Raw genomic sequence first — 72,089 nt, forward strand, 5'->3', positions numbered from 1 at the left:
GGTGTGATACCGGCCCCCAGGTGTGTCAGGTGGGGGAGGAGGGGGCTGTAGCTTCAGGGGAGAGGCGTCAGCAGTAATTGCACGTAGTTCCCACATTGTAGCACTAGGTGGCGACATAAGAAGGACAATATGACAGAATGTGACTGATGACGCGTCGCCACCTAGTGCTGCAATGCAGGTACTGCACGTCACGCTTTACTCTTTATCCTATGAGCAGTCGCCCTCGACTTCGTTACAATAAAACCCCAAATCCTCTAAAAAAAAAAATACCACGAGACAGAAGTACGGAGGCCGCAGCATCCACCGGGGCAGGAAATTTACTGCATTTACAAAGTTATAGGATTTATCAAGAGTTAAAAACACAGCAAAGAAAAAAAACAAACAAAAAAACCCACAAACACCGCACACGCACAAGCCGCAGCAAAGAGCCGCATAGCGAGCATCGCACATGCACGTGACCTCGGAGCGCCCGGCCATCACACACGTGACCTCGGAGCGCCCGGCCATCACGCACGTGACCTCGGAGCGCCCGGCCATCACGCACGTGACCTTGGAGCGCCCGGCCATCACATACGCGGCCTCGGAGCGCCCAGCCATCACACACGCACATGACCTTGGAGCGCCCGGCCATCACGCACGTGACCTCGGAGCGCCCGGCCATCACGCACGTGACCTTGGAGCGCCCGGCCATCACATACGCGACCTCGGAGCGCCCAGCCATCACACACGCACATGACCTTGGAGCGCCCGGCCATCACGCACGTGACCTCGGAGCGCCCGGCCATCACACACGCACATGACCTTGGAGCGCCCGGCCATCACGCACGTGACCTCGGAGCGCCCAGCCATCACACACGCACATGACCTTGGAGCGCCCGGCCATCACGCACGTGACCTCGGAGCGCCCGGCCATCACGCACGTGACCTCGGAGCGCCCGGCCATCACGCACGTGACCTCGGAGCGCCCGGCTATCACACGCGCATGCGACCTCGGAGCGCCCGGCCATCACGCACGCACGCGACCTCGGAGCGCCCGGCCATCACGCACGCACGCGACCTCGGAGTGCCCGGCCATCACGCACGCACGCGACCTCAGAGCGCCCGGCCATCACGCACGCACGCGACCTCGGAGCGCACGGCTTTGCTGCAGCTTTTCATCCTCATCTCTGGAAAACTCCCAGAACAAAAAACAAAAAAAAGGACAGACCGGATCTGTAGACAGCAGACGAGAAGAGAAGGAGTAAGGTGCACTTTTTTTTGGGCGTGACCCCTGACAAACATAAAAAAGAGAAATAAATAAAAGTTGTCCTTTGGTCGGGGGCTCGGCCGTCAGCGCTCGTCCTGACAGTGTGAGCCCGGAGATGAGCGCAGAGTGATGAGCGGCGTCACGGTCCTCGCACATTATCCCTGAGAGTTCAGAGGAATCCGCATCCACCACGGAGCAAACATCCAGCGTCAGAGCGGACCCCCAGCCCCGGGCAGAGAGAGGGGGCCCGGAACTAGCAGAACCGGCAGATCCTTAGAATACAGTAATGGCTGCTGACAACCGACCGCAACGAGGATCTGACAACAGGTGGTAACGGGGGATGTGGGGCACGGCCCCGCCAAGCTGCGCGGGAGCCGCCCCGGCACTGGAGCCGCCCAGGCACTGGACCTGCAGCCGGTATCCGTCCTGGGGAGCGTTCGGGTCGGTACATTACTGAATCATCAGCGTCAGAAATGGAGGAGCCTCTGATCCAGCAAAACGCAAGTCACTGGAGGGGGGGATGTGGCTTGGAAAGATGGGGGATCCCAGCGCTCTCCTGGGGGACCGTGCAGCACCCGGCACAGCGACAGGACGGCCCCCCCGAACCTCCTGCTACCTGGAGTGCTTGGAGTGGCTGGGGTGCAGAGTCTCGTCTATGGGGGGCCAGGAGTGCAGCCCCCGCAGCTCACGCTCCAGTCTCTTGTAAACTTTCTTAGGCTCCTTCTTTTTGCGCAGTTTCCTGAAGCAGCTTAAATATCCGTGATCCAGAGAAGTCTGGAAGAAAGCGGAGCCGTCAGCACTGGAGACCCCCCAGTGTCCCCCCCCAATATCACTGGTGACCCCCCAACACCCACCAGTGTCCCCCCCCCCAATATCACTGGTGACCCCCCTCAACACCCACCCACCCCAGCCGGTGCCCCCCCCCAATATCACTGGTGACCCCCCCAACACCCACCAGTGTCCCCCCCCCCCCCCCCCCCAATATCACTGGTGACCCCCCTAACACCCACCCCGGCCGGTGTCCCCCCAATATCACTGGTGATCCCCCCCCATTTGGCCAGTGTCCCCCCCGCCCCTGATATCACTGGTGATCCCCCCCCCATTTGGCCAGTGACCCCCGCCCCTGATATCACTGGTGATCCCCCCCCATTTGGCCAGTGACCCCCGCCCCTGATATCACTGGTGATCCCCCCCATTTGGCCGGCGTCCGCCCCCCGCCCCCGATAATCACTCACCTCCACGATGAAAGCGGCGATGAAATTCACAGCAGCGATTCCGATTAACACAAACTTAAAGTTGAAGTCTCCGATCTCTTTGAGATCCAGGAGCGACCGCATGAACCTCAGAGGAAAGAGCGTGATCCACAGCATCATGGCGAGGAGCAGGAGGAGCGCGGAGAGGAAGAGGACTGCGGGGAGAGAGGACAGATCAGAGGAGCGCGGAGAGGAAGAGGACTGCGGGGAGAGAGGACGGGTCAGAGGAGCGCGGAGAGGAAGAGGACTGCGGGGAGAGAGGACGGGTCAGAGGAGCGCGGAGAAGAACAGGACTGCGGGGAGAGAGGACGGGTCAGAGGAGCGCGGAGAGGAAGAGGACTGCGGGGAGAGAGGACAGGTCAGAGGAGCGCGGAGAGGAAGAGGACTGCGGGGAGAGAGGACGGGTCAGAGGAGCGCAGAGAGGAAGAGGACTGCGGGGAGAGAGGACGGGTCAGAGGAGCGCGGAGAGGAAGAGGACTTCGGGGAGAGAGGACGGGTCAGAGGAGCGCGGAGAGGAAAAGGACTGCGGGGAGAGAGGACGGGTCAGAGGAGCGCAGAGAGGAACAGGACTGCGGGGAGAGAGGACGGGTCAGAGGAGCGCGGAGAGGAATAGGACTGCGGGGGAGAGAGGACGGGTCAGAGGAGCGCAGAGAGGAAGAGGACTGCGGGGAGAGAGGACGGGTCAGGAGGAGCGCAGAGAGGAAGAGGACTGCGGGGAGAGAGGACGGGTCAGAGGAGCAGGAGGAGAGCGGAGAAGATCAGGACTGCGGGGAGAGAGGATGGGTCAGAGGGGGGGGCACCCGCGCGGAGAGGAACAGGACTGGGGGAGAGAGGACGGGTCAGAGGAGCGTGGAGAGGAACAGTACTGCAGGGAAAAAGGACAGGTCAGGGGTGGCAGCCGCGCGGAGAGGAACAGGACTGCGGGGAAAGAGGACAGGTCAGAAGGGGTACCGCGCAGAGAGGAACAGGACTGCGGGGAAAGAGGATGGGTCAGAGGAGGCACCGCGCGGGCCCAGAGCATCATGGATTCCCCCTCCCCCACAGCACAGATACTCACGGTTGGTGTACAGCGGCTTCCGGAAGGGATATCCCTTAGAGAGGACGACGGCGACAATCAGGTACTGGAACCCGGAGACACAGAACACCGCCGTGTTCTCATAATTTGGCAGGTTGTGAGGATCAGCGCTCGTCATATTTATCGGAACAAACCTGCAGACGACAACGACCACAGACATGAGGGAAGGTGATCTGCATTCTGAGAAACCGCCACTAGATGGCATGCAGAGGAGCCGAATAGGGAAAATAGCAGCAGAAAATGGGGCTGAGCGGTATTACAGTATATATAGCAGGTTATGGCTGGAGGGTGTGGCGGTATTATATATAGGAGGTTATGGGGTGGAGGGTGTGGCGGCATTTATATATAGGAGGTGATGGGGTGGAGGGTGTGTGGCGGTATTATATATAGGAGGTTATGGGGTGGAGGGTGTGGCTGTATTTATATATAGGAGGTTATGGGGTGGAGGGTGTGGCGGTATTATATATATCAGGTTATGGGGTGGAGGGTGTGGGGATATTATATATAGCAAGTGATGGAGTGGAGGGTGTGGCGGTATTATATATAGGAGGTTATGGGGTGGAGGGTGTGGCGGTATTATATATAGGAGGTGATGGGGTGGAGGGGGTGGAGGTATTATATATATAGGAGGTGATGGGGTGGAGGGTGTGGCGGTATTATATATAGGAGGTGATGGGTGGAGGGTGTGGGGATATTATATATAGCAGGTGATGGGGTGGAGGGGTGTGGCGGTATTATATATAGCAGGTTATGGGTTGGAGGGTGTGACAATATTATATATATCAGGTTATGGGGTGGAGGGTGTAGCGGTATTATATATAGCAGGTGATGGAGTGGAGGGTGTGGCGGTATTATATATATCAGGTTATGGGGTGGAGGGTGTGGCGGTATTTATATATAGGAGGTGATGGGGTGGAGGGTGTGGCGGTATTATATATAGGAGGTTATGGGGTGGAGGGTGTGGCGGTATTTATATATAGGAGGTGATGGGGTGGAGGGTGCGGCGGTATTATATATAGGAGGTTATGGGGTGGAGGGTGTGGCGGTATTTATATATAGGAGGTTATGGGGTGGTAGGTGTGGCGGTATTATATATAGGAGGTGATGGGGTGGAAGGTGTGGCGGTATTATATATAGGAGGTGATGGGGTGGAAGGTGTGGCGGTATTATACATAGCAGGTTATGGGGTGGAGGGTGTGGCGGTATTATACATAGGAGGTTATGGGGTGGAGGGTGTGTGGCGGTATTATACATAGCAGGTGATGGGGTGGTGGAGGGTGTGGCGGTATTATATATGCAGGTTATGGGGTGGAGGGTGTGGCGGTATTATACATAGGAGGTTATGGGGTGGAGGGTGTGGCGGTATTATATATAGCAGGTTATGGGGTGGAGGGTGTGTGGCGGTATTATATATAGGAGGATATGGGGTGGAGGGTGTGGCGGGTATTATATATAGGTGGTGATGGGGTGGAGGGTGAGGCGCGTATTATATATAGGAGGATATGGGGTGGAGGGTGTGGCGGTATTATATATAGGAGGTGATGGGGTGGAGGGTGTGGCGGTATTATATATAGGAGGTTATGGCGGTATTTATATATAGGAGGTTATGGGGTGGAGGGTGTGGCGGGTATTATACATAGCAGGTGATGGGGTGGAGGGTGTGGCGGTATTATATATAGGAGGTTATGGGGTGGAGGGTGTGGCAGTATTATATATAGGAGGTGATGGGGTGGAGGGTGTGGCGGTATTATATATAGCAGGTTATGGGTGGAGGTTGTGGGCGGTATTATATATAGGAGGTTATGGAGGGTGTGGCGTATTATATATAGGAGGTGATGGGGGTGGAGGGTGTGGCAGTATTATATATAGGAGGTTATGGGGTGGAGGGTGTGGCGGTATTATATATAGGAGGTTATGGGGTGGAGGGATGTGGCGGTATTATATATAGCAGGTTATGGGGTGGAGGGTGTGGCAGGTATTATATATAGGAGATTATGGGGTGGAGGGTGTGGCGGTATTTATATATAGGAGGTGATGGGGTGGAGGGGTGGCTGTGGGTATTATATATAGGAGGTGATGGGGTGGAGGTGTTGTGGCGGTATTATATATAGGAGGTGATGGGGTGGAGGGTGTGGTGGTATTATATATAGGAGGTGATGGGGTGGAGGGTTTGTGGCGGTATTTATATATAGGAGGTGATGGGGTGGAGGGTGTGGCGGTATTATATATAGGAGGTGATGGGGTGGAGGGTGTGGCGGTATTATATATAGGAGGTGATGGGGTGGAGGGGTGTGGCGGGTATTATATATATAGGAGGTGATGGGGTGGAGGGTGTGGCGGTATATATATATAGGAGGTGATGGGGTGGAGGGTGCGGCGGTATTATATACAGGAGGTGATGGGGTGGAGGGTGTGGCGGTATTATATATAGGAGGTGATGGGGTGGAGGGTGTGGCGGTATTTATATATAGGAGGTTATGGGGTGGAGGGTTGTGGCAGTATTATATACAGGAGGTGATGGGGTGGAGGGTGTGGCAGTATTATATACAGGAGGTGATGGGGTGGAGGGTGTGGCAGTATTATATATAGGAGGTTATGGGGTGGAGGGGGAGGCGGTATTATATATAGGAGGTGATGGGGTGGAGGGGGAGGCGCGGTATTATATACAGGAGGTGATGGGGTGGAGGGTGTGGCGGTATTATATACAGGAGGTGATGGGGTGGAAAGTGTGGCGGTATTATATAAAGCCGCGGCGCTGCACTCACCACGTCTGGGCTCTGATCAGGTAGTTATGACAGCAGCTGGATGATGAGGATCATAGTGGTCTGCAGGATGAGGCTGCCCAGCACCGGGGGTACTGATCAGTGTGCCCAGAGGACGCCCGCGTCCACCAGCACCGCGGCCGGCCCCCGTCCTGCCCATCAACACCGCGATGGTCGTGGTGATCACCAGGTCAAACAGCAGGAACTGGAAGTCGCCCAGATTCGTGTCCACCTGCGAGAGCGACGGGGGGACCGTGAGGAGACGAGACATGCAGGAGCGCAGCGCCCGGACCCCCCGGAGCCCACCCGTCCTACCACCGCCATATCCCCGCACCCACAGTATACAGGACCTGCAGTGCCCGGACCCCCGGAGCCCACCCCGTCCTACCACCGCCATATCCCGCACCCACAGTATACAGGACCTCCCCCCGCTGTATCCCCGCACTCACCGTATACAGGACCTCCCCGCGCTGTATCCCCGCACTCACCGTATTACAGACCTCCCCCGCTGTATCCCCGCACCTCACCGTATACAGGACCTCCCCCCCCGCTGTATCCCAGCACTCACCGTATACAGGACCTCCTCCCGCCGTATCCCCGCACTCACCGTATACAGGACCTCCCCCCCCCGCTGTATCCCCGCACTCACCGTATACAGGACCTCCACCCGCCGTATCCCCGCACTCACCGTATACAGGACCTTCCCCCCGCTGTATCCCCGCACTCACCGTATACAGGACCTCCCCCCGCCGTATCCCCGCACTCACCGTATACAGGACTCCCCCGCCGTATCCCCGCACTCACCGTATACAGACCTCCCCCCAGCTGTATCCCCGCACTCACCGTATACAGGACCTCCCCCCGCGTATCCCCGCACTCACCGTATACAGGATCAGCCCCCGCTGTATCCCCGCACTCACCGTATACAGGATCAGCCCCCGCCGTATCCCCGCACTCACAGTATACAGGACCTCTCCCACTGTATCCCCGCACTCACCGTATACAGGATCAGCCCCCGCCGTATCCCCGCACTCACAGTATACAGGACCTCTCCCCACTGTATATCCCCGCACTCACCGTATACAGACCTCCCCCCGCCGTATCCCCGCACTCACCGTATACAGGACCTCCCCCCGCCGTATCCCCGCACTCACCGTATACAGGACCTCCCCCCGCCGTATCCCCGCACTCACCGTATACAGGATCAGCCCCCGCCGTATCCCCGCACTCACCGTATACAGGACCTCCCCCGCCGTATCCCCCGCACTCACCGTATACAGGACCTCCCCCCGCCGTATCCCGCACTCACCGTATACAGGACCTCCCCCCGCCCGTTATCCCGCACTCACCGTATACAGGATCAAGCCCCCGCCGTATCCCCGCACTCACCGTATACAGGATCAGCCCACGCCGTATCCCCGCACTCACCGTATACAGGATCAGCACACTGATGAACTGCGTCAGGCTGTACATGGCCATGTACTTGAACATCTCGAAGGAGTCTCCAGCGAGCAGCGCCCCTCCCTGCAAGACGAGCGAGGGTTAAAGGATGGAAAAACGGAGGCCGAGATCATTAGTGCTTTATAATCACGGCTCCTGTAACAGATCCGCAGCGCTGCAGTGTAAAGCATGGCGCAGGGGACCGAGCTGTCACCGGTAATGATCAGACGGGGCCAGAGGTGAGACCCTCCTGAATAGTGAGCGGCACCGCTGCGTCCGACCCCCACAATGGCCGCCCTGTGGCGGGGAGGACGGCGCACGCCCAGGAGGACTCGCACTCACCGGATGACGATGGGGACGCACTCGATGTTCCCGACTCTGGATGTAAACGGAGACGCCACTGAAGCCTCCGCGTCCGACAGCGAAATCCCCACATCCGCCGCCTTCAGCGCTCCACAGTCATTGGCGCCATCACCGCACATCCCCACACAGTAACTGCGAGGATACCGTCACAGGTCAGGAGAGACGGACCCCCCGCCGCCCTTCCCCCCCAATACAGAGAAACCCACCCCCGGCCCCCCTAATACCCAGAAATACACCCACCACCCTCCAATACCCAGAAACCCACCCCCATCCCCCCAATACCCAGAAACCCACCCACCAACCCCCCAATATCCAGAAACCCACCCACCAACCCCCCCAATATCCAGAAACCCACCCCCAGCCCCCCCAATACCCAGAAATACACCCCACCAACCCCCCCCAATACCCAGAAACCCCAACACCAACCCCCCACCTCCAATATCCAGAAACCCACCCACCAACCCCCACCCCCAATATCCAGAAACCCACCACCAACCCCCCACCTCCAATATCCAGAAACCCACCCACCAACCCCCCCAATACCAGAAACCCACACCACCAACCCCCCCCAATATCCAGAAACCCAACCACCAACCCCCCCAATATCCTAGAAACCCACCCACCAACCCCCAATATCCAGAAACCCAACCACCAACCCCACCTCCAATATCCAGAAACCCACCCACCAACCCCCCCAATATCCAGAAACCCACCCACCAACCCCCCCCCAATATCCAGAAACCCACCCACCAACGCCCCCCAATATCCAGAAACCCCACCCACCACCCCCCCCAATATCCAGAAACCCAACCACCAACCCCCACCTCCAATATCCAGAAACCCACCCACCAACCCCCCAATATCCAGAAACCCCACCCACCAACCCCCCCAATATCCAGAAACCCACCCACCAACGCCCCCCCAATATCCAGAAACCCACCCACCAACCCCCCCAATATCCAGAAACCCACCCACCAACCCCCCCAATATCCAGAAACCCACCCACCAACCCTCCCAATATCCAGAAACCCACCCACCAACCCCCCCAATACCCAGAAATACACCCACCAACTCCCCCAATACCCAGAAATACACCCACCAACCCCCAATACCCAGAAATACACCCACCACCCCCCAATACCCAGAAACCCACCCACCAACCCCCAATACCCAGAAAAATATAAAACCTATAACTGACCTATTATCCCACATTTTCATATATGTAGTTGTTTTTTTAAAAAAAATAATTATTCTAAGTAGAATTGCCTATCAATAATTTTTATTTAATCCAAAAAATACATGTCACACAGTGCACAAGGGTGAAAAAGTAGCTCTAAAAAAAATCTTAAAAACATTCAGAGGGTATTTAAATGAGAGGGTAGCATGATCCACATATCCCATTAACATCACTGGTTCATTTAATAGGTGACAAAATTTCCTTAAGACATAGGTACATAAAAAGTGCTTAGTACAATGCAATGTTCACATAATTCTCAACATATACTGGTCAAGATTGCATGTAAATATATATAAGTGCTTAGTGCGGAGCAGCATAAACTGTAAACATATACACAGAGTCCTGTGCTGCCGTAATCAGCTGCACAGGGCAAATATTATCAAGCTCACCACTGAACCCCATGACTTGGGGGTAAGACAATATGATGCCTTCGAGAAGGGTATAATTCCCAAATCTATTCTGGAGGGGCTCATATTAGAGTTTCCGAGGGTACCTACAAATATACTTTGTGCCCAAAATACATAAGGACCCATTACAACCACCAGGCAGGCCAATCGTATCCGGAAATGAAGGCCTCTGTGAACCAGTGTGCAAATTTTTGGATCACTATTTAAAATCTATAGTGACCACACTGCCATCATATATTCGTGATTCGACAGAATTTCTGAATGCAATCCAAGATATCACTTTAGAGACAAATATGATGATGGTAACAGCTGATGTGCAATCATTATACACCTCAATTGCACACAAAGATGGAATCACTGCGGTAGAATATTACTTGAAAATGTCCAATATGGATGATCAGCTGGTGAGTCTCCTAGTACAATTGTTAGAATTTATTCTAACACATAATTATTTTCTATTCAAGGACCGCTACTACCTCCAGGAGAGGGGGACCGCAATGGGGGCGTCTTGTGCGCCCTCTTTCGCGAACCTTTTTCTTGGATGGTGGGAGCGGTCCATACAATTTCCATCTGAATCATGTGGCGCAGTCCATTTATGGCTGCGCTACATAGATGATATTTTTTTGATTTGGGAAGGGGAGACTCACCGGCTGAATCAGTTCATGGATCAATTAAATAAGAATGATCATAATATCAAACTTTCTTATGCTTATAGCCAAGAAAATATTGATTTTTTGGATATCAAGATATTTAAGGAAAGAGATGGAAGTCTGAAGACGGACATATACCGAAAAAAGACAGCTGTTAACTCATTATTAAGTGCGAAATCTTCTCACCCAACACAGACAATCAGAGGGATCCCTACAGGTCAGTTCTTAAGGGCACGACGCATCTGTTCAAGTGACACCCTTTTTGAGGCACAAGCCCATGATCTAAAAAAACGGTTCCATTTTCGTCAATACAGGAATCAGGATATTGAAGAGGGATACAAGAGAGCGAAAAAGACATCACGTATGGACCTCTTAAAATCAACCAAGAAAGAGCAGGCAGATCAAAAGGTGAGATTTATAACTCCATACCATGCCCAATGGAGGGAGATGTGTGTTATATTAAACAAATATTGGCCCATATTACTTACGGATAATGACCTAGCCCCAATCTTAACATCAAAAGCAGCAGTTACATCTAAAAGAGCCAAAACGATTAAAGATATGGTGGTGAGGAGTCACTACATTCCCCCACAAAAAAATCTGTGGGGCCTTAATACTAAGCCTAGGTGGGGTACATACCCCTGTGGAGACTGTGGTGCGTGTACCCAAGTAGAGAGATCTCAGGTGTTCCATGACTCAACTCACTCAACCACATATACCATAGTGCACCATATCAACTGCCGTACGACTGGGGTGGTATATTGGGCGTATTGCCCATGTGACTTAATCTATGTGGGATTAACGTCCCGAGAATTCAGAGTTCGAGTCATGGAACACATTCGAGACATTAAAAATGCAGTTAAAGCCAAGAAACCAGAGGATATTGAAAAATTAAAAAATATCCCAAGACATTTCAGAGATAAGCATCAATACAATTGGAGACTGCTGAAATTTAGAGGCATAGATAGGGTACAACTTGGAGCCAGAGGGGGTGATGTAAAGAAAAATCTAGCCCAAAAGGAGGCACGTTGGATAACAGTGCTAAATACTATTAAACCAAATGGATTAAATGATGCCATTAGCTTTAAACCATTCTTATGACACTATAGCAGCATGGGGTGGTGATATGCAGTCTGTTTCTCGACTTTCCATTTTAATTGTTTTCTTAACTAGTGTTTGTTATGATTATGTATTACTAACAGGATTATGGTGGCAAGACATCCTCCTTCGCTATGAGAAACACCCCATCTAAAAAAGAACGAAAAAGAATACAGAATGGATTTATATGGAAGAACATAATGCTTAATATCCCAGGGAAAATATAATGCCTGGATGCACCCTGGGGGGGCGGAGATGGACTTCGACCACGTCAAAATGACTTATATAAAACAATAAAGAAAGAGGAGGACTATACCTCATATACACTTATCAACAAAATTTAAATACAGAGTATGAAGTGATTGATTTGAATCATTGTGGCCGGACTCTATCTCTGCCCTTCCGCTTGCCCTCATGCAAGATGGAGGAATGTAAAGCACTGTATGTGCGCGCGCGGATCATCTGACCTCCTCCTTCCGCGTCACGCCCGGCGTCCAATGAGATCGATTCACTGTGCGCATGCGCAGTGGCGGTTTCCGGACGCCGGGCGTGGCGGCGAATGGGGAGGCGGATGGGACGTGTGCGCCAATGATACAGGTGTGACATAGCGACAATAGCAAGGATGTATATAAGGACATGGATTGCGCCATACCTGCACCTCCAGGACGAAGCTCTATGCGAAACGCGTCGAGGTGCAGGGTGACGTGATCCACATACTTGTCATCCCCATATTGGTGGGTTTTCACTATGAATTAATTGTCTTACCCCCAAGTCATGGTTCAGTGGTGAGCTTGATAATATTTGCCCTGTGCAGCTGATTACGGCAGCACAGGACTCTGTGTATATGTTTACAGTTTATGCTGCTCCGCACTAAGCACTTTATATATATTTACATGCAATCTTGACCAGTATATGTTGAGAATTATGTGAACATTGCATTGTACTAAGCACTTTTTATGTACCTATGTCTTAAGGAAATTTTGTCACCTATTAAATGAACCAGTGATGTTAATGGGATATGTGGATCATGCTACCCTCTCATTTAAATACCCTCTGAATGTTTTTAAGATTTTTTTTAGCTACTTTTTCACCCCTTGTGCACTGTGTGACATGTATTTTTTGGATTAAATAAAAATTATTGATAGCAATTCTACTTAGAATAATTATTTTTTTTAAAAAAACAACTACATATATGAAAAATGTGGGATAATAGGTCAGTTATAGGTTTTATATGCTTATTCAAGGACCTAGTCTGAGGAAACATAGTTGAAATGGACCTAAGTGCTTTTTTGGTTAAAGCCCCAATACCCAGAAACCCACCCACCAACCCCCACCTCCAATACCCAGAAACCCACCCACCAACCCCCCCAATACCCAGAAACCCACCCACCAACCCCCCCCCCCCCAATATCCAGAAACCCAACCACCAACCCTCCCAATATCCAGAAACCCACCCACCAACCCCCCCCCCCAATATCCAGAAACCCAACCACCAACCCTCCCAATATCCAGAAACCCACCCACCAACCCCCCCAATATCCAGAAACCCACCCACCAACCTCCCCAATATCCAGAAACCCAACCACCAACCCCCCCCAATACCCAGAAACCCACCCACCAACCCCCACCCCCCAATACCCAGAAACCCACCCACCAACCCCCAATACTCAGACACCCAACCACCCCCCGCCCCCACAAAGCAGCGGGGGCAGGAGTCAGGCGGCAGAGGAGCGGAGCAGCGGGGGCAGGAGTCAGGCGGCACAGGAGCGGAGCAGCGGGGGCAGGAGTCAGGCGGCACAGGAGCGGAGCAGCGGGGGCAGGAGTCAGGCGGCACAGGAGCGGAGCAGCGGGGGCAGGAGTCAGGCGGCACAGGAGCGGAGCAGCGGGGGCAGGAGTGAGGCGGCAGAGGAGCGGAGCAGCGGGGGCAGGAGTCGGGCGGCAGAGGAGCAGAGCAGCGGGGGCAGCAGAGGAGCGGAGCAGCGGGGGCAGGAGTCAGGCGGCAGAGGAGCAGAGCAGCGGGGGCAGGAGTCAGGCGGCAGAGGAGCGGAGCAGCGGGGGCAGGAGTCAGGCGGCAGAGGAGCGGAGCAGCGGGGGCAGGAGTCGGGCGGCAGAGGAGCGGAGCAGCGGGGGCAGGAGTCGGGCGGCAGAGGAGCAGAGCAGCGGGGGCAGCAGAGGAGCGGAGCAGCGGGGGCAGGAGTCAGGCGGCAGAGGAGCGGAGCAGCGGGGGCAGGAGTAGGGCGGCAGAGGAGCGGAGCAGCGGGGGCAGCAGAGGAGCGGAGCAGCTGGGGCAGCAGAGGAGCGTAGCAGCGGGGGCAGGAGTCAGGCAGCAGAGGAGCGGAACAGCGGGGGCAGCAGAGGAGCGGAGCAGCGGGGGCAGCAGAGGAGCGGAGCAGCGGGGGCAGGAGTCAGGCAGCAGAGGAGCGGAGCAGCGGGGTCAGCAGAGGAGCGGAGCAGCGGGGGCAGGAGTCGGGCAGCAGAGGAGCGGAGCAGTGGGGGCAGCAGAGGAGCGGAGCAGCGGGGGCAGCAGAGGAGCGGAGCAGCGGGGGCAGGAGTCGGGCAGCAGAGGAGCGGAGCAGTGGGGGCAGCAGAGGAGCGGAGCAGCGGGGGCAGCAGAGGAGCGGAGCAGCGGGCAGGACAAGTCACTCACTTCAGATCCTGGAAATCTCGCACCAGCTGAGTCTTCTGCTCCGGTGACATCCGGGCGAACACCGCCGCGTGTATAAGAATCTGCAGAAGGAGACGACAAGAATGTAATGGAGACCGACGGGGACAGACGCACAATGTGGAGGCCTGCCTGTGTCTGCCTGTGCCTGCCTGTGTCTGCCTGTGCCTGCCTGCCTCTGTGTCTGCCTGTGCCTGCCTCCGTGTCTGCCTGTGCCTGCCTCCGTGTCTGCCTGTGCCTGCCCGTCTCTGCCTGTGCCTGCCTGTGCCTGCCCGTGCCTGCCTCAGTGTCTGCCTGTGCCTGCCCGTGCATGCCTGTGTCTGCCCGTGCCTGCCTGTGTCTGCCCGTGCCTGCCCGTGCCTGCCCCTGCCTGTGCCTGCCCTTGCCTGCCTGCCTGTGCCTGTCCGTGCCTGCCCCTGCCTGTGCCTGTCACACGGACACGTTCCATCTTACCTTGGGCTTCAGATCGGGGAAGAAGTCTGACAAGACTGCAAAGGATTTCCCATTCATTGCAAAACAGTATGGCTGCCTCTCCAGGAACAGCGCCCCCTGCTGGTACAGACCCTGCAGGAGAAGGAGAGGTGAGCTGCTGTAGCGGGGACTGCTCCCTCACACCGCACATTGTGGCTCCTGTGCACACCCGGTCACTGCTGCGGAGGTTAGATATTGCAGTGATACTTCGGCTGCGCTCACGTCCGCGATGGACACTGACTGCGGTGCCTGCACATAACTGCGGGGTGCAAACGGCGGTGTTTGTACATGACTGCTGGATGCGGTGACGGCGGGCAGATATCGCGCACAGCTATACGCACCGGCTATACGCAGCGGCCGCTCACCTCTCGGTACTCTTCTGCCGGCGCCGGCTCTGACGGGATGAATTTCAGGGCGGCGGCGCTGTTGTACGTCGGTGGAGACGCGTTCACAAAGAAAACCTTCTCCGCCGGCTCCACCAGGTGACAGCTCCGGGCGACATTCACCGCCGTCAGCATGTTATCCCCTGCAGCACAGGGAGGAGCATCAGTGACCGGCCCCGGGTACGGAGACCGCGAGCAGCGAGGCACTCACCGGTCACCATGACGGTGCGGATGTCGGCCCTCCGCAGGGAGTAGATGACCGCGGCCGTCTCCGGTTTCAGGACATTTTTCATTACCAGGAATCCAGTGAAAATGAGGTCCCGCTCCGCCAAATCCCTGCAACATACAAGACAGACGAAAGCGGTGACCACCGGCACCAAACGTGGAGGAGCGGGGGCAGCACTGCCCGGGAAGGGCCACAACCACCGCCGATACCACATGCACACTCACGGCACAACCACCGCCGATATCACATGCACACTCACGGCACAACCACCGCCGATATCACATGCACACTTGCGGCACAACCACCGGCGATGTCACATGCACACTTGCGGCACAACCACCGGCGATGTCACATGCACACTTGCGGCACAACCACCGCCGATGGTTCGGACTAATGTTCAGCAGATTTATCAGATCCCGCATTCGCCCGCTGCCCGCTGATCCCGCAGAGGGAACGGTACGGTTTTTGCATTTCTCGCTGCTGATCTCCGGACACAAACCTGGTGATGGACTGCGCCTCCTCGAACGTCCGCACTGAGGGCAGAGGCTTATGGGCGAATCCCAGCACCCGGTAGCCATCCTGGGTGTACTGGCGGAGCATGGCGGTGAAGTCCGGCGGCACTGTAGGGAAGAAAAGAGTACAGCATAACGGCACAGGAGCACCCCCTGCTCACGGACGTCACCGCTCACCGCCAGGAGCACCCCCCGCTCACAGACGTCACCGCTCACCTGAGTCCGGCCGGCACAGGCTGGCCACCATCTCCGGGGCCCCCTTCATGTACAGCTCAGGCTGAGAATCCCCCGGGATTTTGGCGATGACGCTCATCCTTTGCAAACCAGAAGAAAAGGGGAATCTCTGCAGGACTCCGACCGGCAACTGGTGTTTCTAGGGGGCAGAAATGGCGAGAGATAAAGTGCGGGGGGCGACACCGGCACAGAGGCAGACGCCATTACACCAGAACACACCGGCACAGAGGCAGACACCATCACACCAGAACACACCGGCACAGAGGCGGACACCATCACACCAGAACACACCGGCACAGAGGCGGACACCATCACACCAGAACACACCGGCACAGAGACAGACGCCATCACACCAGAACACACCGGCACAGAGGCAGACACCATCACACCAGAACACACCGGCACAGAGGCAGACACCATCACACCAGAACACACCGGCACAGAGGCGGACACCATCACACCAGAACACACCGGCACAGAGGCGGACACCATCACACCAGAACACACCGGCACAGAGGCAGACGCCATCACACCAGAACACACCGGCACAGAGGCAGACGCCATCACACCAGAACACACCGGCACAGAGGCAGACACCATTACACCAGAACACACCGGCACAGAGGCAGACACCATCACACCAGAACACACCGGCACAGAGGCAGACACCATCACACCAGAACACACCGGCACAGAGGCAGACACCATCACACCAGAACACACCGGCACAGAGGCGGACACCATCACACCAGAACACACCGGCACAGAGGCAGACACCATCACACCAGAACACACCGGCACAGAGGCAGACACCATCACACCAGAACACACCGGCACAGAGGCAGACGCCATCACACCAGAACACACCGGCACAGAGGCAGACGCCATCACACCAGAACACACCGGCACAGAGGCAGACACCATCACACCAGAACACACCGGCACAGAGGCAGACACCATCACACCAGAACACACCGGCACAGAGGCAGACACCATCACACCAGAACACACCGGCACAGAGGCAGACGCCATCACACCAGAACACACCGGCACAGAGGCAGACACCATCACACCAGAACACACCGGCACAGAGGCAGACACCATCACACCAGAACACACCGGCACAGAGGCAGACACCATCACACCAGAACACACCGGCACAGAGGCAGACGCCATCACACCAGAACACACCGGCACAGAGGCAGACGCCATCACACCAGAACACACCGGCACAGAGGCAGACACCATCACACCAGAACACACCGGCACAGAGGCAGACACCATCACACCAGAACACACCGGCACAGAGGCAGACGCCATCACACCAGAACACACCGGCACAGAGGCAGACGCCATCACACCAGAACACACCGGCACAGAGGCAGACACCATCACACCAGAACACACCGGCACAGAGGCAGACGCCATCACACCAGAACACACCGGCACAGAGGCAGACGCCATCACACCAGAACACACCGGCACAGAGGCAGACACCATCACACCAGAACACACCGGCACAGAGGCAGACACCATCACACCAGAACACACCGGCACAGAGGCAGACACCATCACACCAGAACACACCGGCACAGAGGAGGACACCATCACACCAGAACACACCGGCACAGAGGCAGACGCCATCACACCAGAACACACCGGCACAGAGGCAGACACCATCACACCAGAACACACCGGCACAGAGGCAGACACCATCACACCAGAACACACCGGCACAGAGGAGGACACCATCACACCAGAACACACCGGCACAGAGGCAGACGCCATCACACCAGAACACACCGGCACAGAGGCAGACGCCATCACACCAGAACACACCGGCACAGAGGCAGACGCCATCACACAACAACTTCAGCTCAGGATAACGTGTGCAGCGGATTTCTAGTACTGATCAGACAATGGCCGTCCTGTGCGGAGGCTCCAGATCACCAGCGATAACCAGGAGGGGACAAAGGCTTTACCGTCCCGAGGGGCTGCTCCTCCAGGCTCGGGGGCTTCATTGCTGATAGAACTTTAGTGCCAAAAATCTCTGTGGTTTGTGGATTTGCGTCTCCGTCCTCCAGGATCTGCAGGAGACAGAACCAAGAATCCATTTACAGGGCAGTATTTATCTTCTCCACATTATGGCAAAAGTGACCCGGGAATAAGGTTCCCCCGGTCAGTGCAAGTCCGCAGACACCAAACACGTCGAGGTTCAGCTGACCCCCCGCCATCATAACTGCCCACCGCAATCACGTCACGGGAGCGCCAATGGAAACGGTGACTGACGCGCCCCCTGCTGGTGAGTAATAAACCCTGCTGTCACTGATTGGCAGCGGTATTTAGCTGGTTATCAGTGGCGGGTGCAGCTCCTGACAACCCATGGCTATGAGAGGCAGATGACGCAGGATGAGATCAGCCGTCATGGGCAGGGAATGGAGCGGCTCGACATCTTCGCCAGCATCAAAAACAGAGACGCCGGCATCAAAGGCAGAGACGCCGGCATCAACGGCAGAGACGCCGGCGTCAAAGGCAGAGACGCCGGCGTCAAAGGCAGAGACGCCGGCGTCAAGGGCAGAGACGCCGGCATCAAAGGCAGAGACGCCGGCATCAAAGGCAGAGACGCCGGCATCAAAGGCAGAGACGCCACCATCAAAGGCAGACACACGACTTGGTGCCAGCATCGAAGGCAGACATGTGGCTTGGTGCCGGCATCAAAGTCAGAGACACGGTTTGTCGGCTGCATCAAAAGCGGAGCTACGGCTCAGCGTCTGCATCAAGGGCAGAGACATGGCTTGGCATCGAAGGAAGAGACACGGCTCGGCGCTGGCATGGAAGGTAGACACGCGGCTCGATGCTGGCATCAAAGTCAGAGACAAGTCATGTTGCCTGCATCAAAGGCGAGAAACATGGCTCGGCACCAACATCAGAGGCAGACACGCGGCTCGGCATCAGAGGCAGACACGCGGCTCGGCATCAGAGGCAGACACGCGGCTCGGCATCAGAGGCAGACACGCGGCTCGGCATCAGAGGCAGACACGCGGCCTCGGCATCAGAGGCAGACACGCGGCTCGGCATCAGAGGCAGACACGCGGCTCGGCATCAGAGGCAGACACGCGGCTCGGCATCAGAGGCAGACACGCGGCCTCGGCATCAGAGGCAGACACGCAGCTCGGCATCAGAGGCAGACACACGGCTCGGCATCAGAGGCAGACACACGGCTCGGCATCAGAGGCAGGAGTTACGGCTCAGCGCTGGCATCAAAAGGTAGACACGTGGCTCGTCACCGGCATCAAGGGCGGAGACGCGGCTCGTGCCGGCATCAAAGGCAGAGACCCGTTAAATATAAACCATCAGTCATGAAGGGTGAAAATAGCAGGAGTTTTGGGGCCGCAGAACAAAGCTGGGTACACGGAGCGCTGCCGGGGGGTCAGACGTGGGGGGACCCTGGATCCTCACCCAGCCCGTAGACTCCACCATCTTCAGGTCCATCAGGTCGCCGATCAGCTGCCCGCTCAGGAAGGTGACCGCGTGACAGGCGGCCAGAGAAAATAACAAGTGACGTCGGGGAGGGAACGTGCGTCGTGGACGATGGGCAGGAAGCCGCCGTCCTCCAGGGGGACCACTCCCCACACATCCAGGCCTTCTTCTGTCAGGGTCCCTGTCTGGGGGAAGTACAAGGGGGAGATGTTATACGGACACCCCCGACACCCCGCAGCGCAGAGATCCTGTCTGACAACCTCAGATCTGCACTGGAGACACAAGCCTTGCCCAGAGGAGGTCACCTTATCGAAGCACACCATCTTGATCTTGCCGCTGACGTTGATGCGCGGGGGGCTGATGCAGAAGATGCCCTTAGTCTTCAGCCGGCTCTGGGCGTAAATCGTTCCCACCGTCATGGCGGCCGGAAGAGCGGGAGGAACGATGATAAGTGATGACGTCCAGGGCCTTAATAATGATCTGCGAGACGCCATCCTGCAGAAGACAAGCGGGGAATCAGCGGCCGGAGAGGGGGGGCCCGGACACAGCCGGGGGGGCCCGGACAGAGCCAGAGGGGCCCGGACACAGCCAGAGGGGCCAGACACAGCCAGAGGGGCCCCGGACACAGCCAGAGGGGCCCGGACACAGCCAGAGGGGCCCAGACACAGCCAGAGGGGCCCAGACACAGCCAGAGGGGCCCAGACACAGCCAGAGGGGCCCAGACACAGCCAGAGGGGCCCAGACACAGCCAGAGGGGGCCCAGACACAGCAGGGGGGCCCAGACACAGCCGGGGGGGCCCAGACACAGGCCGGGGGGGGCCCAGACACAGCCGGGGGGCCCAGACACAGCCAGAGGGGCCCAGACACAGCCAGAGGGGCCCAGACACAGCCAGAGGGGCCCAACACAGCCAGAGGGGCCCCAGACACAGCCAGAGGGCCCAGACCACAGCCAGAGGGGCCCAGACACAGCCAGAGGGGCCCAATACACAGCCAGAGGGGCCCAGACACAGCCAGGGGCCGGAGAGCCGGGGGCCCAGACACAGCCAGAGGGGCCCAGACACAGCCAGAGGGGCCCAGACACAGCCAGAGGGGCCCAGACACAGCCAGAGGGGCCCAGACACAGCCAGAGGGGCCCAGACACAGCCAGAGGGGCCCAAACACAGCCAGAGGGGCCCAGACACAGCCAGAGGGGCCCAGACACAGCCAGGGGCCGGAGAGCCGGGGGCCCAGACACAGCCAGAGGGGCCAGACACAGCCAGAGGGGCCCAGACACAGCCAGAGGGGCCCAGACACAGCCAGAGGGGCCCAGACACAGCCAGCCAGAGGGGCCCAGACACAGCCAGAGGGGCCCAGACACAGCCAGAGGGGCCCAGACACAGCCAGAGGGGCCCAGACACAGCCAGAGGGGGCCCAGACACAGCCAGAGGGGCCCAGACACAGCCGGGGGGGCCCCAGACACAGCCGGGGGGCCCCCAGACACAGCCGGGGGGGCCCAGGACACAGCCGGGGGGGCCCAGACACAGCCGGGGGGGCCCAGACACAGCCGGGGGGGCCCAGACACAGCCGGGGGGCCCAGACACAGCGGGGGGCCCAGACACAGCCGGGGGGGGCCCAGACACAGCGGGGGGGCCCAGACACAGCCAGAGGGGCCCAGACACAGCCGGGGGGGCCCAGACACAGCCGGGGGGGCCCAGGACACATCAAAGGGGGGGCCCAGACACATCCGGGGGCCGGAGACCAAGGGTTCCAGACACAGCCGGGGGCCCAGACACAGCCAAGGGGGCCGAAGAAAACCTACCTTATAGAAGACATGGATGGCGATGCTGTAGATGGTGCCAATCAGGGCTGCAAAGAAAAACGGACAAAGTGGTCAGACACCAGACCCCCAAAATTGAGCGCAAGCCGTAGGCACAGGGCGGGGGGCGCGGGCGCAGGGCAGGGGGTGCGGGCGCAGGGCAGGGGGCGCGGGCGCAGGGCAGGGGGCGCCGCGGATCAAGGGTCTTGGACAAGTACAGGAGACCCGTGGACCATTATCGGCCGGACCCTCACCGAATACAGCCAGGACAAGGACAAACAGGAGGGAGTCCCGGTAGAACTTGAAGCGGATGGGTTTGGGGTGCAGGATGGAGCTGATCAGGCTGCCCTTCACACTGCAGAAGCCTGGAGAGAGGAAATGCCACAAAGGAACATGCAAACTCAATGGAAACAGTCAGCAAGGTGCAGAGAACTCATTACACCAGACAACTGCACAGAACAAGCAGCTGTTACCAGTGCAGAACAGCGAGTGCAGCTCTGGAGGATAATACAGAGTAATATTATGTATGTACACAGTGACTGCACCAGCAGAATAGTGAGTGCAGCTCTGGAGTATAATACAGGAGGTAGCTCAGGATCAGTAATGTAATGTAATGTATGTACACAGTGACTGGACCAGCAGAATAGTGAGTGCAGCTCTGGAGTATAATACAGGAGGTAACTCAGGATCAGTAATGTAATGTATGTACACAGTGACTGCACCAGCAGAATAGCGAGTGCAGCTCTGCAGTATAATACAGGAGGTAACTCAGGATCAGTAATGTAATGTATGTACACAGTGACTGCACCAGCAGAATAGAGAGTGCAGCTCTGGAGTATAATACAGGAGGTAACTCAGGATCAGTAATGTATGTACACAGTGACTGCACCAGCAGAATAGTGAGTGCAGCTCTGGAGTATAATGCAGGAGGTGACCATCTTCGGCTGTGTTCGGACCCTCATACTTCCTTGTCCCCCTAATACACAGTAGGTATTGGGCCGGCGTTTCTTGGCGTTACCTGTCTTGATGACGATGGCGGTCACCTCCTTGTCCAGGTAGCTCTTGGCCTGGATGATTTGGGTTCCACAGAATAGCGTATGGCGGCGGTGTGCGTCGGGGCAGTACGCTGTATCCGCTGTGGAGGGGCCGTCAGGGAGGGGGGTTTTCATTTCGGGAACACTTTCACCTTTATAGAACACAATATGATGAGGGCGGTGTACAGATTATAATGGGGTGGGGGTCTCCGGGGGTCACTCACCGGTCAGCATGCTCTCATTCACCATACACTCCCCGGAGAGCAGCGCGGCGTCACACGGCATCAGCATACCCTCCGGAGGAAGGAGGACGCAGTCCCCGGGAACCAGATCCAGGGAGTTCACCATCAGCTCCTCTGGGAAGGAGAACGGGAGGATGAGGAGGGTTCAGGTACAACGGTGGATGACGACTGTCTGCAGCCCCCACACCTGAGCCTGCAGCGACTCCACAGAATCCCATCACCTGTGCACCCCCCATCATCCAAACCTGACTCCAGTGCACCCCCCATCATCCAAACCTGACTCCAGTGCACCCCCCATCATCCAAACCTGACTCCAGTGCACCCTCCACCGTCCAAACCTGACTCCAGTGCACCCTCCACCATCCAAACCTGACACCAGTGCACCCTCCACCGTCCAAACCTGACACCAGTGCACCCTCCACCAACTAAACCTGACTCCAGTGCACCCTCCACCATCCAAACCTGACACCAGTGCACCCTCCACCATCCAAACCTTACTCCAGTGCACCCTCCACCATCCAAACCTGACACCAGTGCACCCTCCACCATCCAAACCTGACACCAGTGCACCCTCCACCATCCAAACCTTACTCCAGTGCACCCTCCACCATCCAAACCTGACACCAGTGCACCCTCCACCATCCAAACCTGACACCAGTGCACCCTCCACCATCCAAACCTGACACCAGTGCACCCCTCCACCAACCAAACCTGACACTAGTGCACCCTCCACCATCCAAACCTGACTCCAGTGCACCCTCCACCATCCAAACCTGACTCCAGTGCACCCTCCACCATCCAAACCTGACTCCAGTGCACCCTCCACCATCCAAACCTGACTCCAGTGCACCCTCCACCATCCAAACCTGACTCCAGTGCACCCTCCACCATCCAAACCTGACTCCAGTGCACCCTCCACCATCCAAACCTGACTCCAGTGCACCCTCCACCATCCAAACCTGACTCCAGTGCACCCTCCACCATCCAAACCTGACTCCAGTGCACCCTCCACCATCCAAACCTGACTCCAGTGCACCCTCCACCATCCAAACCTGACTCCAGTGCACCCTTCACCATCCAAACCTGACTCCAGTGCACCCTCCACCATCCAAACCTGACTCCAGTGCACCCTCCACCATCCAAACCTGACTCCAGTGCACCCTCCACCAACCAAACCTGACTCCAGTGCACCCTCCACCATCCAAACCTGACTCCAGTGCACCCTCCACCATCCAAACCTGACTCCAGTGCACCCTCCACCATCCAAACCTGACTCCAGTGCACCCTCCACCATCCAAACCTGACACCAGTGCGCCCTCTACCATCCAAACCTGACACCAGTGCACCCTCCACCATCCAAACCTGACTCCAGTGCACCCTCCACCATCCAAACCTGACACCAGTGCACCCTCCACCATCCAAACCTGACACCAGTGCACCCTCCACCATCCAAACCTGGTCCAGTGCACCCTCCACCATCCAAACCTGACACCAGTGCACCCTCCACCATCCAAACCTGACTCCAGTGCACCCTCCACCAACCAAACCTGACACCAGTGCACACTCCACCAACCAAACCTGACTCCAGTGCACCCTCCACCATCCAAACCTGACTCCAGTGCACCCTCCACCATCCAAACCTGACTCCAGTGCACCCTCCACCATCCAAACCTGACTCCAGTGCACCCTCCACCATCCAAACCTGACTCCAGTGCACCCTCCACCATCCAAACCTGACTCCAGTGCACCCTCCACCAACTAAACCTGACTCCAGTGCACCCTCCACCATCCAAACCTGACACCAATGCACCCTCCACCATCCAAACCTGACACCAGTGCACCCTCCACCATCCAAACCTGACACCAGTGCACCCTCCACCATCCAAACCTGACTCCAGTGCACCCTCCACCATCCAAACCTGACTCCAGTGCACCCTCCACCATCCAAACCTGACTCCAGTGCACCCTCCACCATCCAAACCTGACCCCAGTGCACCCTCCACCATCCAAACCTGACTCCAGTGCATCCTCCACCATCCAAACCTGACACCAGTGCACCCTCCACCATCCAAACCTGACACCAGTGCATCCTCCACCATCCAAACCTGACACCAGTGCACCCTCCACCATCCAAACCTGACTCCAGTGCATCCTCCACCATCCAAACCTGACTCCAGTGCACCCTCCACCAACCAAACCTGACACCAGTGCACCCTCCACCATCCAAACCTGACACCAGTGCACCCTCCACCATCCAAACCTGACACCAGTGCATCCTCCACCATCCAAACCTGACACCAGTGCACCCTCCACCATCCAAACCTGACACCAGTGCATCCTCCACCATCCAAACCTGACTCCAGTGCACCCTCCACCACCTCTGTGCCTGCACCTTCCATATCTGTGCACCTGATACCCGTCTGCAGCCTCCCGAATACTTTACCCTGTGGCTGCAGATAAACCTGGGACCCCCCTCTGAGCCCGGAGCCCCCGTATCTCTGTGTAACACTATGTAGGCTGGATGCTCACCTCCGGACGCCCGGCGTACTGTCACGCTCACCGCCAGCTTCACCATATTGTGCAGGGTAACACTTTGCTGCAGAGAGAGACAGAAGCAATGCATTGTGGGAGGTAAAGCTGCAGAGACCCCCCCCCAGTCCTGACACCGCCGAAAGTCCGGGGGACAGAATATAGCAACTGCCGCAGGGAAGAAGGCAGCGCCGGGGGCCGAGGGGCCGGAGACCTCACCTTCCGGGTTTCATACAGCGAGACGGTGATGGAGATGACGGAGATGACCACGATGCAGGCGGCGTAATAGTAATATCCCTCACACAACCACAGGACCACGCTGAAGACTTGGAAGATGTAGAAGGGGTTCAGCACCTGTCAGCAGAGACACAGTCACCGGCCCTGCCGGATGCGGGAGAGGAGCCGAGGAGGGGAGAAGAGGAGCCGAGGAGGGGAGAAGAGGAGCCAAGGAGGGGAGAAGAGGAGCCGAGGAGGAGAGCAGAGGAGCCGAGGAGGGGAGAAGAGGAGCCGAGGAGGGGAGAAGAGGAGCTGAGGAGGGGAGAAGAGGAGCCGAGGAGGGGAGAAGAGGAGCCGAGGAGGAGAGCAGAGGAGCCGAGGAGGGGAGAAGAGGAGCCGAGGAGGGGAGAAGAGGAGCCGAGGAGGGGAGAAGAGGAGCCGAGGAGGAGAGCTGAGGAGCCGAGGAGGGGAGAAGAGGAGCCAAGGAGGGGAGAAGAGGAGCCAAGGAGGGGAGAAGAGGAGCCAAGGAGGGGAGAAGAGGAGCCGAGGAGGGGAGAAGAGGAGCCGAGGAGGAGAGCAGAGGAGCCGAGGAGGGGAGAAGAGGAGCCGAGGAGGGGAGAAGAGGAGCCGAGGAGGAGAGCAGAGGAGCCGAGGAGGGGAGAAGAGGAGCCGAGGAGGGGAGAAGAGGAGCCGAGGAGGGGAGAAGAGGAGCCGAGGAGGAGAGCAGAGGAGCCGAGCAGAGGAGCCGAGGAGGAGAGCAGAGGAGCCGAGGAGGAGAGCAGAGGAGCCGAGGAGGAGAGCAGAGGAGCCGAGGAGGGGAGAAGAGGAGCCGAGGAGGGGAGAAGAGAAGCCGAGGAGGAGAGCAGAGGAGCCGAGGAAGGGAGGAGGGGAGAGGAGAAGCCGAGGAGGGGAGAGGAGAAGCCGAGGAGGGGAGAGGAGAAGCCGAGGAGGGGAGAGGAGAAGCCGAGGAGGAGAGCAGAGGAGCCGAGGAGGAGAGCAGAGGAGCCGAGGAGGAGAGCAGAGGAGCCGAGGAGGAGGAGAGCAGAGGAGGAGGAGCCGAGGAGTAGGAGCCGAGGAAGGGAAGAGCCCAGGAGGAAGGGAGGAGCCGAGGAGGGGAGAAGAGGAGCTGAGGAGGAGGAGAGCAGAGGAGCCGAGGAGGAGGAGAGCAGAGGAGCCGAGGAGGAGGAGAGCAGAGGAGCCGAGGAGGAGCCGAGGAAGGGAGAAGAGGAGCCGAGGAGGAGGAGAGCAGAGGAGCCGAGCAGAGGAGCAGCCGAGGAGGGGAGAAGAGGAGCCGAGGAGGAGAGCAGAGGAGCCGAGGAGGAGCCGAGGAGGAGCCAAGGAGGGGAGGAGGAGGAGCCGAGTAAAGGGAGGAGCCGAGGAGGAGCCGAGGAGGGTATGAGGAGCCGAGGAGGAGAGCAGAGGAGCCGAGGAGGAGAGCAGAGGAGCCGAGGAGGGGAGCAGAGGAGCCGAGGAGGGGAGCCGAGGAGGGGAGAAGAGGAGCCGAGGAGGGGAGAAGAGGAGCCGAGGAGGAGGAGCCGAGGAGGAGGAGAGCAGAGGAGCCGAGGAAGGGAGAAGAGGAGCCGAGGAGGGGAGAAGAGGAGCCGAGGAGGGGAGAAGAGGAGCCGAGGAGGGGAGAAGAGGAGCCGAGGAGGGGAGAAGAGGAGCCGAGGAGGAGAGCAGAGGAGCCGAGGAGGGGAGAAGAGGAGCCGAGGAGGGGAGAAGAGGAGCCGAGGAGGGGAGAAGAGGAGCCGAGGAGGAGAGCAGAGGAGCCGAGGAGGAGAGCAGAGGAGCCGAGGAGGAGAGCAGAGGAGCCGAGGAGGGGAGAAGAGGAGCCGAGGAGGAGAGCAGAGGAGCAGAGGAGGAGAGCAGAGGAGCCGAGGAGGAGAGCAGAGGAGCCGAGGAGGAGAGCAGAGGAGCCGAGGAGGAGAGCAGAGGAGGAGAGCAGAGGAGCCGAGGAGGAGGAGAGCAGAGGAGGAGGAGCCGAGGAGTAGGAGCCGAGGAAGGGAAGAGGAGAGCAGAGGAGCCGAGGAGGAAAAGAGCAGAGGAGCCGAGGAGGAGGAGAGCAGAGGAGCCGAGGAGGAGCCGAGCAGAGGAGCCGAGGAGGAGGAGAGCAGAGGAGCCGAGGAGGAGCCGAGGAAGGGAGAAGAGGAGCCGAGGAGGAGGAGAGCAGAGGAGCCGAGGAGGAGAGCAGAGGAGCAGCCGAGGAGGGGAGAAGAGGAGCCGAGGAGGAGAGCAGAGGAGCCGAGGAGGAGCCGAGGAGGAGCCAAGGAGGGGAGGAGGAGGAGCCGAGTAAAGGGAGGAGCCGAGGAGGAGCCGAGGAGGGTATGAGGAGCCGAGGAGGAGAGCAGAGGAGCCGAGGAGGAGAGCAGAGGAGCCGAGGAGGGGAGCAGAGGAGCCGAGGAGGGGAGCCGAGGAGGGGAGAAGAGGAGCCGAGGAGGGGAGAAGAGGAGCCGAGGAGGAGGAGCCGAGGAGGAGGAGAGCAGAGGAGCCGAGGAAGGGAGAAGAGGAGCCGAGGAGGGGAGAAGAGGAGCCGAGGAGGGGAGAAGAGGAGCCGAGGAGGGGAGAAGAGGAGCCGAGGAGGGGAGAAGAGGAGCCGAGGAGGAGAGCAGAGGAGCCGAGGAGGGGAGAAGAGGAGCCGAGGAGGGGAGAAGAGGAGCCGAGGAGGGGAGAAGAGGAGCCGAGGAGGGGAGAAGAGAAGCCGAGGAGGAGAGCAGAGGAGCCGAGGAAGGGAGGAGGGGAGAGGAGAAGCCGAGGAGGGGAGAGGAGAAGCTGAGGAGGGGAGAGGAGAAGCCGAGGAGGGGAGAGGAGAAGCCGAGGAGGGGAGAGGAGAAGCCGAGGAGGAGAGCAGAGGAGCAGAGGAGGAGAGCAGAGGAGCCGAGGAGGAGAGCAGAGGAGCCGAGGAGGAGAGCAGAGGAGCCGAGGAGGAGAGCAGAGGAGCCGAGGAGGAGAGCAGAGGAGCCGAGGAGAGCAGAGGAGCAGCCGAGGAGGGGAGAAGAGGAGCCGAGGAGGAGAGCAGAGGAGCCGAGGAGGAGCCGAGGAGGAGCCAAGGAGGGGAGGAGAGCCAAGGAGGGGAGGGGCCAGAGGATTATGGGAGGAAGGGAGGAGGCGGAGGAATGATGAAGACCGGAAGGAGATGAGAGGAGCAGTGGAGGATAGCGGAGCAGAGCCTCTGTAACTCACCTCATCAATAAGAAGCTGCCCGTAGGATTTAATGGGGACGTCAATCTCATTAGGTCCAAAAATCAACTTCCTGAGGGGAAAGAAAATGGAGTCAAGGGTTCAGAGGAGGTGAAAAGTCCTCCTCCCCGGGGCGGCCTCTCCCACTGTCCTCCTCGGGTGGGGGGGGCCTCTCCCACTGTCCTCCTCCTCGGGTGGGGGGGGCCTCTCCCACTGTCCTCCTCCCCGGGGGGGGCCTCTCCCACTGTCCTCCTCCCCGGGTGGGGGGGGCCTCTCCCACTGTCCTCCTCCCCGGGTGGGGGGGGGCCTCTCCCACTGTCCTCCTCCCCGGGTGGGGGGGGGCCTCTCCCACTGTCCTCCTCCCCGGGTGGGGGGGGCCTCTCCCACTGTCCTCCTCCCCGGGTGGGGGGGGCCTCTCCCACTGTCCTCCTCCCCGGGTGGGGGGGGCCTCTCCCACTGTCCTCCTCCCCGGGTGGGGGGGGCCTCTCCCACTGTCCTCCTCCCCGGGTGGGGGGGGGGGGCCTCTCCCACTGTCCTCCTCCCCGGGTGGGGGGGGGCCTCTCCCACTGTCCTCCTCCCCGGGTGGGGGGGGGCCTCTCCCACTGTCCTCCTCCCCGGGTGGGGGGGGGGCCTCTCCCACTGTCCTCCTCCCCGGGTGGGGGGGGGGGGCTCTCCCACTGTCCTCCTCCCCGGGTGGGGGGGGGGGCTCTCCCACTGTCCTCCTCCCCAGGTGGGGGGGGGGCCTCTCCCACTGTCCTCCTCCCCGGGTGGGGGGGGCCTCTCCCACTGTCCTCCTCCCCGGGTGGGGGGGGCCTCTCCCACTGTCCTCCTCCCCGGGTGGGGGGGGCCTCTCCCACTGTCCTCCTCCCCGGGTGGGGGGGGCCTCTCCCACTGTCCTCCTCCCCGGGTGGGGGGGGCCTCTCCCACTGTCCTCCTCCCCGGGTGGGGGGGGGCCTCTCCCACTGTCCTCCTCCCCGGGTGGGGGGGGGCCTCTCCCACTGTCCTCCTCCCCGGGTGGGGGGGGGCCTCTCCCACTGTCCTCCTCCCCGGGTGGGGGGGGCCTCTCCCACTGTCCTCCTCCCTGGGTGGGGGGGGCCTCTCCCACTGTCCTCCTCCCCGGGTGGGGGGGATCTCTCCCACAGTCCTCCCCGGGTGGGGGGGGGCCTCTCCCACAGTCCTCCTCCCTGGTGGACACAGCCCCCCCATCTCCCGGATATTCACATCACTATACGGCGCTGCCGTGGTCCGCCCGGCGGCGCTCACCTGTTCTCGTGATCTGATTGGCTGAGGCCGGTCTTGTAGCGGTGCACCTCTCCGCAGGTCAGCCCGTCATCCAGTGAACTGTGAGCGGAAACATGTGCAGTGATTTCCCCTGTGACCGGCAGAGCTGTCATAGTAGCATGAGTTCTGCACGACCTCCTTACCTGACCTTCACGAAACCCATGGCCGCCGGCCTCCAGATGTAGCGCATCCCCTCGAACACGAAGTATCGGAGGACGTTTGCCTGAAAATAGCAGACCCCATGTCACATAGCGGGGCGACCATCGGGGTCCTGCGCCCCCTCAGACCTGCATCGTCCTGACCAGCGGATTTATCAAGGACGTCACTTCTACGACTTTGAATCCGCGTATGTCTGACTGCCCCGTGTGGCTCCGCGAGGGGGACGCCGGCCCCCTGTGTGGCTTCGTGATGATGACGCCGCCCCCCGTGTGGCTTTCTGATGATGACGCCGGCCCCCCGTGTGGCGCTGTGATGAGGACACCGGCCCCCCGTGTGGCTTCGTGATGACGACGCCGGCCCCCCGTGTGGCTTTCTGATGATGACGCCGGCCCCCCGTGTGGCGCTGTGATGAGGACACCGGCCCCCTGTGTGGCTTTGTGATGACGACGCTGGCCCCCCGTGTGGCTTTGTGATGACGACGCCGGCCCCCCGTGTGGCTTCGTGATGAGGATGCCGGCCCCCCGTGTGGCTTCGTGATGATGACGCCGGCCCCCTGTGTGGCTTTGTGATGACGACGCTGGCCCCCCGTGTGGCTTTGTGATGACGACGCCGGCCCCCCGTGTGGCTTTGTGATGATGACGCCGCCCCCCGTGTGGCTTCGTGATGATGACGCCGCCCCCCGTGTGGCTTTTTGATGATGACGCCGGCCCCCTGTGTGGCTTCGTGATGAGGACGCCGGCCCCCGTGTGGCTTCGTGATGAGGACACCGGCCCCCCGTGTGGCGCTGTGATGAGGACACCGGCCCCCCGTGTGGCGCTGTGATGAGGACACCGGCCCCCCGTGTGGCTTTCTGATGATGCCGGCTCCCGTGTGGCTTCGTGATGAGGACGCCGCCCCCCGTGTGGCTTTCTGATGATGCCGGCTCCCGTGTGGCTTCGTGATGAGGACACCGGCCCCCCGTGTGGCGCTGTGATGAGGACACCGGCCCCCCGTGTGGCTTTGTGATGAGGACACCGGCCCCCCGTGTGGCGCTGTGATGAGGACACCGGCCCCCCGTGTGGCTTTGTGATGAGGACACCGGCCCCCCGTGTGGCGCTGTGATGAGGACACCGGCCCCCCGTGTGGCGCTGTGATGAGGACACCGGCCCCCCGTGTGGCGCTGTGATGAGGACACCGGCCCCCCGTGTGGCTTCGTGATGAGGACGCCGGCCCCCCGTGTGGCTTCGTGATGAGGACGCCGGCCCCCCGTGTGGCTTCGTGATGAGGACACCGGCCCCCCGTGTGGCGCTGTGATGAGGACACCGGCCCCCCGTGTGGCGCTGTGATGAGGACACCGGCCCCCCGTGTGGGGCTGTGATGAGGACACCGGCCCCCCGTGTGGCGCTGTGATGAGGACACCGGCCCCCCGTGTGGCGCTGTGATGAGGACGCCGGCCCCCCGTGTGGCGCTGTGATGAGGACACCGGCCCCCCGTGTGGCTTTGTGATGAGGATGCCGGCCCCCCGTGTGGCGCTGTGATGAGGATGCCGGCCCCCCGTGTGGCGCTGTGATGAGGATGCCGGCCCCCCGTGTGGCGCTGTGATGACCACGCTGGCCCCTCACCTCCTCCTTCTGGTGCAGCTGGATCGTGTCCTTGAACTCCTCCTCTTCTCCTACCGTGAGGGCGACGCTGCCCCCCGCTGCTGCCCCCGGCTGCCCGGCGCTGTGGACCTGCGGGCTGTGAGCAGCAGACGTGTTATATACCTCTGTGGCGCGGAGCAGCGCCATACTGCCGCCCTGGGGGCCGCGGCGGACGGACGCACCTGGGATCCACGCCGCGCTCCTGCTGCACCTCCACTATAAACATCTGACCGAAGGCGTCCTGAAAGCACAGAGGAGGGCGTTACCCCCGCCCGCGGGCACAGACACCGCCACAGTGCCACCGCCGCCGCCTTACCTTCACCATCAGCCGGTCGGCCTCCTCCGGGGAGCAGCGGCGGCAGGTTGCCAGGACGCGGAGGCGGGGCTTCCAGTGGAAGATGAGGAGCGGGAGCCCCAGGGTGAGGACGCACAGGAGGTAACACACGGCCACGCGCCATCGTACTCTGCAGTATCCACACAGCTCCTGGAACAGAAGAGGGGGTCAGTCCGGGCCGGGGGGGGGCTCACACCACACCGCCCCCCAGGGACGCTCACCATGCCGGCCGGCGGGGTCCACACCGGCACCGACCCGTAGTCCTTACTCTGACGGCCCCCCAGCAGCTTGCTGCTATCTGCAAAGACAAAGTAGCTTCAGGGTAAAAGCTGATAACAGAGAACAACAGCACACAGGTAAATACAGCTGAGACATCATCAATGCAGCAGGGGCAGGGGACACTAGCTGAGGAGCGTCTGATAACAGAGAGCAATAGTCTACACAGACGTGACTGCTATGATGACAGTAAAGTGACGGATTTCCTCCTGGCGGCCGCGGCCCGGGGTAAAGTCCAGCGCAAAACAAACAGCGGGTGACGAGACAAAGGACGCGCCCTGCGAGAGCCAACATATCATGCCAGGGAATGCTGAGGGTTGTAGTCCAACAGCGTCAACATCCTGCCAACAAGTAATGTTCTATGGTCAGAAGGGCTGATAACAGAGAGCAATGGCTTCACCGTGACATAGAAGTCTGGCCTCCCTGTAATAGCTCAGCTTTATGATCCGGCTGTGATCCCAACACATCTGACAGCAATTGCATCCGGAGAGAACTACAAGTCCCAGCATCCCGCACTGTGTCCCAGGATCCCCCCACCGCGAGAGCAGAATAGTGAGTGCAGCTCTGAGGTAGAATACTGGAGGTAACTCAGGATCAGTAATGTAATGTATGTACACAGTGACTGCACCAGCAGAATAGTGAATGCAGCTCTGGAGTATAATACAGGAGGTAACTCAGGATCAGTAATGTATGTACACAGTGACTGCACCAGCAGAATACTGAGTGCAGCTCTGGAGTATAATACAGGAGGTAACTCAGGATCAGTAATGTAATGTATGTGCACAGTGACTGCACCAGCAGAATAGTGAGTGCAGCTCTGGAGTATAATACAGGAGGTAACTCAGGATCAGTGATGTATGTACACAGTGACTGCACCAGCAGAATAGTGAGTGCAGCTCTGGAGTATAATACAGGAGGTAACTCAGGATCAGTAATGTAATGTATGTACACAGTGACTGCAGCAGCAGAATAGTGAGTGCAGCTCTGGAGTATAATACAGGAGGTAACTCCGGATCAGTAATGTAATGTATGTACACAGTGACTGCACCAGCAGAATAGTGAGTGCAGCTCTGGAGTATAATACAGGAGGTAACTCAGGATCAGTAATGTAATGTATGTACACAGTGACTGCACCAGCAGAATAGTGAGTGCAGCTCTGGAGTATAATACAGGAGGTAACTCAGGATCAGTAATGTATGTGTGTACACAGTGACTGCACCAGCAGAATAGTGAGTGCAGCTCTGGAGTATAATACAGGAGGTAACTCAGGATCAGTAATGTAATGTATGTACACAGTGACTGCACCAGCAGAATAGTGAGTGCAGCTCTGGAGTATAATACAGGAGGTAACTCAGGATCAGTAATGTAATGTATGTACACAGTGACTGCACCACCAGAATAGTGAGTGCAGCTCTGGAGTATAATACAGGAGGTAACTCAGGATCAGTAATGTATGTACACAGTGACTGCACCAGCAGAATAGTGAGTGCAGCTCTGGAGTATAATACAGGAGGTAACTCAGGATCAGTAATGTATGTACACAGTGACTGCTCCAGCAGAATAGTGAGTGCAGCTCTGGAGTACATTATACGGAGGTTGCACTGTGTAGTGTAATCAGCGGTGGTTTTGGGAACAGGCTGTCTTTACCCTGGAGAGGAATCCTGTGACATCAGATGGAGACAGAACAGGTGATTCCTGTCCGGCCGCATTCACCGCAGTGCGAGGAGCTGGCGCACATGGAGTATGACAGAGCGGCGGCCCGGGGGGACAGGCCGGCGCGGTGACACTGCTCTGTGCACACAGTCATGAACACAAGTGTTGGTGCCTTGAGATCGTTCCAGAGAGTGAAGTGTTCCTCCAGGAGGATGATTAGTGACACCTCTGCTGTTATTCACGTTTACTTTCCCGGAAGGATTTTGGTTATTTACATACATTTAGGCTTTTTTTCCTGTCTCGGTGTCAGCAGTGGAGTTCCTCCAGGGTCTCCTCCACAGCGGTTTTCTGTCTCGGTGTCAGTAGTGGGGTCCTCTGGGGTCTCCATCGTAGCGTTTTCCTGTCCATGTCAGTTGTGGGGTCCTCCTGTGTCTCCCCTGTAGCGTTTTATGTCTCAGCAGTGTGGTTTTCTCCAAAACGTTTTTTTTGTCTCACCACTGGGGGTCCTCGGGGGTCTCCTCTGTATCGTTTTTCTGTCTCGGTGTCAGCAGTGGGGTCCTTCGAGCTCTCCTCTGTAACGTTTTTATGTCTTAGTAGTTGGGTCCTCCGGGCATCACCTTCTTAGCGCTTTTCTGCGTCAGCAGTGGGGTCCTCCGGGCTCTCCACCGTAATCCCCCCCAAAGTCTCCTCTGTAGCATTTTTAGGTCTCAGCAGCAGGGTTTTTTGGGGTCTCCTCTGTAGTGTTTTTATGTCTCTGCAGTGAGGTCCTCCGGGGTCTCCTCAATAGCGTTTTTATGTCTTAACAGTGGGGTCATCCGGGCTCTCCTCCGTAGCGTTTTTATGTCTCAGCAGCAGGGTCCTCCAGGGTCTCTTCAGTAGCGGTTTTATGTCTCGGTGTCAGCAGTGGGGTCTTCCAGGGTCTCCTCCATAGCATTACACGTCATTCAGATGTGGATGGATAGTTCACGCTGACACGGATGCCCGGAACATCAGATTGAATTTCTATGGACCTTGATTGGGGCTTATCCTCCATTCGGACCATCCTGCGTTACAACCTTTCATCAGCTTTTCTCTGCCGTCCACATCCATAGAGATTAAGTTCAGCGCCAAGGGCTGTAAACCTCTTTATTATGTTGTGCAGTGATGACAAAGGAACATCAAGATCTCTGGAGATGGCTGCACAACCTGGAGATGGTTGGTATTTGCTGGCAGTGCGGCTCCTCCAGCCCTCAGACTGTTCTCCCTCTGTCCTCCAGGCTTAGTGCGGCACAGACACAATGCAGAGAGTCAGGGAACTTCTTCCCTGTTCTCTGGTTTCTGGTGTGATTTCCATATTGCCCATTACAGACTGTATACCGAGGTCACCGGCAGCGCATACAGGCAGGACCCCCGGGGAACATCGTAAGGACCCCAAAAATATGAGCCTCAGGAGCCTGAATTCTGCGACCATGGAGCCGAGGATGTGACCGTCTTCACACAGGACACGACTCTTACATCCACCCCAATATCGGACCAGCCTCCACCATAGTCCACTCCGGACTCCTCACCTGTGTCACCCGATCATACAGCTCATACCCAACGGCCGGGGGGGCGACAACCCCGCTCCACCTGCGCCACCGCAGCTCCGGGAAACAGGTGTCAGACGGCAGCGACAGCCTGAAATGTGACTGATCACACCCACTGCTCACAAACCGCCACATGGCAGCACGGAAAGCTGCAATACAACCCCCAGAACTGGTTTTTCCATCTGACCTGAGATTATAAAGCTGCAAACACCGGGAGGGAGGAACGCCGAAGAGGAGAAGTGGCAGCGACACAAGGTCTGCCAACAAGCAGCTACCACCGGAGGAGAATTACCATATTCAGCGAGCGACACACACATAGCATGAAGGGAACAAACACAACTACTATAATACTGCCCCTATACAGGAGTATAACTACTATAATACTGCCCCTATACAAGAATATAACTACTATAATACTGCCCCTATATACAAGAATATAACTACTATAATACTGCCCCTATGTACAGGAATATAACTACTATAATACTGCCCCTATGTACAAGAATATAACTACTATAATACTGCCCCTATATACAAGAATATAACTACTATAATACTGCCCCTATGTACAAGAATATAACTGCTATAATACTGCTCCTATATACAAGAATATAACTACTATAATACTGCCCCCTATGTACAAGAATATAACTACTATAATACTGCTCCCTATGTACAAGAATATAACTACTATAATACTGCCCATATATACAAGAATATAGCTACTATAATACTGCCCCTATGTACAAGAATATAACTGCTATAATACTGCTCCTATATACAAGAATATAACTACTATAATACTGCCCCTATATACAAGAATATAACTACTATAATACTGCCCCCTATGTACAAGAATATAACTACTATAATACTGCTCCCTATGTACAAGAATATAACTACTATAATACTGCCCATATATACAAGAATATAACTACTATAATACTGCCCCTATGTACAAGAATATAACTACTATAATACTGCCCTCTATATACAAGAATATAACTACTATAATACTGCCCCTATATACAAGAATATAGCTACTATAATACTGCCCCTATGTACAAGAATATAACTGCTATAATACTGCTCCTATATACAAGAATATAACTACTATAATACTGCCCCTATATACAAGAATATAACTACTATAATACTGCCCCTATGTACAGGAATATAACTACTATAATACTGCTCCTATGTACAAGAATATAACTACTATAATACTGCCCCTATATACAAGAATATAACTACTATAATACTGCCCCCTATGTACAAGAATATAACTGCTATAATACTGCCCCCTATATACAAGAATATAACTACTATAATACTGCCCCCTATATACAAGAATATAACTACAATAATACTGCTCCATATGTACAAGAATATAACTACTATAATACTGCCCCTATATACAAGGATATAACTACTATAATACTGCCCCCTATATACAAGAATATAACTACTATAATACTGCCCCCTATATACAAGAATATAACTACTATAATACTGCTCCTATATACAAGAATATAACTACTATAATACTGCCCCTATGTACAAGAATATAACTACTATAATACTGCCCCTATGTACAAGAATATAACTACTATAATACTGCCCCTATGTACAAGAATATAACTGCTATAATACTGCCCCTATATACAAGAATATAACTGCTATAATACTGCCCCCTATATACAAGAATATAACTACTATAATACTGCCCCTATGTTCAAGAATATAACTACTATAATACTGCCCCCTATGTACAAGAATATAACTGCTATAATACTGCTCCTATATACAAGAATATAACTACTATAATACTGCCCCCTATGTACAAGAATATAACTACTATAATACTGCCCCCTATGTACAAGAATATAACTGCTATAATACTGCTCCTATGTACAAGAATATAACTGCTATAATACTGCTCCTATGTACAAGAATATAACTGCTATAATACTGCCCCTATATACAAGAACATAACTGCTATAATACTGCTCCTATGTACAAGAATAGAACTACTATAATACTGCCCCCTATGTACAAGAATATAACTACTATAATAATGCCCCTATATACAAGAATATAACTACTATAATAATGCCCCTATATACAAGAATATAACTACTATAATACTGCCCCTATACAAGAATATAACTACTATAATACTGCCCCTATACAAGAATATAACTACTATAATACTGCCCCTATGTACAAGAATATAACTACTATAATACTGCCCCTATATACAAGAATATAACTACTATAATACTGCCCCCCTATATACAAGAATATAACTACTATAATACTGCTCCTATATACAAGAATATAACTACTATAATACTGCCCCCTATATACAAGAATATAACTACTATAATACTGCCCCTATATACAAGAATATAACTACTATAATACTGCTCCTATATACAAGAATATAACTACTATAATACTGCACCCTATGTACAAGAATATAACTACTATAATACTGCCCCTATATACAAGAATATAACTACTATAATACTGCCCCCTATGTACAAAAATATAACTACTATAATACTGCCCCCTATGTACAAGAATATAACTGCTATAATACTGCTCCTATATACAAGAATATAACTACTATAATACTGCTCCTATGTACAAGAATATAACTGCTATAATACTGCTCCTATGTACAAGAATATAACTGCTATAATACTGCCCCCTATGTACAAGAATATAACTACTATAATAATGCCCCTATATACAAGAATATAACTACTATAATAATGCCCCTATATACAAGAATATAACTACTATAATACTGCCCCTATATACAAGAACATAACTGCTATAATACTGCTCCTATGTACAAGAATAGAACTACTATAATACTGCCCCTATGTACAAGAATATAACTACTATAATACTGCCCCTATATACAAGAATATAACTACTATAATACTGCCCCTATATACAAGAATATAACTACTATAATACTGCCCCTATATACAAGAATATATCTACTATAATACTGCCCCTATATACAAGAATATATCTACTATAATACTGCCCCTATATACAAGAATATAACTACTATAATACTGCCCCTATATACAAGAATATAACTACTATAATACTGCTCCTATATACAGGAATATAACTACTATAATACTGCCCCTATATACAAGAATATAACTACTATAATACTGCCCCTATATACAGGAATACAACTGCTATAATACTGCCCCCTATATACAAGAATATAACTACTATAATACTGCCTCCTATGTACAAGAATATAACTACTATAATACTGCCCCTATATACAAGAATATATCTACTACTATAATACTGCCCCTATATACAAGAATATATCTACTATAATACTGCCCCTATGTACAAGAATATAACTACTATAATACTGCCCCTATATACAAGAATATAACTGCTATAATATTGCCCCCTATGTACAAGAATATAACTACTATAATACTGCCCCTATATACAAGAATATAACTACTATAATACTGCCCCTATATACAAGAATATAACTACTATAATACTGCTCCTATGTACAAGAATATAACTACTATAATACTGCCCCCTGTGTACAGGAATATAACTACTATAATACTGCTCCTATGTACAAGAATATATCTACTATAATACTGCCCCCTATGTACAAGAATATAAGTACTATAATAGTGCCCCTATATACAAGAATATATCTATTATAATACTGCCCCTATATACAAGAATATAACTACTATAATACTGCCCCTATATACAAGAATATATCTACTATAATACTGCCCCTATATACAAGAATATATCTACTATAATACTGCCCCCTATATACAAGAATATAACTACTATAATACTGCCCCCTATGTACAAGAATATATCTACTATAATACTGCCCCCTATGTACAAGAATATAACTACTATAATACTGTCCACTATATACAAGAATATAACTACTATAATACTGTCCCCTATATACAAGAATATAACTACTATAATACCGCCCCTATATACAAGAATATAACTACTATAATACTGCCCCTATGTACAAGAATATATCTACTATAATACTGCCCCTATATACAAGAATATAACTACTATAATACTGCCCCCCTATATACAAGAATATAACTACTATAATACTGCCCCTATATAGAGGAATATAACTGCTATAATACTGTCCCCTATATACAAGAATATAACTACTATAATACTGTCCCCTATATACAAGAATATAACTACTATAATACCGCCCCTATATACAAGCATATAACTACTATAATACTGTCCCCTATATACAAGAATATAACTACTATAATACTGCCCCTATATACAAGAATATAACTACTATAATACTGCCCCTATGTACAAGAATATAACTACTATAATACTGCCCCCCTATATACAAGAATATAACTACTATAATACTGCCCCCCTATGTACAAGAATATAACTACTATAATACTGCCCCCTATATACAAGAATATAACTACTATAATACTGCCCCTATGTACAAGAATATAACTACTATAATACTGCCCCTATGTACAAGAATATAACTACTATAATACTGCCCCCCTATATACAAGAATATAACTACTATAATACTGCCCCCTATGTACAAGAATATAACTACTATAATACTGCCCCCTATATACAAGAATATAACTACTATAATACTGCCCCTATGTACAAGAATATAACTACTATAATACTGCCCTCTATATACAAGAATATAACTACTATAATACTGCCCCTATATACAAGAATATAACTACTATAATACTGTCCCTATGTACAAGAATATAACTACTATAATACTGCCCCCTATATACAAGAATATAACTACTATAATACTGCCCTATATACAAGAATATAACTACTATAATACTGCCCCTATGTACAAGAATATAACTACTATAATACTGCCCCCTATATACAAGAATATAACTACTATAATACTGCCCCTATATAGAGGAATATAACTGCTATAATACTGTCCCCTATATACAAGAATATAACTACTATAATACTGTCCCCTATATACAAGAATATAACTACTATAATACCGCCCCTATATACAAGCATATAACTACTATAATACTGTCCCCTATATACAAGAATATAACTACTATAATACTGCCCCTATATACAAGAATATAACTACTATAATACTGCCCCTATGTACAAGAATATAACTACTATAATACTGCCCCCCTATATACAAGAATATAACTACTATAATACTGCCCCCCTATGTACAAGAATATAACTACTATAATACTGCCCCCTATATACAAGAATATAACTACTATAATACTGCCCCTATGTACAAGAATATAACTACTATAATACTGCCCCTATGTACAAGAATATAACTACTATAATACTGCCCCCCTATATACAAGAATATAACTACTATAATACTGCCCCCTATGTACAAGAATATAACTACTATAATACTGCCCCCTATATACAAGAATATAACTACTATAATACTGCCCCTATGTACAAGAATATAACTACTATAATACTGCCCTCTATATACAAGAATATAACTACTATAATACTGCCCCTATATACAAGAATATAACTACTATAATACTGTCCCTATGTACAAGAATATAACTACTATAATACTGCCCCCTATATACAAGAATATAACTACTATAATACTGCCCTATATACAAGAATATAACTACTATAATACTGCCCCTATGTACAAGAATATAACTACTATAATACTGCCCTCTATATACAAGAATATAACTACTATAATACTGCCCCTATATACAGGAATATAACTACTATAATACTGCCCTTGTGGTAAACTTTACACAACACTTTTTATGGATATCTTTGAGAAATGGCTTCTTCTCGCCACTCTTCCATAAAGGCAGATTTGTGCAGTGACTGATTGTTGTGCTATGGACAGACTCTCCCCCCTCAGCTGTAGATCTCTGCAGATCATCCAGAGGGATCATGGGCCTCTTGGCTGCGTCTCTGATCAGTCTTCTTGTGTGAGATGACAGTTTGGATGGACGGCCGGGTCTTGGTAGATTTGCAGTGTACGATGCTCCTTCCATTTCTATATGATCGCTTGCACAGGGCTTCTTGGGATGTGTAAAGTTGTGGAAATCTTTTTGTAACCAAATCCGGCTTTAAACTTCTCCACAACAGTATCCTGGACCTGCCTGTTGTGTTCCTTGGTCTTCATGACGCTCTCTGCGCTTTACACAGAACCTGAGCCTATCACAGAGCAGGGGCATTATACGGAGACTTGTTACACACAGGGGCTTATATTTATCATCATCAGTCATTTAGGACAACATTGCATCATTCAGAGACCCTCAATCACCTTCTGGAGGGAGTTTCTGCACGGAAAGTAAAGGGGATGAATAATATTGCACGCCCCAATTTTCAGTTATTTATTTTTTATAAAAGTGTAAAATAAGCAATAAATTTCCTTCCTCTTCACAATTGTGTCACTTGTTGTAGATTCTTCCGCAGAACATTCAAATTTTATCTTTAGGTTTGAAGCCTGAAATGTGGGAAAAGGGTGAAAAATTCAAGGGGCTGAATACTTTTGCAAGGCGCTGTATAACTGTATTGAGGCTGTGTGTGGTGCCTGCGTCTCCTGCGGATTATTGGAATTTCCGGATTGATGGATCTGGTGACAGAACTTCCTTAATATCAGATTAGCGCCATTAATGAGGTGTTATAGACTCGCGGGAGGATAATGTTGCACGGTGAATCATTAACCTATATCTTCGGAGCAGACGAGGCGGCGGGATCTGCAGATTATAAGGAAGAAAGCCGGATGGAAAGCGGTGGAAAGAGACGGCGGATGCAGGCGGTAGCGACATTAACCCCGTCCGTTCCCGTTTCTTGAGCTCGGACTTTATCGCGGATAACGGCAAACACATAATAAATGGAAAGAGAAAGCGGCCGATACAATCATTTATGGGGAGCGGATCCTCATGGCGCATCCGGTGCTCCTGGGGCGGGCACGTGCGGTCTGCCAGGACGGGGGACCCCGGGGACTAACGTCTCGTTATTGGGGTACAGGCTTTGTTTATTGTCTGATCAGGAGGGATATACGCGGCTCTGAGTCTCCACCGTCCGGTCAGCTCCTCCGCATTGTAGAAAAGGCTACGGCGGTGAGGTCACAGGTGACTACTATCTATTACTCTCTGTTATCAGCCATTACTGGGGGAGTGGATGGTATCACTTAATGTCAGTGGCTCCTGCGCTGTGGTGGATATAGTGTCGTGTCCCGGCCGGTTCCAGTGGATGTGACATCCGCTCATCTCCTGGGGACTGTGATTACTGCTGGAGCCACAGAATGCTGCGCCTCTGACGAGCCACGTGTGGCTTCTATAACGGATCGTCCCTCCCCCGATGCCTCTGACGGGCCACGTGTGGCTTCTATTACACAACGTCCCCTCCCCCGATGCCTCTGATGGGCCACGTGTGGCTTCTTTTACACAACGTCCCCTCCCCCGATGCCTCTGACAGGCCACGTGTGGCTTTTATTACACAACGTCCCCTCCCCCGATGCCTCTGACGGGCCACGTGTGGCTTTTATTACACAACGTCCCCTCCCCCGATGCCTCTGATGGGCCACGTGTGCCTTCTCTTCTCAGATGCCATGTCACGCCTAGATGCAGCGGTGTTACACAACGTCCCTTCCTTGGAAGCCTCTGACTGGCCACGTGTGGCTCCTCTGTTGCAGAATGACGCCTCCACAGACTCTGACGGGCCACGTGTGGCTTCTCTTCTCAGATGTCATGCCTGGATGCGGCGGTGTTACACAATCTTCCCTCCCCGGATGCCTCTGAGAAGCCACAGACCTCAATTTTCAGAGGTCTAATTGTTAAATAGATAAAAGAGCAAAATTAATGAGAAAATCTAAAAAGGAGACAATGAGTGAAGTCCTGGCCACGTCCGGGGCGCCGGGCTCGTGAGCAGGACGGGGGCGCGGGGCTCGAGAGCAGGACGGGGGCGCGGGGCTCGAGAGCAGGACGGGGGCGCGGGGCTCGAGAGCAGGACGGGGGCGCGGGGCTCGAGAGCAGGACGGGGGCGCGGGGCTCGAGAGCAGGACGGGGGCGCGGGGCTCGTGAGCAGGACGGGGGCGCGGGGCTTGTGAGCAGGACGGGGGCGTGGGGCTCGTGAGCAGGACGGGGCGCGGGGCTCGTGAGCAGGACGGGGGCGCGGGGCTCGTGAGCAGGACGGGGGCGCGGGGCTCGTGAGCAGGACGGGGGCGCGGGGCTCGTGAGCAGGACGGGGGCGCGGGGCTCGTGAGCAGGACGGGGGCGCGGGGCTCGTGAGCAGGACGGGGGCGCGGGGCTTGTGAGCAGGACGGGGGCGTGGGGCTCGAGAGCAGGACGGGGGCGCGGGGCTCGAGAGCAGGACGGGGGCGCGGGGCTCGTGAGCAGGACGGGGGCGCGGGGCTCGTGAGCAGGACGGGGGCACGGGGCTCGTGAGCAGGACGGGGGCGCGGGGCTCGTGAGCAGGACGGGGGCGCGGGGCTCGTGAGCAGGACGGGGGCGCACGTATGAAGCGCCCGTGGCTCCGGTGATGACCTGAACCCAAAACCAGACGAAAGGGGAAAGAAGAGCAATCAGCAACCGAAAAGAGGAAGAAGCTGTGACCGTGACAAGAGCCGCCCCCCTCCCCCGCAGCCACGTGACCCCCGACCAGATAAGATCCCTGCAGGATACACAGCCAACGGCTGCAGAGCGGCATCAGAGCCCACCGGAGAGGGCGACACCAACAGGAGGGGGCGCCACAAACCACAGCTAGCACCCACGCAGGAGACCCCAGAACGTGCGCCCCCTGCTGGTGACCCCTCGGGGGTGTATGGGGACTATTTCTCCGTGTGGCTGCGCCCGTCACACAAGACGCCACGTGGCCCCCGATCACAGGACGGAGCCGCTGACTCAGCCGTGACACAACCGGCGGCAGTTTCCCCTTCTGAGGTTCTGTAATCACTGAGTGACATCAGCGAGAAGGGCGATGACCCGAGATAGGGGGGCCCGGACCCCGAGATGGCCGCTCCGGGGCAGCAGCTGGACCGTGTAGTGCGTCACTGGCCTCCGGATCCAGCGCAGCACAAAGCAATCCCTGTGCATAGAGCCCCATGTGACGGGCGAGACGGCAGCGCATCTGGGGGTCACATGAGGACAGATCACGGCCCCCTCCACAGCGGCACCGACAGCAGAGGGAAAGGCCGTCACTGCCGTGCAGGGGTCCGGGAGAGAGGGGACGAGGACAGTCAGCGGAGAAAGGGGGCATCAGACACTGAACGGAGACCCCAAAACCAGCAGCCACAGGAGGCGTCCGGGTATACAGAGGCGTAACTGCGGTCCTAGTAGCCCCCCCCCCCGACCAGTGCAGACCCCAGTCCCAATAATATCCCCCCGACCAGTGCAGACCCCAGTCCCGATAATATCCCCCCGACCAGTGCAAACCCCAGTCCCGGTAATACCCCCCCGACCGGTGCAGACCCCAATCCCGGTAATATCCCCCCGAGCAGTGCAGACCCCAATCCTGATAATATCCCCCCCCAGCAGTGCAGACCCCAGTCCTGATAATATCCCCCCGACCAGTGCAGACCCCAGTCCTGATAATATCCCCCCCGACCAGTGCAGACCCCAGTCCCGGTAATATCCCCCCCGACCAGTGCAGACCCCAGTCCCGGTAATATCCCCCCGACCAGTGCAGACCCCAGTCCCGGTAATATCCCCCCGACCAGTGCAGACCCCAGTCCCGATAATATCCCCCCGACCAGTGCAGACCCCAGTCCCGATAATATCCCCCCGACCAGTGCAGACCCCAGTCCCGATAATATCCCCCCGACCAGTGCAGACCCCAGTCCTGATAATATCCCCCCGACCAGTGCAGACCCCAGTCCTGATAATATCCCCCCGTGCAGTGCAGACCCCAGTCCCGGTAATATCCCCCCCGAGCAGTGCAGACCCCAGTCCCGGTAATATCCCCCCGACCAGTGCAGACCCCAGTCCTGATAATACCCCCCCGACCAGTGCAGACCCCAGTCCCGATAATATCCCCCCGTGCAGTGCAGACCCCAGTCCCGGTAATATCCCCCCCGAGCAGTGCAGACCCCAGTCCCGATAATATCCCCCCGACCAGTGCAGACCCCAGTCCCGGTAATATCCCCCCGACCAGTGCAGACCCCAGTCCCGGTAATATCCCCCCGACCAGTGCAGACCCCAGTCCCGGTAATATCCCCCCGACCAGTGCAGACCCCAGTCCTGATAATATCCCCCCCGACCAGTGCAGACCCCAGTCCCAGTAATATCCCCCCGACCAGTGCAGACCCCAGTCCTGATAATATCCCCCCCGACCAGTGCAGACTCCAGTCCTGATAATATCCCCCCGACCAGTGCAGACCCCAGTCCCGGTAATACCCCCCCCGACCAGTGCAGACCCCAGTCCCGATAATATCCCCCCGTGCAGTGCAGACCCCAGTCCTGATAATACCCCCCGACCAGTGCAGACCCCAGTCCTGATAATATCCCCCCGACCAGTGCAGACCCCAGTCCCGGTAATACCCCCCCGACCAGTGCAGACCCCAGTCCTGATAATATCCCCCCGACCAGTGCAGACCCCAGTCCTGATAATATCCCCCCGACCAGTGCAGACCCCAGTCCTGATAATATCCCCCCCGACCAGTGCAGACCCCAGTCCTGATAATACCCCCCCGACCAGTGCAGACCCCAGTCCTGATAATATCCCCCCCGACCAGTGCATACCCCAGTCCCGATAATATCCCCCCGACCAGTGCAGACCCCAGTCCTGATAATATCCCCCCCGACCAGTGCAGACCCCAGTCCTGATAATATCCCCCCGACCAGTGCAGACCCCAGTCCTGATAATACCCCCCCGACCAGTGCAGACCCCAGTCCTGATAATATCCCCCCGACCAGTGCAGACCCCAGTCCTGATAATATCCCCCCGACCAGTGCAGACCCCAGTCCTGATAATATCCCCCCGACCAGTGCAGACCCCAGTCCTGATAATACCCCCCCGACCAGTGCAGACCCCAGTCCTGATAATATCCCCCCGACCAGTGCAGACCCCAGTCCTGATAATACCCCCCCGACCAGTGCAGACCCCAGTCCTGATAATATCCCCCCGACCAGTGCAGACCCCAGTCCTGATAATACCCCCCCGACCAGTGCAGACCCCAGTCCTGATAATATCCCCCCGACCAGTGCAGACCCCAGTCCTGATAATACCCCCCCGACCAGTGCAGACCCCAGTCCTGATAATACCCCCCCGACCAGTGCAGACCCCAGTCCTGATAATACCCCCCCGACCAGTGCAGACCCCAGTCCCGATAATATCCCCCCGACCAGTGCAGACCCCAGTCCTGATAATATCCCCCCGAGCAGTGCAGACCCCAGTCCCGATAATATCCCCCCGACCAGTGCAGACCCCAGTCCCGATAATATCCCCCCGTGCAGTGCATTGTGGGTGTCGCCGTTCTCACCCGTGTCCGCCGCCATCTCGGTACCGGCCTCCGGGGCATGCCGGGAGTTGTAGTCCTCCGCTCCGCACACAGCGCCGGTCACTGCTGAAGATCCTCACACCGGACAGATACCCGGGCACCGGGCGGAGCGGAGGACGGGGCGTGGTCTGCGCTAGCCAATCATGACGCCTGTCACACAGGAGAGGATGAAAGCTGCAATCTCATTGGCCGCACGGGAGCGTCCCTGGATCAGACAGAACTCAGACCGACCGCACTGTACCGGGGTCCTGGGGGGCCGCACTCTGTACCGGGGTCCTGGGGGGCCGCACACTGTACCGGGGTCCTGGGGGGCCGCACACTGTACCGGGGTCCTGGGGGGCCGCACTCTGTACCGGGGTCCTGGGGGGCCGCACACTGTACCGGGGTCCTGGGGGGCCGCACACTGTACCGGGGTCCTGGGGGGCCGCACACTGTACCGGGGTCCTGGGGGGCCGCACACTGTACCGGGGTCCTGGGGGGCCGCACTCTGTACCGGGGTCCTGGGGGGGCCGCACTCTGTACCGGGGTCCTGGGGGGCCGCACACTGTACCGGGGTCCTGGGGGGCCGCACTCTGTACCGGGGTCCTGGGGGGCCGCACACTGTACCGGGGTCCTGGGGGGCCGCACTCTGTACCGGGGTCCTGGGGGGCCGCACACTGTACCGGGGTCCTGGGGGGCCGCACTCTGTACCGGGGTCCTGGGGGGCCGCACTCTGTACCGGGGTCCTGGGGGGCCGCACACTGTACCGGGGTCCTGGGGGGCCGCACTCTGTACCGGGGTCCTGGGGGGCCGCACACTGTACCGGGGTCCTGGGGGGCCGCACTCTGTACCGGGGTCCTGGGGGGCCGCACACTGTACCGGGGTCCTGGGGGGCCGCACTCTGTACCGGGGTCCTGGGGGGCCGCACTCTGTACCGGGGTCCTGGGGGGCCGCACACTGTACCGGGGTCCTGGGGGGCCGCACACTGTACCGGGGTCCTGGGGGGCCGCACTCTGTACCGGGGGCCTGGGGGCCGCACTCTGTACCGGGGGCCTGGGGGGCCGCACTCTGTACCGGGGTCCTGGGGGCCGCACTCTGTACCGGGGTCCTGGGGGGCCGCACTCTGTACCGGGGTCCTGGGGGGCCGCACACTGTACCGGGGTCCTGGGGGGCCGCACTCTGTACCGGGGTCCTGGGGGGCCGCACTCTGTACCGGGGTCCTGGGGGGCCGCACACTGTACCGGGGTCCTGGGGGGCCGCACACTGTACCGGGGTCCTGGGGGGCCGCACTCTGTACCGGGGGCCGCACTCTGTACCGGGGTCCTGGGGGGCCGCACTCTGTACCGGGGGCCTGGGGGCCGCACTCTGTACCGGGGTCCTGGGGGCCGCACTCTGTACCGGGGTCCTGGGGGGGCCGCACTCTGTACCGGGGTCCTGGGGGGCCGCACTCTGTACCGGGGTCCTGGGGGGCCGCACTCTGTAGCGGGGGCCGCACAGTGTACCGGGATCCTGGGGGGCCGCACTCTGTAGCGGGGGCCGCACAGTGTACCGGGATCCTGGGGGGCCGCACTCTGTAGCGGGGGCCGCACAGTGTACCGGGGTCCTGGGGGGCCGCACAGTGTACCGGGATCCTGGGGGGCTGCACTCTGTAGCGGGGGCCGCACAGTGTACCGGGATCCTGGGGGGCTGCACTCTGTACCGGGGTCCTCTGGGGCCGCACATTGTACCAGGGTCCTGGGGGGCCGCACTCTGTACTAGGGGCCGCACTCTGTACCAGGGTCCTGGGGGGCCGCACTCTGCACTGGGGGCCGCACTCTTTACCGGTGGGCTGCACATTGTACCGGGGTCCTGGGGGCTGCACACTGTACCGGGGTCCTGGGGGCTGCACACTGTACCGGGATCCTGGGGGCTGCACGCTTTATCGGGGGGGCCGCACACTGTACTGGGGTCCTGGGAGCCATGCACTGTACTGGGGACCGCACTGTACTGGGGGTCGGGGGCTCTGCACTGTACCGGGGGCCGCACACTGTACTGGGGGCCGCACTCTGTACCGGGGTCCTGGGGGGCCGCACTGTACCGGGGGCCGCACTCTGTACCGGGGTCCTGGGGGGCCGCACTGTACTGGAGGCCGCACACTGTACCGGGGTCCTGGGGGCCGCACACTGTCCTGGGGTCCCGGGGTCTCTGCCGTATTTTGGCTTCAGCATTTGCTCCTCTTTTCTCTTGGTGTCGGCCGGGTTCACACTGAGGATTTGCTGCAGATTCTTTGTGCGGATTTTCCATATAGAGACTGTGAGGTAAATCCGGAGATATGACGATAAATCATGATATTCAAGTATGTCAGGAAGCCCTCTCCTGGTGTCACCCCCCCTTTCCTTCACACAACTGGTTTAGCAACAAATCCCATGGCCATCTCCTGTGATATGGAGATGAGGTGGTGTGGGAACAATGGACACAGGATGACTCCCTGCCGTCACCCTGTAACAAGAGCTGTATCTCATTAGCAAGGCTATGGAACTAGCAGACAGAACGACTCCAGTAAAAAATGGTTCATATCTCGCAAGCCATATTTCCGATAAATATGGCAACCATAAAAATGGTGTCTCCGCATGCGGACGATGCTGGCACACCCTTTTTATGGGAGCAGGACATTGGGAAATGCCCCAGGCGTGATATCAGCCAATGGGGAACTGGCAGACAGGTCATGAGTCCTCTCATTCTGTAGCTAAATTCATAACTGTCACAATGAGAGCATTGGCGTCCGCCTACGACGCTCCCAGGCAAAGTTATGGCCATATTCCATGTTGTGGATTTTGTCCATAACTCCAGCCAGGGGTGGAGCAGTGCTCCCTCTGAGGTCACGAAGGTAGGAGGGGACCTGGATTTGCCCAGGTTGATAACCCTACTTCGGCCATTTTCCAGTGTTCTTTTCGCTGGGGGCACGTGTAGGAAACATCTGTGGGAAGGATCCTAGAAACCTGGGTACAGCGCCCCCCTGTGGCCAGACGCAACAAGGTAACTGCTGGAACTGTGTATGCCTGTTTGTAACCCATGCTTTGATTGTAACTGTACTCTGACATATGTATATTCTGTAGATTCCCTATTGTATATATTGTAGTTTCTAGTGTGCTTTAGGCTGATTAAATTATATAATTAATCTTGGGCTGTTCTGTTATCTCGATCTTGAATCCCACGTCTGTGTGTTCGGCTAATAGTTACCGTAAATCGGTTGGTGGCAGCGAATTGTGCCAAGGATTATTATGGGGAGGCCAGTGAGATTCGGGGAGATTTTATATATTCCGCCCGCGGAGGTCGGGGGAATATATACCTTACTCTCACCGGGGACCCTTCAATAATCGGCATAAGTAGTATAGCGGCCTCCTTGCTTATGGTCGGGCAATTCCATAATTGGCCTGACTATAAGAGGGGCGCTAGAGAGCGCGTCACGTGCTCTGTCTGTCGGTCGGGAGGTATAAAGGAGGGGTGACCCCCACTTGTTACCCCCCGATTGTGACGTACTGGTAGCCAGCGCGGGGGATTTCTGAGTGACCCCCCCGGTGGTTTGTGACATATTGGTGGCATAGCGGTGGGATCGAGATAATAGTGTGTGTGAGTGTGAGACCCATACTCCCAGACACTAAAGACTGCCTGCAGCAGCTGTGGCTGCTGGGGTCTTCAGACTAGCTCAACACTAGAGTGTCAGAGTGCAGATACTGTAAGGTGTGTGGAGGCATCAGGTGTCAGTTCTGTGTCAGTGACCAAAAGTCTGCAAGAATGGCTGATGGCACCAGGAGCAGAGCTATGCAACTGGCCAATGCTAAGGCAGGAGCCGAAGAGAGGGAGGACGGTGCTGTGGACAGCAATGAGGAGGTTGCCCACGAGTCCTCCAGGAGCTCGACGCCAGAAAACCGTTCTGCCGAGGACATTGCGCAACCTGGCACTGCTGGACAAGATGAGGAGGAGCTCACCCAAGGTTCCTCAACGAGCCAGATGCCAGCCCTCCGCTCTGAAAGGGACAGTGAATCGCCTAGCTCTGCAGCGTGCCGCAGATCACCACGTGCCATTCCACCGAGCCTGGGAGGCTCGGATAGCCTTCTTCAAATGGCTATGGCCCTTCTCCAGGCTGGAGACCAGAAGGGCTACAAGGAACTCCTGGCAGAGCGCAGGGCAGAGCGGCAGGCAGCGCGTGACGCTGAGGCTGTGGAGCGGCACGCAGAGCGTGAGGCTGCGGAGCGAGAGCGGCAGGCAGCGCGTGAAGAGCGAGAGCGACAGGCAGACCGTGACTACCAGCTGCAGCTAGCTCAGCTCCGGCCCTCATCAGCCACATGTGACCTTCGAGACACCAAACTTCCAAAGGTCCGTGTTGAGGACTTCCCAGTGCTGGAGAAGGATGGAGACTTGGACTCTTTCTTGACTGCTTTTGAACGGACTTGCTTGCAGCACCATCTGGACAAGGACCAGTGGGCCAAATACCTGACCCCCCGTTTAAGGGGTAAGGCCCTGGATATCCTTGGGGACTTGCCTGCTGAGGCAGATCAGGGCTACGACACCATCAAGCGGGCCCTGATCCAACAGTACAACCTCACTCCAGAGTCCTACCGCAAGAAGTTCCGGAGCCTACAGAAGGGACCAAAGGACTCCTGGGCTGACCACCGGCGGGCACTTGCCCGAGCTGCCGACCACTGGACCCAAGGCCTGCAGCTTTCCACCGGACCGGAGATCCTGGACTTGTTCATCACGGAGCAACTCTTGTGGAACTGCCCTGAGGATCTCCGCCAGTTCATCCGAGACCAGAAGCCAAAGGGGTCCACGGCTACAGCTGCCCTTGCCGATGACTACACCAACAACCGGGCCCCTGAGGCCAGGAGAGCGGCCACCAGCAGCACCTGGAGAGGGGGTAAGATGAATTCTGCGACTGCCCCACCTGCCCCTAGACTGCAGGGGGGTGTCCCCCTCAACTCCCCTCTCCAGGCCCGTGGCGGAACCAAGACGGTGCCACCAGTGCAACCTACCTGGACACTTCAAGGCCATGTGCCCTCAGCGTCCCAAGGCCCCGGCTCCGTCCCCGTCCCAAGGGCCGCCCAAGGTGTATTGTGTGGGTGGGGGTGGTGGTAGGTCCCTGGACAGCTTCCAACCTGTCACCGTCGGCCGGTCTGTGACCATAGGACTGCGAGACAGCGCCTCGGAGGTGACTCTGGTGCGGCCTGAGATGGTGTCCCCCCAAGACTTGATCCCTGGAAAAACCCTCGCTGTCTCCGGGATTGGAGGCACTGACCCGGCGCTGCCTGTTGCTGACATTTATGTGGACTGGGGCGCAGGGCGGGGGGTGAGGGAGGTGGGGGTAACTGATCGGATCCCTGCAAACGTGCTACTTGGGACAGATTTGGGGCAGATAACCTCCCAGTTTGGGCCCCCCCCAAGGGCTGAACCTTCAGCCAGTACTGACATGCCTCCGGACAATGTTAATGTGTTATCTATGAATGATGTAAGGGAGGAGGGAGTGAACTCTGATATTTCTGCTTGCACAGACACCATAGACACACACACAGCTGCAGCTGTGACAGGGGAGGGGGTCAGAGAAAGGTGTGACAATGCCTCTACAAGTAACCAGCCTGTGAGCTGGGATCTGTTGCCCTCTGCAGGGATAAGCAGAGAGCAGGGTGCTGCAGGGGGAGGACCAGTGTGTGGGGTGGGGGCTACCACAGCAAATGTGGGGTCCCCAGAGATTTCACAGCGGGGTTCTGTTGCTGCAGGGGGGGAACAGGCAGGTGAGATTGGGGCCGGTCCAGGAGCGGAAGTGCTCCCAGGTAAGATCTCGGTGCATGGTTCCCCCACAACCGGGGTGTCAGGAAGCCAGGTAGGTCTGCCTGAACCGGCGACTTGGTCAGGAACGGAGGAGGAGCAGGCACGACCCACGGTCGCAGCGGCTGTGGCCGCTGTCACCCGCAGTGGGAGTGCTGGAAGCCAAGGGGCCTCCCGGAGGTCCGATAGCTCTTCCCCTTCTGACCAAGTGGCAGCCGAGTCAGGTGGAGGCCAGGACACAGGTCCCGGGGTACTGACTGAAGATGTGACAGTCTCGTCGATTCTGGCCACATCTAGTCAGGGGTTTCAGGCAGCGTTAGAAGCTGACGACAGCCTGAAAGCTCTTAAGGAGCAGGCGGCACAGCCTCCCTCGGACTCGGACCCGGAGCGAGTGGTCTGGGACCAAGGACGGCTGTACCGGGCCACGGTCCAGCAGGGTTCACCGGAGGCGTGGCCCAGGGACCGACAGTTGGTGGTACCCTATCCGTTCCGGACGGAGTTGTTGCGGATCGCACATGAGATTCCGATGGCCGGACACCTAGGGATCGCTAAGACCAAGGCCAGGTTAAACCAGCATTTCTACTGGCCAAAAATGGGGGCCGATGTGGCTGCCTACTGCCGTTCGTGTGAAACCTGTCAGAGAGTGGGGAAGGCGGGGCCACGCCCCAAAGCCCCACTGGTATCTCTGCCAATCATCGATGAGCCTTTCAGGAGGGTGGCTGTGGATCTGGTCGGCCCGCTGGCCATCCCCAGCAGCTCCGGGAAACGCTTCATACTGACGGTAGTGGACTATGCCACCCGGTACCCAGAAGCAGTGGCCTTGTCGTCCATTCGGGCTGACAAGGTGGCCACCGCATTGCTGGAGATTTTCTCCCGAGTGGGTTTTCCCCAGGAAATGCTCACTGACCGGGGGACCCAATTCATGTCCCAGCTGATGGAGGCCCTCTGTAAGCAAGTCCAGGTGCGACATCTGGTGGCCAGCCCGTACCATCCACAGACTAATGGCCTGTGCGAGCGGTTCAATGGCACCTTAAAGCCGATGCTTAAGATGTTGGTCGACTCCCATGGGCGTGACTGGGAGCGGTATCTCCCACACCTGTTATTTGCTTACCGGGAGGTTCCACAGGCCTCAACAGGATTCTCACCGTTTGAGCTCCTGTACGGGCGACGTGTGCGGGGCCCCCTGGCTCTGGTGAAAGAGGCTTGGGAAGGGGATTTGGCCACCCCTGGAGTGTCGGTTATCGAGTATGTCATGCGCTTCCGGGACAAAATGCAGGCCTTGACGCAACTGGTACACGACAATATGGCTCAAGCCCAGGCCGATCAGAAGCGTTGGTACGACCAGAACGCTTGTGAGAGGACCTACCAAGTGGGTCAAAAGGTGTGGGTACTGGTCCCCGTACCACAGGACAAGCTTCAGGCAGCCTGGGAAGGCCCATACCTCGTGTACCAGGAGCTCAACCCTGTAACGTACCTGGTCACCCTGGACCCTGCCCGTGGAAGGCGGAAGCCCTTCCATGTGAACATGATGAAGGCACATCATGAGCGGGAGGCATGTGCGCTCCCCGTGTGCAACCTGCCCGAGGAGGGAGAAGCGGAAACCCTCTTGGATATGCTAGCCCAGGTTAGGGCAGGCGGATCCATTGAGGATGTGGAGGTTGGCCACCAGCTCTTGGAAGACCAACGGTCCCAGCTGTGGGCCACCCTCCTCCCCTTCCGGGGGTTGTTTACCAACCAGCCCGGAAGGACTGACTTGGCTGTCCATCACGTGGACACTGGGGATCATCCCCCGATCCGGCGTTCAGCATATCGGGTCTCCCTGGAGGTGCAGCAACACATGCGCCAGGAGATTGACGAGATGCTGAAGTTGGGGGTGATCCAGGCATCCAACAGCGCTTGGGCCTCGCCTGTAGTCCTCGTCCCTAAGAAGGACCGAACCACTCGGTTCTGCGTGGACTACAGGGGGCTCAATGCGGTCACGGTCGCCGATGCGTACCCAATGCCACGCATCGATGACCTGCTCGATCAGTTGGCCGGGGCTCAGTACCTGACCATCATGGATCTGAGCCGGGGATATTGGCAGATCCCCCTGACTCGCAAGGCCAGGGAACGCTCTGCCTTTATTACCCCATTTGGACTGTACGAGTCCACGGTGATGCCATTCGGGATGAGGAATGCCCCTGCCACTTTCCAGCGGATGGTCAACACCCTGCTCAAGGGACTTGAAGGGTACGCGGCCGCGTACCTGGATGACATTGCCGTCTTCAGTCCCACCTGGGAGGACCACCTAGAGCATCTAGCACAGGTGCTCAGGCGGATCCACCGGGCAGGTTTGACCATCAAGCCGGGAAAGTGTCAGCTGGCCATGAGCGAGGTCCAGTACCTCGGTCACCGGGTAGGTGGGAGAACACTGAAGCCCGAGCCTGAGAAAGTGGAAGCCATCGCATCCTGGCCCACCCCCAGGACCAAGAAGCAGGTGATGTCCTTCTTGGGGACCGCTGGGTACTATAGGAGGTTTGTTCCATGCTATAGTAGCCTGGCAAAGCCCTTGACGGACCTCACCAAGAAGAAGCTGCCCTCTGCAGTCGATTGGACAATGGACTGCGAGACAGCCTTCCGGGCCCTAAAGGACGCCCTGTCCAGCCCGCCCGTGCTACAGGCAGCCGACTTCACGCGGCCGTTTGTAGTACAGACCGATGCCAGTGACTTCGGCCTCGGTGCGGTGCTCAGCCAGGTGGACTCTGCGAGCCAAGAGCACCCAGTCTTGTACCTGAGCAGGAAGCTGTTACCAAGGGAAGTTGCCTATTCCACGATGGAGAAGGAGTGCCTGGCCATAGTGTGGGCCCTGCAGCGTCTGCAACCCTATCTATACGGGCGCCACTTCATCGTGGAGACGGACCACAATCCCCTCAGCTGGTTGCACACCGTCTCTGGGACGAATGGGCGATTGTTGCGATGGAGCCTTGCGCTCCAGCAATACAACTTCACCATTCGCCACAAAAGGGGCCGTGACCACGGTAACGCAGACGGGCTGTCCCGACAAGGAGAGGTCGCGGACGGGCGCACGGGGGAACACCGGAGTGTGCTGCCCCCTAGCGCCCTCAAAAGGGGGGAGGTGTGAGGTAAATCCGGAGATATGACGATAAATCATGATATTCAAGTATGTCAGGAAGCCCTCTCCTGGTGTCACCCCCCCTTTCCTTCACACAACTGGTTTAGCAACAAATCCCATGGCCATCTCCTGTGATATGGAGATGAGGTGGTGTGGGAACAATGGACACAGGATGACTCCCTGCCGTCACCCTGTAACAAGAGTTGTATCTCATTAGCAAGGCTATGGAACTAGCAGACAGAACGACTCCAGTAAAAAATGGTTCATATCTCGCAAGCCATATTTCCGATAAATATGGCAACCATAAAAATGGTGTCTCCGCATGCGGACGATGCCGGCACACCCTTTTTATGGGAGCAGGACATTGGGAAATGCCCCAGGCGTGATATCAGCCAATGGGGAACTGGCAGACAGGTCATGAGTCCCCTCGTTCTGTAGCTAAATTCATAACTGTCACAATGAGAGCATTGGCGTCCGCCTACGACGCTCCCAGGCAAAGTTATGGCCATATTCCATGTTGTGGATTGTCCATAACTCAAGCCAGGGGTGGAGCAGTGCTCCCTCTGAGGTCACTAAGGTAGGAGGGGACCTGGATTTGCCCAGGTTGATAACCCTACTTCGGCCATTTTCCAGTGTTCTTTTCGCTGGGGGCACGTGTAGGAAACATCTGTGGGAAGGATCCTAGAAACCTGGGTACAGCGCCCCCCTGTGGCCAGACGCAACAAGGTAACTGCTGGAACTGTGTATGCCTGTTTGTAACCCATGCTTTGATTGTAACTGTACTCTGACATATGTATATTCTGTAGATTCCCTATTGTATATATTGTAGTTTCTAGTGTGCTTTAGGCTGATTAAATTATATAATTAATCTTGGGCTGTTCTGTTATCTCGATCTTGAATCCCACGTCTGTGTGTTCGGCTAATAGTTACCGTAAATCGGTTGGTGGCAGCGAATTGTGCCAAGGATTATTATGGGGAGGCCAGTGAGATTCGGGGAGATTTTATATATTCCGCCCGCGGAGGTCGGGGGAATATATACCTTACTCTCACCGGGGACCCTTCAATAATCGGCATAAGTAGTATAGCGGCCTCCTTGCTTATGGTCGGGCAATTCCATAATTGGCCTGACTATAAGAGGGGCGCTAGAGAGCGCGTCACGTGCTCTGTCTGTCGGTCGGGAGGTATAAAGGAGGGGTGACCCCCACTTGTTACCCCCCGATTGTGACGTACTGGTAGCCAGCGCGGGGGATTTCTGAGTGACCCCCCCGGTGGTTTGTGACAGAGACCTCCGAGATCGGCCGATGCTTCAAATCCACAAGGAAGAAATAAGCGCAGAGACGTCAGTCACTGCCGGGGTCGGGGAGGGAGGTGTGAACGCGGCGGACCGCACATGGACGGGGAGAGCGCTGCATGGAAAACAATCTCCAAAACCTCAAGAAGCCACAAAAACTTAGACTTCTGATCCAAAAACACCTAAAACTCAAGCCAGTGTGCACAGCGCCGCACTCACGTAATGCAGCTTTTACCAAACCGGCCATTGTGCCGCCTCTCGCTCCATCCCCCGATCCCCCGGAGCAGTCGCTTCATCCCCCGGAGCAGTCGCCCCATCCCCCGGAGCAGTCGCCCCATCCCCTGATCCCCCACAGCAATCGCCCTCGATCCCCCGCAGCAGTCGCCCCATCCCTCGATCCCCCGCAGCAGTCGCCCCATCCCTCGATCCCCCGCAGCAGTCGCCCCATCCCTCGATCCCCCGCAGCAGTCGCCCCATCCCTCGATCCCCCGCAGCAGTCGCCCCATCCCTCGATCCCCCGCAGCAGTCGCCCCATCCCTCGATCCCCCGCAGCAGTCGCCCCATCCCTCGATCCCCCGCAGCAGTCACCCCATCCCTCGATCCCCCGCAGCAGTCGCCCCATCCCTCGATCCCCCGCAGCAGTCGCCCCATCCCTCGATCCCCCGCAGCAGTCGCCCCATCCCTCGATCCCCCGCAGCAGTCGCCCCATCCCTCGATTCCCCGCAGCAGTCGCCCCATCCCTCGATCCCCCGCAGCAGTCGCCCCATCCCTCGATCCCCCGCAGCAGTCGCCCCATCCCTCGATCCCCCGCAGCAGTCACCCCATCCCTCGATCCCCCGCAGCAGTCGCCCCATCCCCCGCAGCAGTCGCCCCATCCCTCGATCCCCCGCAGCAGTCGCCCCATCCCTCGATCCCCCGCAGCAGTCGCCCCATCCCTCGATCCCCCGCAGCAGTCGCCCCATCCCTCGATCCCCCGCAGCAGTCGCCCCATCCCTCGATCCCCCGCAGCAGTCGCCCCATCCCTCGATCCCCCGCAGCAGTTGCCCCATCCCTCGATCCCTCGCAGCAGTCGCCCCCGATCCCCGCAGCAGTCGCCCCATCCCTCGATTCCCCGCAGAAGTCGCCCCATCCCTCGATTCCCCGCAGCAGTCGCCCCATCCCTCGATCCCTCGCAGCAGTCGCCCCCGATCCCTCGCAGCAGTCGCCCCATCCCTCGATTCCCCGCAGCAGTCGCCCCATCCCTCGATCCCTCGCAGCAGTCGCCCCATCCCTCGATTCCCCGCAGCAGTCGCCCCCGATCCCTCGCAGCAGTCGCCCCATCCCTCAATTCCCCGCAGCAGTCGCCCCATCCCTCGATCCCTCGCAGCAGTCGCCCCATCCCTCGATTCCCCGCAGCAGTCGCCCCATCCCTCGATTCCCTGCAGCAGTCGCCCCATCCCTCGATTCCCCGCAGCAGTCGCCGCCGATCCCCCGCAGCAGTCGCCCCATCCCCCGATCCCCCACAGCAATCGCCCCCGATCCCCCGCAGCAGTCGCCCCATCCCTCGATTCCCCGCAGCAGTCGCCCCATCCCTCGATTCCCCGCAGCAGTCGCCCCATCCCTCGATCCCTCGCAGCAGTCGCCCCATCCCTCGATTCCCCGCAGCAGTCGCCCCATCCCTCGATTCCCTGCAGCAGTCGCCCCATCCCTCGATTCCCCGCAGCAGTCGCCCCCGATTCCCCGCAGCAGTCGCCCCATCCCTCGATCCCTCGCAGCAGTCGCCCCCGATCCCTCGCAGCAGTCGCCCCCATCCCTCGATTCCCCGCAGCAGTCGCAAATCCCTCGATTTCCCCGCAGCAGTCGCCCCATCCCTCGATTCCCCGCAGCAGTCGCCCCATCCCTCGATTCCCCGCAGCAGTCGCCCCATCCCTCGATTCCCCGCAGCAGTCGCCCCATCCCTCGATTCCCTGCAGCAGTCGCCCCATCCCTCGATTCCCCGCAGCAGTCGCCCCCGATTCCCCGCAGCAGTCGCCCCATCCCTCGATCCCTCGCAGCAGTCGCCCCCGATCCCTCGCAGCATTCGCCCCATCCCTCAATCCCTCGCAGCAGTCGCCCCTGATCCCCCGCAGCAGTCGCCCCATCCCTTGATTCCCCGCAGCAGTCGCCCCATCCCTCAATCCCTCGCAGCAGTCGCCCCCGATCCCTCGCAGCAGTCGCCCCTGATCCCCCGCAGCAATTTCTGGAGACATTATCAGATTGACTCCTTTATTTGTCACTTTTGCTGCTGAAAACTTGCATAAAACGACAGTAAACAAAAAAAAGCAGCTGTGATTTTGCATCAAGTTCATGAGGGGCTGCTCCGGGCCCCGCAGAGAACAGAGCCGTGTAAGATGACAGCACCCGATGTCACCCGCTGCTGGGAGTGTTGCGAGCGGGGGACAGACCACAGCAGGGGGGCTGCTTGAGACGCTCGGATCCGGGGTCGTGGTAGTTGCTCGAGTGGCAGCCGGACCCGGGCACGAGCACCCGTCCGTCGCCCGCAAGTAACAAAGGGGTTATTTACAGGGAGAGTTTGTGTCAGTGATGCCACCCGTGGGTTGCGGTGATTATTGATGAAACCTGCACTGCCTTGGTATGGGGCGCCCGGGGCCGATGGAGCGGGGCAGCAGGATGGTATCCCCTCCACGGGTAGGGGAGGTGTAGTCCCGGGCCCAGGTGTAGGTGGTGTGCAGTGCTGGGACGCAGTCTGCAGGGATGGACCGGATGATGCTGGTGTACTCACTGTTTTATGAATAAATCACACAGAGTCCAGAGAGTAAACCAACGGCCGAATGCCGGTAGCCTCCGGAGGGGTGTGCCCGGGTCCCGCACACCTGTGACAGAACAGGGGCCCTTCCTCCTGCACTTGAGTGTTGTGTTGTGTGTTGACTAGTCCGCATGGAACGGGAAAAGTCCACTCCCTGTGTCTTTGCTGTGGGAGCTGTGGCCCCCAAGATCGGACCCTTGGGATTGTTGCAGGCACTTGCAGACGCCCTGTCCCCCGCGTTGGGCTTCCGTCTCGCTCTATCTGGGATTCTGGTGGGACAAGACTTGGAATCTTGTTCCCTGCTGGTCAATTGGAAAAGTGCTTGCAGCTGTTCTCGCCCTAGGGTCCAGGTACCCCGACTGTGCACGGCCTGCGGACCGGTTTCCCGGGTTGTAGACCGGTGGGCTACAACCCTGCTCCGGTCCACTTAAGGTCTCCCGTGACCGGATCTCCGTCGCCTGTGGCTCTGCTCTGCCATCTGCCACCTAGTCAGCTTAGGTAGTCCGGGAGCTACAACCCCCGACCACCACTTCACTCCTCTCACTTTCACTGTCTCTCGTCACTCAACCCTTCCACCGACTCAACTCCACTGTTCCCTCCCCTGACACCTCAGGACCCCTAGGTGGGCGTCACCATCTACCTGGCCCCGTCCACTGGTGTGTCCCTATTGTCCTGGGGGGGGATGGCTAGGCTTTTGTGGCTGGTGTATGTACCTGTGTGGGGATGTGTTGGAAAGTCAAAGGGGAGAGAATCCTGCATCTGAAGATGGAAGCGGTCATCTGTGACACCCTGATTTTGTCAGGGCATCACAGGAGTACTCCCATTATATTCCTCCGGCTCCTGATCAATATTAACCCCACAGTCAGGACGAGCGGAGAAGAACAAAAGCATGTGCCACATCCGAGTCTGAAGTAACAGCACCACACCTTCCCCTAATAATACCGCCACATCGTCCCCTAATAATACTACCACATCGTCCCCTAATAATACTACCACATTGTCCCCTAATAATACCGACTCACCTCCTAATAATACCGCCACACCTTCCCCTAATAATACCGCCACACCTTCCCCTAATAATACCGCCACATCGTCCCCTAATAATACTACCACATTGTCCCCTAATAATACCGACTCACCTCCTAATAATACCGCCACACCTTCCCCAAATAATACCGCCACATCGTCCCCTAATAATACTACCACATCGTCCCCTAATAATACCGCCACACTGTGTGAGGTGCTCAGACTTGTTGCCTTGTTTTCTGTCATTTTGCTTTAATCTGATTTTTTCCATTGGCCATCTTGCTTCCTGTTCTGCTGCCCTCAGTCAATATGGATTCCTCAGCTTCTATGTTTCCTGCCAATTACCTGCTTAAGCCTCCTCAGCTGATGGGCCAGTGCTTCTGGATCCTGTTTGCAGTCTGCCTGTAACCTGGTCTCCTGAAGTCTATGGAGGATCTACTTTTCTGCCGTCCTCTGCTTTGGATCCCTGGAGCTCGTGACCACACAGGACCTTTCTGCTCGGCCATAGACCCTTACAAGTACAGTAAGAGACTGGATTATACCTAGACACTTCTGCTGAACCTTGAGGATCCATTCCTAACCTTATTCCCGACCTCTGCACCCGGTTAACCCTTCATGTTTTGTGCACTTGTATGAAGTAATACAAGCACTGTTGAGCATACCTGTGTCCCGGTGTTTCCCTTGTACCTTGCCCTAGACTCTATACAAACAGTATGTAACCTCTTACAAGATTCAGAATCCGTGGATAGAGTCTTTAGGGTCTGGGAATATGGAGGCCCGCAGTAACAACTCCCGAGATACAGGCTGTAGAGACCAGCTGTGCAAGTATACAGGATCGTAATGATCACAATCTGCAGGTTTTTTGACAAACCACTCGAGGTTTCCAAACCTGGATTGAGGTCCTAGAGGGGCGACTCCAAGCACCATCTCTACCCCCCCCCCCCCCCCCCCCCCGGTTTCTGGACTCCCCAAGTTGCCACCATTCCACTTTGGTAGCGAACGGGCAAAATTCAGGGGGTTTATTAACCAATGCAAACTGTTTATTGCTGCTCATGCATCAGTTTCTCAATGAGCGATGGAGAGCGCTAACAATCATCATGCTGCTCACCAACAAGGCTCTCGCATGGGCTAATCCTCTGAGACTGATGATGAATGTATGAATGATTTGATTTCAGCCATGGGTCCGGTGTTTGATGACCTGATCCGAGGGGCTACAGCAGAAGCAGCCATGTTGCCTTTGCGCTTGGTAGCAGACCATGCCTTGTACTTCAGGAGATGGGCCCTCGGCACCACTTGGGATAGTTCCACCAAGAAGTCTGTCTTCCGGAAAGGATTGTCTCCTGTGATTAAGGATGAGCTTGCTCGTGCAGATCCTCCCTCTGCCTTGGGAGATTTCATCAATTTCTGCACTCGGATAGATGTCCGTTACTGAGCGCAGACAGGAGACCAAAAATGATCATACTACTGTAACAATGTCCTTCCTTCTTCTCCAACGAAGGAGTCTCTTGGTAGGAGAACTCGAGACCCTGAACCCATGCAGGTGGCCTCTCTACAGAGACGGGTCAGTGACGCACGCAAGGAGCATCGACTGCAGGACAACTTCTGTTTCTATTGCGGTAAGTCAGGGCATCTCCTTATAAACTGCCCCAGCCAATCCCATAAGACGACCGCAGCGGACGTACACTGTGAAAGGAGATCGGTCATATCCAAACCACGGGATCCGGAGAGATCAGCAGATATAGACATTGATTATACAGCCTTGATCTCCGTGATTTCTGAGCCCGATTCCTCAGGTTTCCTCAGCAGTGTCTCAGCCGAGCTGTAAGAAGAATAATTCTCATATATTTCTCTCCAGCAAGCTCTGGGTTAACAGTCGGGTGTCTAGCTCTGCTACGATGGGTGTCTAGCTCTGCTACGATGGGTGTCTAGCTCTGCTACGATGGGTGTCTAGCTCTGCGATGATGGGTGTCTAGCTCTGCTACGATGGGTGTCTAGCTCTGCTACGATGGGTGTCTAGCTCTGCTACGATGGGTGTCTAGCTCTGCTACGATGGGTGTCTAGCTCTGCTACGATGGGTGTCTAGCCTTGCGATGATGGGTGTCTAGCTCTGCTACGATGGGTGTCTAGCTCTGCTGTGACTGATCCAGGAGCAAGCGGCAATTTTATAGACATTTCCTTTGCCCAGACACATGGGATACGTTCTGTGAAGAAGGCCACTCCTGTACAGATGGAGACTGTGGATGGTTCACTGATAACCTCTGGACCAGGAGATGCAGTCCCTGAAGGTTCTCCGGGGAATAATCCTCAAGAGAGAAGGTCTTTTATGCTCCTCTCTTGTCCCCATTTTCCCATCATCCTAGGATTGCGATGGCTGCCGGCTCAGAACCCTACAATAAACTGGGAAACCAAGGAACTGGATTTTCCAGAGAAGCAGATAAGTCCTGGGGTTTCAGTGTGTTCAGCCCCTAAGTCCACACCAGTCTCTGAGCTACCATCAATATACCAGGAGTATGTGGATGATAAGGCCGCTTTCACACATCATTTTTTTTTTTTGCCATCAGGCACAATCTGGCAAAAACCTGAAAAAAACAGATCCGGTGTCTGTTGCCGCCGGATCCGTTTTTTTTCCCCCCATAGACTTCTATTAGCGCAGAATAGCCAGATCCGGCAAAATGGCTGGATGGAACGCTGAGGGAAACGTTTTGTCTCCGGCGAAAAACTGTATCTCGCCGGATCCTGCGCCGTACGGTGTGTTTTATAATGGAAGCTTATGGATGCCGAATCGGCAAAAAAAAACAGATACGGCCGCTGAATCTGTTTTTTTTTAACTGAGCATGCTCAGTAACACAACAGATCCATCAAGGAACTGATGGAAAAAACTGATGCAACTGAGCCGTTTTTTCACCGGATCGTGCCTGATGCCAAAAACTGATGTGTGAAAGCAGCCAGAGAGGAACGCTGACCAGCTCCTCCACCGTCCCTATGATTGTCCAATTGAGATTTTATCTGGCGCTGAGATACCCTTTGCCAAAATTTCCCCTCTGGCTGGACCAGAGTTAAAAGCATTGAAGGACTATATAGATAAAAATTTAGCCATGGGCTTCATTCGCCCCTCTTTATCTCCAGCTGGATCTCTCAGGCCTGCATAGACTATCGGGAGCTCAATAAGGTCACAATCAGAAACCGCTACCCACTGCCTTTGATCCCTGAATTATTAGAAAGGGTTCGGCATGCAAAGACCTGGGGATGAATGGAAGACGGCATTCAGGTCACACTATGGACATTTTGAAGATCTAGTTATGCCGTTCGGCCTGTGTAACGCCCCAGCTACCTTCCAACATCTAGTTAATGATATTTTCAGGGATCTCTTGGATATATTTGTGGTGATTTATCTGGACATCATGTATATGTGAGGATGGTATTGGAGCGCCTTCGACAGAACCATCTTTATATCAAACTTGAAAAGTGTGAATTCCATCGGACCGAGATTCAATTTTTGGGGTACGTAATGTCTTCACAGGGAATAAGCATGGATGAAAGCAAGACTCAAGCCATCGAAGACTGGCCAGCTCCCAAGAATGTAACGGAGGTTCAGCGCTTCATCGGGTTTGCCAATTTCTATCGGCGAGTCATCAGGAACTTTTCTGAGGTAATGTCACCTTTTCTGAGGTAATGTCACCTTTTCTGAGGTAGTGTCACCTATCACACATCTTACCCGTAAGAGTCTACTTTCACCCGGACGCCTCAAGCCCACGAAGCGTTTTTCCGTTTGAAGAATAAATTCACCTCCGCACCTATCTTATTTCATCCTAACCCTGAACTTGCCTTCATAGTAGAGGTGGATGCCTCGGACTGCGCCATCGGTGCCATACTCTCACAGAGGACAGGTGCGAATAATGTCTTACATCCCTGTGATTTCTTTTCCCAGCGGTTGTCTTCAGCGGAAAGGAACTATGACGTGGGAAATAGAGAATTGCTGGCCATTATTGCTGCCTTCAAGGAATGGAGACACCTTCTTCAGGGGACGACACAGCAGATAATCGTCCTGACAGATCACCGCAATCTGGAATTTACCAGGTCGGCCAAATGCTTGACTCCTCGCCAGGCTCATTGGAGCCTTTTCTGAAATCAATTTAGTTTTGTCATCTCCTATAGGCCTGGGTCACGCAATGGGAAGGCCGAGGCACCGTCTAGGATCGTCTCGACTGACACCATTCCATTCACGCCTCCTAAGACAATTCTTCCAGATTCCTGGGAGTGATTCATAATCAAGACTCGATGACATCAAGGAGGCATATCATTCAGATTCCTTGCTAGCACGTCCGTCTGATGGAGTAAGTCTGGTCTTCAAAAATGGTGTGTGGTGTCAGGGGCAACGTCTGTACATACCGGAGGCGGTCAGATTGAGAGTACTGCACCTCGTTCATGATTCAGAGATAGCTGGACACAGAGGAGTTCTAAAGACTCAAGAGTTCCTTTCTCGTTTCTTTTGGTGGCCATTTACAGAAGAGACGTTCAAAATTACGTTACTTCATGTGAAGTCTGTGCGAGATTCAGGACTCCACGTTGTTCACCTACAGGTCTATTACAGCCCCTGCCTATTCCATCCCATCCATGGGGTTCCATTGCAATGGACTTTATTGTAGAATTGCTGACCTCTCGAGGGAAGAACACTATGTTGGTGGTGGTGGTGGACCGTTTAATGAAAGCAGCTCATTTTATCCCCTGTGTTGGCTTGCCCACTGCGAAACAGACATCTGACCTAATCATTCAAAATGTGTTTCGTCTGCACGGATTACCAGATGAGGTTATTTCTGATCGAGGGGTGCAATTCACTTCAAATTTCTGTGCGGCATTAGACATCAGTCAACCTTTTCTTCTGCTATTCACCCCCAGACAAATGGACAATCTGAGCGGACCACCCGGACGGTGGAGCAGTATCTCCGCTGCTTTATCTGCCATCTACAGCATGACTGGGTGGATCTACTCCCACTGAGCTTCCATATAATAACTCTGAAGGCCTCCACTAAGTGTTAGGGTTAAGAAATAAGTAACCTAAAATACTTCATTCAGATATTTCATAGATCCAGACTAACACACATATTTATGAATGCTTTTGGTTTTTTTTTACTACATATATATATATATATATATATATATATATATATATATAATTTTCCTTAATACAATATACGAGTACGTGTAACTTTAAAGATGGCTCCTGCTTCCTGGACAACACCCAAGAAGATGGGAAACAGAAGAATTCTTAACGTATGGACTGACCAATCCAGCAGAGACTATGCAAACTGATATATGTCCCGAGTCCAGCCTACGATATGTGATTGGACTATATCCTGCCTACATCTTGTCTTTTTCTAGAACTATAAGGCTATGTGCGCACTAGAAAAGTGATTTTTCTCAAGAAAATTTCTTGAGAAACTTCTGGGAGTTGAAGATCACTGCACCTGCAGTATAAAACCGCACCAAAACCGCGGGAAAAACACATACATTTTTGCCGCGGTTTTTCCGCAGGTTGATCCCTGCGTTTTTTTTATGCTGAACTGCAATAAATAATATAGATAATAGATAGACAGATAATGGATAGATGAATAGATAGATGATAGATAGACAGATAATGGATAGAGGGAAAGATGGATAGATGAATAGATTGATGAGAAAGACCTATATAATGTCCCACCCCCTGCATTTTCTAAGCTGGCACCCTTTAGTGACTTTCATGTAGCACTAAAGGGTGCTTAGCCTTGTATTTAGCCAAAAAATAAATAATTTAAAAAAAAATGATGTGAGGTCCCCCCCATCTTTTGTAGCCAGCTAGGGTAAAGCAGACGGCTGCAGCCTGCAGACCACAGCTGGCAGCTTCACCTTGGCTGGTAATCCAAAACAGAGGGCACCCCACCCTGTTATTTTACATTAAATAAATAATTTAAAACAAAAAATGTGGGGTCCCTCCCAAATTGGATCACCAGCCAAGGTAAAGCGGACAGCTGGGGTCTGATATTCTCAGACTAGGGAGGTCCACTGTTATTGGACACTCCCCAGCCTAAAAGTAGCAGGCTGCAGCTGCCCCAGAAGTGGCGCATCCATTAGACGTGCTGTTGAGGATAAAGAATTGAGTATCCAAAAATACTTAATTCAGCCATTTCATAGACTCAGTTATATAGTTCAGTAGATGTGAACTAACTCACATATTTGTGAATGCTTTTGTTTCTTATTAACATGTATATATGTATATTGCATATTCAGTGTATTTTCCTTAAACTCAGTATATACTAGGATATATATGTATAGCTTGAATATGGCCACCATTTCCTGGTTTACACCCAAGACAGATGGACAAAGAGAAATTCCTGGATCCTAGACTGACCAATCAACGGAGAATATGTAGATCTCTCTACGTCATGAAGCCCTGACTTACGATACTTGATTGGACTAAAACTTTTGTTCACACCCCCTTACTGTTTGGTCTAGAGTCTCTTTCAAACAATAAAGAACACACTTGGTTAAGAGCCAGTCATGGAGATAGATGTAACTGACTTGCTGTGCAGTTATTTCTCATTCTCGTGTGCACCCATGACATTTTAATTAGAAGCAGCAGCCGGATATCAAGAGATCCCTTGAGTCTCATCATCATCATCGTCATTCTGACCTTGACAGTTGGCGCACCAAGTGTGGGGCAACCGAGAAGAGTGAGTCAGAGCTTCCACTTTCCGGACGTCTGGGGCTACTCCACAAGTATCCAGGTGTTGCTCGATATCGAGGACTTGATCACCCTCCGTTTCACGGTAAGAACATCATATACATTGTGTGTGCTGTTTTACCTGTGGATCGAGACACCTGGCGAAAGTGGGTGGTCACTAGTCCGGAGAATGGTAGTGCACCGGAGACCTAACGGTGTGACTGTCACTCGCCGGTGGGCTAGAAGGACCCAGCTCCCATGGGGGCTAGGGGTAGGTTGTAAAGTATCCGGCTGTCTGTACTTAGAAATGGGGGGCTTTTTCTTGAGTAGCTGTTTTTATTTGTATAAAGTGTATAGTTGGTCAGGCTTGTGGTTTCTCTGTTTGGTTCTCGGAGAGTTGGTTGTCTGTTGTTGTTCACTGGAGGGAGAGAGGATGGGGGCTGGGAATGCAGCTGCGATGCAGCTGCTGCCTTTGTTCTGTGAAAAAGCAGGGGGGGGTCTGTTAGAGCCCAGGGATATCTATAGCAGTCTTTCTATTGAGAACAAGGAATGCGAGAGGGGGGTGGAGGAGTGAACAGGCAGAGACAAAACAGCGCAGCTCTTTGGAGAGAGGAGGGGTCAGTGGGCTGATATACAGGAGATCGCTGCAGCCTTTGTATCGTAAAGCAAGCAGAGTTATAATGATTTGAAAGAAAAACAAGTGTTATTTTAGTTTGGATTTGAGAGAAATTAACTAGTTTATGCGTTTTTCAGCATTTTGTAATCGTTGGTTTGTTTTTGGAACAGAGAGATAAGGGAATTGGCGTGTCCCCCAGTGTTTTGTTTATATATATATATAAAATACATCGATTCTTGTGTTAATGGCCGGTAATAGGAACACGTGGAGAACGGTATTAGTATCCACGTGTTGGACGCTGAAAAAGTGCGTCCGCTTAACACGGGAAAGAGGGGGAGGGATTCCGGTGGTGGAGAAAAGTGTTTTGAACCAGCGTATTCCCCTGAGTATTAACTCATGCACTGCTATGTGAGACGCCGGAAAAATAGGAACGTACGAGGAACGGTATTGTATTCGTACGTTGGACGTCGCAGTATGTCCTTATTGCATAGTAGGGAAGCGGGAAGAGGGTTCAGTTGGATGTGGCCAATCCAGCTAGAGCACTGTATACTCTGTTCAAGAAGAGATTGTTTTTTAGTAGGAGCTGAGAACGCTGTCGCCCTAGTTACAAAAAACGGAAAAAATATAAAAGATTGCAAAAAGTTGTGTAATATCGTTGGACTACCACTAGATGGCAGGCTGCAACCCATGTATTGAAGTTCAGATTAATCTGTAGTGAGTTTATAATGAAGAACAAAGACCTCATTCACTGTCTGTTGCTGTTTGTAGAATCACTAAATATTTTTCTCTAGCGGTGCCTTATTGTTCTTCTCTAGAAGTCATTATATCTGGTGCTAATCATATCTCTCCTTTGTATGCTGAAATGCACATTTACAGGCACCAAAAGTATCCCTGGTTTACTACGTAGTTCCAGCCACTCCCAGTACACCCAGGGAGTCACAACATGGATGCTGCACCCGGAAGTCAGGTGCCTGGAACTTCCTGTGGTAGCCGTCTTGCTACACCCACTGATGGCAGTACACCTCATAAGCCACACCCCTCGAAATGGCTCTTTGTTCAAAGCTCTCCACCCATCCCCGGTGGGAGGTGTTCTGTGGTATAAATGACTAACATATTTGAATAAGTATAAATAGTATATTTGTTTACTCAGTTATCCCATAAATGCAAGTCAAAGATAAGTAAGTGAAATTTTTACAGAAATGATGTGGAAATAGATCTGTTCACATAAAATTAATTGGTATTTTAAAAGTCCTGCAGCATTATATCATAAAATAAAATAGAGGAAGGTAAATATATATATATCTTTGTATTATGTTAGTTAATTTAAAACAAAAATTGTAAACGACTTACCCCTACTGATGTCAAAATGTATCAAATCCATTTGTAAAAAGGAATTAGGAAAAATGTATAATGTATCCAATGTAGATTTTGCTAATGGATGTGTTCACTGCTACGTCTTTGTTATAACAAAGGTTGAGTTTTTTTCCTTCTTCCTGTCTCACTTTTAAGAAGAATGGAATGTGTCTCTCTCCAATAGTGACGTGAGTTTGGTTTAACCCTTAGAGTTCAGGATTTCCCATTTTTAGTTTGCTGCTTATACCTGAATAGGGAATATTAAATTTTATGGGATGTGCGATATAATTTGTGTTGTTTTGTGTTTAATGGCGATTTATTTGAACAATATATTTTTATTTTGTGACTATCACCTTTTCTGTTTTTACGATTATTTCTAAACCATTCATATATTTTTTGCCAGTTAGTCGCCTAGTCACAGCTGTCATTTCATCATGTCTCAGTCGTTTCTAGTATGAAAGGTTTTTCTTTTCTTTATGGATACAGTGTTGTTTATTGTAAAGTTTTAAAATTCCCCAGTAATGTATATTGTTGTGAGATGTACGTTATTTTCAGTGTTTGTTCCTTTTAGTATGTGGCTAATTTATTACCTGCTATTTTATCTTTTCTTTTAGGGAATACCAGTATACAAATGCTGAATTTTGCCATATTGGTAAATAAACAATTAAACAAGGGGGGAATAAGGTATTAATTATATTCTCCAGTTTCTTGGAGGGCGCAGCAGGCATATTAGATAGGTTTTGAAGTTGACCTTGGTTTTGAAGCTGACCTGTTTCCCATAGGTTATGTTTATTAGATTACTATGGGGTATATCTGTTAACTGAAATAGGAAAGTCTTGTCTTATATGTTTATTTGTTTATTTATTTGTTTGTTTATTTATTTGGTATTTTCAGTCATGTGAGGTATAGATGACCACTAACTGTATTATGATCAGAGATGAAGTTATAAGAATGATCTAATGTATATTTTTAAGTTTTTGTTTTTATAGATGAAACCAGATGGTGGTCGATTCTGCACTGGATATGTTGCTGTTTACACCACATGAGGTAGATCTAAATTCGACCACTCCCTCCGATCCTATTGATACAGGAGACAGTGATGCATTAATGCCTCTCTTGATGGGTAGAACAGGAGTGGGTAAGAGTCTTTAGAGGTGTATGTAGGTTGTAGATTTTTTCCTGTTGTCAAATGAATTAGGTATGCCGAAAAGAAAGTCTAGATCTGAGCTGATGGATTTGGATGAAGATCCTTGCACAGGTGCAGCTGACCAAGAAGCAGTGAACGGGCCTAGAGTTGAGAGTCTTTCACCAATACCGACCATGCCTTGGTGACATTGGTCACGTCAGTGACTTCTGTTACTCCTTGTGTTCTTAAATCCCTACAGGAACAAGCAAAACAACAAGGAATGGAGTGTGACATGCAGGGAGCCAGCTGACTGAGGAAGGTCTGTGGACAAAGGGTGGTAAGCTTTCTCTGCCATGAGAGCTCTTCTTAATGATGGCCCAGGTAACATCTGTGAAAAACAATTGTCAGTGTGTGCTTTGGTGACACCGGGTTCAGTACCCAGGTGGGCAGATTCACCCAGTCTTGTGAGACAAGTGCCTAGAACGAAGTGAGAAAAAACTGTAAAGAGTCCGTAGAAACACCCTGCACCTACTCTACCCATTCTTAGAGACTGCAAACTGATTATAGATGTATATCATGAGCACGTTGTATGCAAGTCTGTGCGTGTTGTGTAAATTTCTCTCCAGGTTTGGTCAGAGGCATTCCTGTGCAGAAAACGACATTATTGTTGAGAAGCACATGAAGGTGGTATGTAAAGAAAAATGTGTTTACAAAAAGTGTATATTTTATAGAAAAGTGGAAACTAGTAAATGGTGTATAAAATGTATATGTTCTGTTTTCTTTTTGCAATAAGCAGGTCTTTATGTAAGATGTTTTTTGGTTTAGCATAGACATGTATATTTTTATATAATTGACTGAATAGTGTGCTAAACAGGTGTATTCTCCAATTCCAGATCTTAAATCAGAGCTATTAGCATATGGTCTCCAGTCAGGAGACTGATTGATCCTAAAGGACAAGCGAGAAAGAGCCATGAGTCAACACTAGAGGAGCTGATCCAACCACAGAAAATCTATGGATCCACACCTCGCATTGCAGAAGGGTTAATCAACCAGAGCTGCACTGAGCGTTCTGCTCATACTTATCCTTTTCAGAAAACCCTGTACAGTTTTAGACCAGTCTTGCCAGAACAGTTAGAAGAGAGGACTTAGAGAACCTTGAGACATGGGAAAGTCCAACTACAAAGGGTGAGGACTCGCCTAGGAGTCCTTGGTCTCAAACCGGTGAAGAAAACCCCTTTCCCCTTTCCGCCCATGTTTCAACGTTCAGTTAGGCAGGTTTTTCAACAGATCTTTCTACCTCTCTTCCTAAGGGAACACAGTACCCTTAGAATTTAGAAATGGCAGAAGTAAGTCTTTAGGGGGGACTGTT

General features: G+C 54.5%; 1 protein-coding gene and 1 long non-coding RNA gene across 2 annotated transcripts in view; one reads left to right on the plus strand and one right to left on the minus strand.

Moving 5' to 3' along the window:
* Nucleotides 1-296: 296 nt before the first annotated feature.
* On the minus strand, nucleotides 297-47,038 carry ATP13A2 (ATPase cation transporting 13A2). The gene is given in 34 exon segments (XM_075333357.1): nucleotides 297-2,020; nucleotides 2,482-2,654; nucleotides 3,557-3,708; nucleotides 6,340-6,365; nucleotides 6,367-6,426; nucleotides 6,428-6,568; nucleotides 7,765-7,835; nucleotides 7,838-7,860; nucleotides 8,119-8,271; nucleotides 14,179-14,258; nucleotides 14,647-14,757; nucleotides 15,030-15,190; nucleotides 15,259-15,383; nucleotides 15,773-15,893; nucleotides 16,002-16,158; nucleotides 18,002-18,106; nucleotides 19,479-19,582; nucleotides 19,585-19,684; nucleotides 19,805-19,948; nucleotides 19,950-19,994; nucleotides 21,298-21,344; nucleotides 21,549-21,659; nucleotides 22,313-22,480; nucleotides 22,553-22,684; nucleotides 25,100-25,166; nucleotides 25,319-25,453; nucleotides 28,496-28,565; nucleotides 29,756-29,833; nucleotides 29,917-29,996; nucleotides 31,534-31,648; nucleotides 31,734-31,792; nucleotides 31,868-32,035; nucleotides 32,107-32,183; nucleotides 46,916-47,038. Coding segments are annotated over 34 exon segments (3,537 nt in total). The 5' UTR covers nucleotides 46,932-47,038; the 3' UTR covers nucleotides 297-1,858.
* Nucleotides 47,039-66,482: 19,444 nt separating this feature from the next.
* The window catches only part of LOC142286392 (uncharacterized), a 6,034-nt gene continuing 427 nt past the window's right edge, over nucleotides 66,483-72,089 (plus strand). Inside the window, exons 1-2 of the long non-coding RNA XR_012747569.1 lie at nucleotides 66,483-70,246; nucleotides 71,614-72,089. The exon at nucleotides 71,614-72,089 is cut by the window's right edge and continues 427 nt beyond it. This is a non-coding gene — a long non-coding RNA (uncharacterized LOC142286392). The remainder of the gene's footprint in view (nucleotides 70,247-71,613) is intronic.

Source organism: Anomaloglossus baeobatrachus, unplaced genomic scaffold (genome assembly GCF_048569485.1).
Source record: "Anomaloglossus baeobatrachus isolate aAnoBae1 unplaced genomic scaffold, aAnoBae1.hap1 Scaffold_655, whole genome shotgun sequence".
In the NCBI taxonomy this organism is placed as follows: Eukaryota; Metazoa; Chordata; class Amphibia; order Anura; family Aromobatidae; genus Anomaloglossus; species Anomaloglossus baeobatrachus.